This window comes from Cryptomeria japonica, chromosome 11 (genome assembly GCF_030272615.1).
Source record: "Cryptomeria japonica chromosome 11, Sugi_1.0, whole genome shotgun sequence".
Taxonomy (NCBI): Eukaryota; Viridiplantae; Streptophyta; class Pinopsida; order Cupressales; family Cupressaceae; genus Cryptomeria; species Cryptomeria japonica.
This window is the reverse complement of record NC_081415.1, coordinates 591,835,339-591,907,427: the sequence shown is the minus strand read 5'-3', so window position 1 is coordinate 591,907,427 and position 72,089 is coordinate 591,835,339. Positions and strand designations below refer to the sequence as shown.

The following is a 72,089-nucleotide window of genomic DNA, read 5'->3' as shown; positions in this document are numbered from 1 at the left end:
GGGAGACCACTTCCTATGGGTGGGAGAGAGGTAGGATGGATTGGGAGGGATACTGCAAGGGCAGGGATGAGATCACCGAGAGGGTTACCCTCTATAGGAGGAGGCAGGATGACTGGACTGGGTGGGGGTTGCGGGAGAGGCATTGATTTTGGTCAAATTTAACCAGATCCTAGGGTTATTGCATCTCATGGTGGAGAGGACGAGGATCCAGAGGATCATGTTCCACTTATTAGACGATGGGTTATGAGAGCTACTCAGATGGGGATTCTAGCAGGTGGACAAGGAGGTGGAGATGAGGGGATTGGGGATCATTTCCCTCAACAGGATGTGCCAGAGTAGGAGACTATGGATAGTCTCAGAGCACAGATAGATCAGCTTAGAGAACAGGTACAAACACTCATGACAGAGAGAGATAGGGCTGCTAGGAGACAACAGGATACTCAGGGTCTCCTTGATCACATTCAGCAAGTTGGATCGGGCACTCTCTCAGCTGATACCATTAGAGAACTATTTTGGGTCAGGAAGGAGACATCACATTGGCGACAATTATATGAGGATTTAGTCATAGAGAGCAAGAGAGAAGGTAGCTATCATACCACTATGAGGATGGATAATAGCAGCGATGGAGTCATGGGACCTCCTTAGAGGAGCAGGGATCATGTGAGACAGGCATCTGGAGTATCTTCTCGCCCACAACCATAGAGACGGACAGAGTCAGGTGGTAGTGGTACAAGACAACCTTGACTTGACTTGTATTGATGAGGCACTTGTATTTTTTATCCGATATCATTGTATACTTGAACTTTTTATTGTTTTATGATGATCTATATGCAGACATGGACTATATATGATGATCTATATGCAAACATGGACTATATATGATGATCTTTTATTATGCATGTTACTCTATGTGATGATGATCTATATGCATTGATTATATGGGTGATTTACTTTTGTTTTTTAGTTTTTATGATGATGATCCATATATGATGCAATGATGCAATGATGGTGGAAATGACATGCTTTTGATTTTGAAAATGTAAATGAAAAATGATTATTAACTTAAATGATGTGAATGAACTGAGCTATATGGTAATGCAAATAAATGATCATGTAATATGTTATTCAGATGTTTATGATGTTTTATATGTAATGTTTATGAATCTAAGTGCAAAGATGCAACTAAATGATCTTAATGAAGTTCAATGATCCTAATGCAAATTGTTTTTGTTTGTCCAAGTATACTGAATCTTTATTTATGACCGTTGATTTATGAATGAAATAAACTGCTTATAATGCAATTGATAATGAATGCTTATAATGCAGATGAATAATGAGGTAATCTAAAAAAATGATCTAACTAAAAATGATACTACCATTCTTCGTATGCTTGGCTTGTAACAGTGCTTGATTTCATCACTGAGCTTTAAAATGTTGTAAGAGAATACAAACAACTTGACATAATGATCCAAGTTGACTTGAGTATTTCTTACATTGATTTTGATATAGCAAGTTAATACAAGCAACTTGATATAATGAATCAAGCTAACCTGAGTATTTCTTGCAGAACAGACAAGGATTATCTCCTTTCATGCATGACTCGGAATGTCGTCTTTGATCTTTTGTCGATCATATCCTTAGACAAGTACATACCTTAATAAGAGATAAACCACAAACAATAATCAAATAAAATAATCATGCCCCATCATAGCTTCTCTAGTCATGGACATCCTTGAGTCGCATAGAGTACATGATTAGCAATAAAATCAAGATATAAACAATAAATCTTGTATGTCATTCACATGTTCTCATGGTCATTAACTGATATAATCATCTTAATGAATGATCATTGATAATCTTTTGTTACTTGTTGGTTGATTCTTTGTTTTCTGAGTTTCACAATTCAGTTGTCATAAAAGGCCTTGATCTTCATTGCTTTGTTGCTCGTTATCTATTTCTAAATCCTAGGTGTTTTTGGTTTTTCTAAGTTTTTTGAATGTTTTGGATTTTTCAAAAGATCACCTTTGCAAAAGGAATTAGGATTTTGCCCCTAGCAAAAACAAAACTTTATTATGGATGTACGAATTGATCAAGATCCAAGCCATGGCGAGATATAATGCAGATTGATTGATTATGATAAAATCTAAGACAATGACTACGACAAGTATGTCAAAGATTGATAATTGCTAGTAAGCTGCATATTTTTTGCTAATGGTTCAGAGCAATGGATGTAAAATATGAAATGGATGAGCTAAGATTTATGGCAACGATTGATGTGATAGGATGGAGTGAATAGGTGGGCAAAGAGATCTCATAGATGGAAGAACTCACTTTTTTAGATAGCGCATGTTTACTAGGTTTTCACTATCTAAATTTATTGTATTTTTTCCATATTTTGATTTTTTTCTTCTTTTTTGTTTTCGTTGTTTTATGCTTTTTAGGGATTTTCTGCTTTTCTGATTTTTACTTATTTCTTCAGGGCTTTATATGCTTTTTATTGATTTTTTTTTCAGGAATTTATATCTCAAGTATACAATTCATTGAGATGGATAGAATTGATAGGTTCATCAAACCAATCACCTTCAGTGGTAGATAACGTGTATGCTCCCGAGCCATATGTTGCTACTATGACAAAAGGACCTAACCAATTTGGTTCAAATTTACCCTTCTTTTCTCGATCTTGCTGATTTCTTGGATTCTCCCTTAGAACTATATCTCCAATTTGAAAAATGTGTGGCTTGACTCTGTGATTATAACTTTGTTCCATTCTCTATTGATATACCTTCAAATGTTCTGTTGCATTTTGGCGACATTCTTGGATCAGCTCAAGTTCTTGAAGTCTAGGGACTCATTGTTCTTCTTCTAGTATAAGACCTTTCAAGGAAACTCGTAGAGAAGGTATCTCTACTTCTATTGGTAATATGGCTTTTGATCCATAGACTAAGCAATATGGAGTTGCCCCCATTGGTATGCAGATGCTAGTTCAGTATGCCCAAAGAGAAGGATTTAGCTGAATATGCCAGTCTTTTCCAGCTTCATTGACTTTTTTCTTTAAGATTTTCAAGATAGTCTTATTTGATGCCTCGACTTGACAATTTCCTTGTGGATAATATGGAGTAGAAAACCTATTTTGGATATGGAATTGGTCACATAGTTCCTTCACATCTTGATTCTTAAATGGTTGTCCATTATCAGTGATAATGGTCATAGAAACTCCATAGCGACAGATTATATAATTCAAGATGAATGATGATATTTGTTTTCTTGTCACTTTTGTCAAAGGTACTGCTTCAATCCATTTAGTGAAATATTCAGTAGCAGTCAAAATGAACTTATGTCCATTAGAGGATGAAGGATTTATCTTACCTACCAAATCAAGGCCCCATTGAGAAAATGGCCATGATCCTGTCATAAGATACAATTCTTGTGCTGGTGCGTGGATGAGATTCCCATGGATCTGGAATTGTTTGTATTTCTTGGCATATGTGAATGAATCTCTCTCCATAGTAGGCCAATAGTAACCCATACGAAGAAGTTTCTTAGCCAGTGTTAATCCAGTTGAGTGTGTGCCACAAATACCTGCGTGAACTTCATTAAGAACTTTCTCGGTGTCTTCTTGTTCGAGACATCTCAATAAAGTGCTATCTAGACCTCGCCTATATAAGGTATCAACAATAATAGTATAGCGGGATGACTGACAGATAAAATTTATTCTTTGATTGTGGGATAGGTCAGGAGGAAGGATATTCTCTTTTAAGTACTGATAAGTTTGGTCGTATAAGGATTGACTGGTTCTCGATATATGGCAAATCATGTAGGTATGTTGGGATTAAATGGTAGGGGTTAAGATATCTTCCACCAAGAATTCGTAACATTGTTGATTTTCTTGATTTTGCAAGAGAGATGCTATTGTAGCCATTGCATATGTTGCTTTATTCTCATTTCTTGGGATTTGAATGAATGATACTTCTTCAAAGTGTTATTTAAACTCTTCTACCAGCTATTTGCAGGGCATGAGCTTGTCATCCTTAGTTTGATAATCATCATTTATTTGGTTGATGATAAGCTGTGAATCACCATAGACATGTAATTCCTTGATATTCCATTCAATAGCCATTTTGAGCCCAACAGTCAATGCTTCATATTCTACAGTATTGTTTGTGCATGGAAACCGCAGTCTATATGATTTTGGAATTGTGTGTCCCTAAGGTGTGATGAACAAAATTCCTGCACCTGATCCATATTGTGTATAAGAACCATCAAAGTACAATTCCCAAAATTTTGTACCTATTGCCAGAATCCCTACATCAGGAAATTCAATGTGCAACAGTATGTCATCTTGTAAGGGTGCTTCAACTAATTGATCAACAATGACTTGTCCTTTGATAGATTTTTGATCAACATACTCTATATCTGTCATGCCCAAACTTTTGGGCACAAACGGAATAATTTTTTATTTTTTTTAAACTTAACCTAATAAAACTAAATTTGCTAAATAATGCATTATCAAGTCTTGTCTTAACTAAGTTTGGTTTTTCTTTTCAACTAAAAGTAATCTATACATTAGATCAAGTACGCGAGATGATCTAAGTTAAATGCGGAATGTTAATTCTCCAAAGAATTATTATTATCTCATCAAATAATTAGAAATAATAATTTCGTTTAAACAATAACCTCTAAATAAATTTGCAAGAGATATTATTAATCGCAAATAGCCTATTAATTGCCTAGGGACTAAATTAATTAGCCCTAGCTCTTAGTGTTATACACCTATTATTTATTTTAACAATAATTATAATTTGCCTAAAATTTGACTCTAGGGTCGATTAATCCCTTAGTGCAATTGTGCTTTAAATTTTTATTAAAGTTGGCCAATAAAATTTATCTTCTAAGGCTAACTATTTCCAAGGTATTTATTTTTATTCCCCCATAAAAATTCAAGCCCAAAAAAGGCTAATTATTACTCCATGAAGCTATATATATATATATATATATATATATATATATATATATATATATATATATATATATATATATATATATATATATATATATATATATATATATATATATATATATATATATATATATATAAAACTACATAAAAGATCATAAAGGGTTGATAAATAAAATAATAGTCTTGGTCAAAGTCTATGGGGATACCCTATTCAAAATTCGAATAGGGTTTCCCCCCCACTTTTTTTTATTAATAAAATAATAAACCCTAACATTTTTTTTACTTGCTTTTACACATCCCACACAATTTTTTTAAATTTATTTATGTGTGTTTTGCCCTAACCCAAAAATTGGGTTAGGGCTTGTGTGTGTGTGTGTCCTATATTTTTTTTGTGCAGGATTGCGAAGGGAGCAGCGGCCAAGGAATGCCACAGAGGGCGGAGGGCGGAGTTTTAACAAGGCACGGGGTCGGTTATAACAGGGAAGGGGGGGCCTCCTGCAGCGGCACCTAGGCGCCACTGTGGGTCACGGCCAGCAGTGGCGCCGCGGGCGCCTCTGTGGGTCGCAGCCCATAGGGGTCCCGAGCCACCCGGCCTCCCGCCGAGAGTTCGACACAATCTCTTTATATATATATATATATATATATATATATATATATATATATATATATATATATATATATATATATATATATATATATATATATATATATATATATATATATAACTTACTTTAGCATGCTGTAATTTCTCTTGTTCTTTTTTTTTTTTAACTTAATAAACCATGCAGAAACTAATAAAGAAAATAGCAGCATGAATTAGATGTATTATTCATTTTCTATTATGATAATATTTAGGCTTTAATTTCTGTATTTATCATGTTTATACATAAGTCATGAACTAATTTTCTTTCCAGCACTTATAGCCTAGCATAGTGAGAAATATTATATATTTTTTTATTCAAGCATTTTGTACATTTCTTTCCTATTTAAAAAGAACACTAACAACAAGTTTTCTAAACAAATAGATTTAAAATAATGCATTGTATCTTTCTTTTTGACAACTAGTTGCTAACTTTAGAGATAGGGAATAAAATCTAGATTTTTTTCTTTGCAGTAATTAAAATGACAAAATGTAATAAATCAGATATATTTTCTACTAGTAAATGAAATGACAGAATGCAGTAAATTCTAACAGCAACTACTTTAGCCTAGGAAACATTAAAAATCAATTTAGAGGTAGGCATATTAACCCTATTTAACCATTTATTGAACTTGAATCTATCTCAAATAGGCCTAAATACTTGCTTTTCCTATTTCCAAAATTTCAATTTGCATGAAGTAATAAAATGAACTTTTATATTCCAATATAACAAGAATGCATCAAAACATCATTTTAGTAACTATAGGGACTTAATATAAGCATCCTATTTCTATCATCATAATGAAGTCCTGCAAATCCAATAATGACATACATCATCTCAAAGTAATTCTATTCTAGCATCATATAAAGTTTCATATCCATAATGCATAAAAATGAAGCATCTATATACATCAATGTTATCCAAATCATGGAATCATATAAGTTCTAAATCCATAATGCATAAAAATAAAGCATCCATAATAGTCTCATCATGAAAATAACAGAAATGCCAGGGTGAGTCGGGGTAGGGCCTCACAATATCAAGTTCACTCAGTATCATAACCCACTTGGCCAGTCTGCCTATCAAAGTTGACTTGTTCAACAAATACTTTAGTGGATCTATTTTGCTATTAGTTTCACAAAATGAGTTAGCATATAATGTCGCAGCTTCTGAGTTACAAATACAACTGCTAGACATGTCTTCTCCATTGATGTATAATTCAATTCATAGCCGACAAGTGTTCTACCGATGTAATGCATTGCTCTTTATTTTCCTTCTTCATCATGTTGTGCTAGGAGAGAGCCTAATGATACATTTGTCACCGAGATATAGAGTAACAATGGTTTCCCTTTGATTGGTGATACAAGTACTGGAGGATTCATGAGATATTCTTTGATTTGCATAAAAGCCTCTTCACATTTCTGATCCCATTTGAATGGAATGTGCTTATGTAAAAGATGAGTGAATGGATGACATCTATCTGCTAATTGAGAGACAAATCTTCTGATTGATTGCAATCTTCCTTGTAAAGATCACAATTGACTTATGTTCCTAGGTGACTCCATTTCCATGATGGCTTTGACCTTTTCAGGATCTACTTCAATTCCATGAGTTGATATAATGTACCCAAGAATTTTTCTAGAGGTTACTCCAAATGCACATTTCTTTGGGTTTAATCTTAACTAGTATTTTTCAATCCTATCAAAGATCTTGCCCAAGATGTTCAAATGTTCTTGTCTTGTATGATATTTTGCAAGTATATCATCTACATAATCTTCCATAAATGTATGCATCATATCATGGAAAATTGTTGTCATAGCTCTTTGATAAGTTGCTCCTGCATTCTTAAGCCCAAATGGCATAACATTCCAGCAATAAGTACCCCATGCACAAGTGAATGTTGTATTTTCCTCATCTTCAGGGGCGATTCTTATTTGACTGTATCCTGAGAATCCATCCATTAATGAAAACATCTCATGTCCTATTGATAAGTCCACAATTATATCAATGTTGGGTAGTGGGAAATCATCTTTGGGACATGCCTTGTTCAAATCTCTAAAATTGGTGCAGACTCTTATGTTTTTATCTAGCTTTGACACTGGCACAATGCTTGAAACCCATTTTGGATAGGCAACAGGTCTTATGAAACCCACATCTAATAGTTTCTTTAGCTCAACTTTTACAAGAAGCAGAATGTGTGGATGCATCTTCCTTAGCTTTTGTTTAACTGGTTTTGCTTTTAAATCCACATTGAGATGATGCATTATAAGATCTAGATTAAGTCCTAGCATGTCTGCATAGGACCAAGCAAAATTTATTTGTCTTTGTCTGAAAAATTCTATGTATTCTTTCCTCTCTTTATCTGATAATGAGGCAACAGAATGAAGTATCTTGGGATCCTTTGATTTGCCAATGTTTATTACTTCTGTTGGTTCTATTAGAATGGCAGATCTCTCCTGAAAATACGCAGTGAAGATGTCAAATTTTCTATCTTCTGGCACCTCAAAGACGTTTTCATCGTCAGATAATGTCCTTTATTTTTCCTCTTGATTGATCTAGTGTTGCCATGAAATGGTTTTCAACACTAGGTCTCTTTCCTTGTTTTATTTCAATTTTGTGACTGGAAAGTTTGGCATTCTCCTAACTGCAAGAAACGTTACTTGATTCCGCAATGGAATATATCTTAGGTGTTATGGGTTCGATAGCATTAAGATACACAGATAAGTCATTGTCATTGGAAAAGACATCCAATTCAGGGTTTTCTAGGTTATATCCCAATCAATTAGTTTTGGATGAAGAAGGGGTAAGTCATAGTCATCGCCATTGTTAGGTGCTTCAAGGTTCATGACATAATAGTCATAATTTGGCGTAGAGTAGGTAATGTCATAGATAGTCTCTCCCAAGTGTTCTCCAATCAGTTCTAACAAAATTAGTATTAGTATTGTGTATTTCACACTCAAGTGGCTCTTCATCTGACATTTCTCCCTTAAACTAATGGATTATATCAACACACACGTCTTTAATACTGCAAGTTCCTTCTTGATTATTTTCAATAGATTCATTTGTATTTTGAAGTTGACATACCTGTGCACATGATATAGAGGATTCTTTTGCTAGATTTTGTCTTCTTTTAAACTCAACTTCTTCTGGACTAATAGTCAATCCTTCTTGACTATCTCTTAGTTCTTCTATGATTCTGCCATACCTTGGTACATCTCGCTCCTCATTTGATAGAAATCTGATATTTCTTGATACTTGATCCATATCCATTTATGTTTCTTGTGGCATTACTTCTTGGTCTTTTTCATCCCCTTTCTTTTGTTGTCTTGTATATGCCTCTTTTCTTTGGATTTTGAGTTCTTCTTGTCTTCTTTCTAACTCTATCTTTTGTTTTATAAAAGACAAGTCTTCATTTGTGATAGTTGCTTGCTCTTCATTTTTTCTTCACTTGATATACTAGATGAGACATCTGGATCCCATTCATATTCATTCGAATCTGTCTCTGAACCATTGTCTAGGACTACACCACTATACCACACAGGAATGTTGTATGGTGCAAAAAGTTCCTTGATTTTTGCCATCTCTACTTTTACTACTTCTGGAATATCTTGTTCAAATTTTGCATTTTCTCGTATTCTTTGAACGTATTTACAAGATCCTTCTTCTCTTTTGATTACAATCTCTTCTTCTTGTTTCTTATGTTCTTCTTGTTTCTGCTTATTGGCTACTATTTATGTTGCTTGATGTAGCTTTTCTTGTCATTGTTATTCTTTAGAGACCGATTTCTTTCTCCACTTTGGTTGTTGATAATTATGGTTCTTTTGATTTGGTTTTGAATATCCAAGTCCTGATTTATCTTCTTTAGATTGAGAGTGAGGACAAATAGGTTCTGAAATACCTTGATGATGCTTACCAATTGGTCATTTCCCTTCATATCCCATTTTTTGCATGATCTTATAACCATTGCCATATTGTTCTATGGCAATATTGACTTCTGCAGTTGTTGCTATAGTTTCATTTTCATCTTTGTACAACCAATCAAGAATGTCCTTGTCTTCAGTTTCTTCTGCAAGTGTTCCAGCTCTAACAAATGCTCCATTAAGCATGTCTTTTGATTTTTTTGAGGTCCGTGATTGGATATTTGTAGGCTTTCCATATGATTTAGGTGAAAGTGGAAAATTATGCAAAGAATATTTTCCCATTCCTTCATCATTTAATTTGAGCTTTTTCTTGAAGGTTTCCCATAACTTTTCTTGAATTTCTTTGGTAGGATATATTGATTCTCTGTTATGTGGAACTCTTGTATCTTGTGTTGGCTTCAGATTATTGCAATATTGGCTAGAGTCTGCAATTATAGTGACCGCTTGTCCTTCATGAGAAAACTTTACACATTGATGATATGTAGAAGGAACTACTTGCATGTTGTGAATCCATGGCCTTCCCAGAAGAATGTTATAAGAGAGGTTCGAATCTAAAACCTAACATAATGTATTCCTTTCCACATGTCCTATTTTGATTGGTAACACCACAGTTCCTTTAGAAGAACGTTATGCTTCATCATAAGCCTTAATGGTTATTTTCTTCTTTGGATCTACTACATTTTCTGAATATCCCAAAGCCTTTATTAAACTCAATGCACAAATGTTTAAGCCCACTCCACCATCTATGAGTACGCGTTTAACACGAGTTTTATTAATGGTGAATTCAACATGTAAGGGAGCATTGTGAGGATGTTGCAAGGATGGGTCATCGTTTTCAAAAAAGAGGGGCTATAAGGTGTCCCACCATGTTTTGGAACTAATCCACATTGAAGTCTTTTGAAATTGTTGTTTCTACTAAAGCTTTTTCCAAAATTTCCTTATGCATAGGTGAAACTTTGAGAAGTTCCAAAATTAATATTTGAGCGGGTATTCTTTGTAATTTCTCTACTAAATTGTATTGTTGTGAAGTGGATGTTGATTCTTTTGTTATACCCAGAAAGGTGACCTTCGCTTTACTTCTCGTAATGACATTGTTTGGTTCTGAAGGTGTGTTATCTTTAAGGATGATGAAATTTACCACATCATCATATGTATAAGTGTAGTTCACTTTGGGTTTTCCTTTGTCATATTTTAATTGGGATTGTTCACCTTTTTCATAATTCGGAAGCAGAGTTTTAAAGGCTAGCTGTGATTCATTTGTCTTATGGCTATCCATTGTGATAGTTCCATTATCGATTAAATCTTGGATAAGGTGTTTCAATCTCTGATAATCATTAGTTTGGTGTCCTTTATTCCAATGGTAATTACAAAAATGATTGTCATTCCACCAATTAGGCTTGACTTGTGGTTCATAACTTCTTGCTTCTGGTAAAATAACCAGTTTGTTCGCAAGAAGAGTTTTTAAAGATGATTCCAAGGGTTCTCCAATGTTTGTGAATTTCCTGCGAGGATTGGAGAAGAAAGACTTGGATTTATTGCTTTCTTTATTGTTATTGTTTGGGATCTGACTCGATAGATTAAAGATTGGTTGTTGTTTCGTAGCATTATTGTCATCATTTTCTCCATTGATGACATTCCTATTCTTTGACCAGAACTTGAGTTTGTCATTGTTACTGTTGTTGTTGTTGTAAGAATTATTGTAAAGTTTTAGTTCTCCTTTCTTTACCATCGCGTCTTCTATTTTCAGACCATTCTCAATCATCTTGGCGAAAGCGGGAAGACATTGCATTTTTAGTCGATAACTCATTTCACTGATAAGATTATCAATGAATATGTTCATATTTTCTTGATTAGGTACATCTTTTGGATACCTATTAAACATTCATTTCCATTGTTGCAAGAAGATCATAAAAGATTCACCATTCTTTTGTTTAACATTGCATAAATCTAGCATTGTTATCTCATTCCTTACATTGTAGGAGTATTGTGAAATAAATCTTGACGAGTTCTTCAAAAGATTTGATTCCAGATGGTAATCTTGAAAACCATTCCATTGATTGTCCATTTAAACTCCTAGCGAAAAGACGCATCAAGTAAGTCTCATCATGTGTAAATTCCATACTCGTAGTACAAAACTCCCTAATGTGATCCCGAGGATCAGATTTTCCATCATATTTGTCATATTTAGGGATCTCACAATGTTGTGGATTTGGTATCATATTCAGACTTTTATCAAAAGGATACAGAAAGATATCTTCCAATGAATACTTCTTGGAGCTTGTTCCATTCTACATATCTTGTGTCTGTTTTTGTAGAGTTTGCATTTGCTGAGTGAGATTTAACAACGGATTATCCATAAGATTTCTCCTTGTCTCTTCGTAAGTTCTTCTATCACTACGCTCTCTTCTTGTGTCATCACATTCTTTTCTTATCTCTTCATGACTTTCTTTGTTTACATATTTGTTATTTGGATCATCTGTGTTTTGGGTGTTACTTGCCTCCGCATCTTGTTTCAAGCTTTCTATGTTAAAGCCTTGTAGCAATTTAGCTCCTGATTTTGCCAACATCAAAAGATATTTCTCTTTTTGCTTTGCCAATAATTTTTCCATTGGTCTATCAAATTTGAAATCTTGCTCAAGGTCTCTAATGGTGTTATTGACCGCTTCTTCATCAACACCCGTATACCCAAAAGTTTGGAACATCAGATTACCTTCTTCCTCCATTTGTTTTTGTGGTTTTCTAAGTTGTTCGTATTGACCTCTAGTCCAAAATGGCATGTGATTGTTTCAAAATTTTTGAAGTTTTCTAAAGACAACTCAATAGGTGATTATTGGTTTAGGAAGATATGCTTTGTTGATTTTACCACTATTGTTTGTTCGTTGTGATAAAGCGTCTCTTTGTTGTAAAGCACGTCCTTGCAAAATTTCTCCATCAAATTTTGTCTCGCAACCACATAAATAGTGATGAAAACGGTGTAGGAATGTCCTATGTTTTAATAAGATCTTGCGATTGATATATAGTAATCTTATTCTTTTCTGAGTACATTTTGAAAGAGATCTGGGCTAATTTTTCGTGCTCTTCGCAGTGGTGTGGTTATTTTCTAATTTTGGTGCACAGGTTTTTTAGAATTTTTGGATTCTCTCAGCTGTACATGTCCAATCCTCAATTCTGCAACTTCAAAGGCCTCGTTTGAGCTCATACGACCTCCTTTTCAGGTGCTGGTTTTTTTTAAAGTGCATTTTTTTTTTATGACCACTGGAGGGAGATTTGATGAATACTTTGAACATCTCATAATTGGCCCAGGGGAAGTTGATAATTTCAAGATTTTGTTTATTCAAACTTCTCCATGTCATCCTTAATTATTTAACTTCCTTTTTAAAAAAGCCAAAATATGATTTCGCCTTTTCAATTTCCTTAATAGTTTGAATAAACAAAAAGGTATTATCCATGTTTATAATATTATTTATCCTCTAAGACAGCGTGTGATCTAGCTCCTCAATCCACACTCCCTTATATTTTATTTTGTTTGCACTTAAGAAGCCTCCAGGAAAAAATTCAAACTTTTCCTTGGCATATTCCTTTCAGAATAAATTTGCCCTTCTTTCAATGTTTATTCTTTCATCTGCAAACCTGGACAATTTTTTAACTAATTCATAAGTAGATTTAATTGCACCATCAACATCTACTTCTTCCTGAGATAATGTATATATGGACTCTAAGTCCACTTCTCTTGCAATCCACTTGTCCAAGACTGTCTCCAAAGTAGTCTTTTCCTCCCTCAAACAATCCAAGAGATTCATTATTCTTTTTATTGTTCAAAAATACAATTGCTACCTGAACAATATTGGCAAATTTCAAAATATTGTCTTTGACTTTTTCTTCATATTTATTTGACAATATTGACTAAGCCTTCTTTAACTTTTCAAGTTCATCTTGAACACTTTCTGTTGACTGGAAGCCAAAAGTCATGGGGGAAGGAGGAAATTCAATGATAGGACTGGAAGGAGGGGGCCTGGCAGGAGAAGAGGCAATCATCAATTGAGAGGACTCACCATTTTTCTATTGTCCTTCCAATCTACCTTTCAATTCTGCAATTGTGTTGTCCTTAGAAGTGATTTCAAGCTTTGCATCATTGTAAGCCTTGAGAACTACTTCTAATTTTTCCTGAAGATTCGCCTTCTCCTTTGCCTCCTTCTCAGCCACTGCCATTCCAAAATTAGCAGACTTTAAAGTCATGCTAGTAGCTTCTTTTGCACCTGTATCTTTTACCCTCTTCACTATCATCCCCCCTGAGTAATCAGACCTCGAGGATTCACCCCTTCTTCTATTTTCTTCTATTTTTAAGGACCACATTACAAGAGCTGCATTGTCATTACTATAGGTTATCCCCTCCAGGGGCTTAGTTTCTTTTCTTACTGTATCAAAAACCACACCATCTGCTATATCCCCACTCTAGGAGAATTAGCACTCCAGCATTTTCAATTAATTTTCTCCCCTCCTCTGGGGTAATCAACCCAAATTCTTTTAACATTTCTTGTTTAATTTATGCTTCAATAACAGATGGATCTTTATTTGGTTGTTCAACTTGTCTTTTTTCACATCTCTCTTTGAACTGATCCATATGCTTTCTCCAAACAAATTGCAAAAAGGCTCCTGACCTCACAAAATTGTCATCGGCCAAAAACTCATCAAATGCTTGTTTTATAACAGGATCCAATTCCCTTCCAGCAAATTCCTCAATAGTCAAATCCATTTTAGCACCTGTTGGCTCCTCTGGCACTCCCTCCTGCAATTCTCCATAAGTAGAAGAAATTTCTCCCAAGCTTCCTAATTGCATTAGTTGCTTAGCTACGACCTGCTCATCACCTATAGGTAATGGGGATTGGGAAGGTGAATACATAGCTTCACTTGGTTGTGTCTCTTCCTCCAATCTCTGCCTCTTTGGGGAAGTCTAGGACTCAGGAGCATCCTCCATTGGCCTTTTGCCTTTTGATGTAGAAGGCTCATCCCTCCTAGGCATCACCACATTATAGCCTGGTTTCTTATACATTGCATATTCACCAGGAGGAATGATCTTAGCAAAGGTAGGTTTGGTCAAGATGAGTTTGGCTTTTTCATTATCTACCTTTATTACTACATCTTTTTTCTCATTTAAGGTTTGCATAGTGTCCTCAAAAGTTTCTATTAGAAATTTTACCTTTTCCCCAAAAGGATGAAAGCTCTTTAGTGGATCATTGTTTTTATCAAAATGTTGGACAAAGTCAAGAGTTTTCTTAAATACCAACCATTTTTCTTTCTTCACCTCTTGCTCTGCCAAATTAAACTCATTTCTTATCAAATCCTCAGGGAAGTGGAATTGATGAACTTTAGCACCACACTTGACCTTCTTTCTGAACATGCCATTGAAAAAATATTCTGGGTCAGCAAATCTTGCAACTGTTGTTGCCAATCTATAGGGCTTGAAAAAATTGTCAAAATGCAACCAACCCCCTTTAGTAATTACAAATTGGTGTGCAACGGTAATGGTTGGAAAAATTGTTCCTCCCTTTAGCTATTAATTTTGCTTCCTGTAGACCCCCAAGCTGCCTTATGATCTCAGCAATACCTATTTTTAAGGGGACCTGACAAGGGAGAAAAAATGGATTTCCCCTAAAGCCATACACTCTAAAAACAATAGAACCAGGATAAGAAATTATATCACCCCAATTATGCACAATTTTGATATTTTCTACAAATTCCTTGGGTCTGATAAATTCAAGAAGAACTTTTGGGATCCTGGGGTTCTCTTGACACAAGAGAATTCTTAGCCTTGATGCAAAACATCTGTCAAAATTTAAATAGCTGGCATCTTCTCTATCCCAGGATAGATCTGCACTCCATAATTGCACTGGCATGTTTTCACCATCTTTTACTCTCTGTAAGTCCATACCCTTTGCAAAATAATCTACACCCTTGAATAAGAACATGTGCATTAACAAAGAATACCAGCTAAAAGGTCTATCCACCTTGGCAACATTAATCCCAATCAAACCCTCATAGATCACATTTTCTAGGTAAGGTGCAAAGTCATAAGCCACTGCTATGGATGGATTGAGAATTTGTGCCATCATGAGCATATAATGAGTTGGCATAGCATTTTCTGCATCCTCTCCAAAAATCTGACACAGAGACCAATATACTCCTTTAGCCCTCAAAGTGAAAAAATTCATAGGGAAAGGTTCATTTGTACTGGGCCCTACCAATGTTAGCCCTCCTATTTTTGCAAAGAATTCCCTCATTGGTCCACTTCTAAGATGATCCTTTTGAGTATCATAGGCCTTCTTTAACATTTCAAAATTAATTGACTCTAGATAATTTGAAGACTCATTTAGCCGGAAAACCCTTCTAATCTCATCAGTTGTAACTTCAATCAAAGGGATTCCACTTACATTCCTTACAATTCTGGTAACAGTCATAATTCTTTGCAATTTGGGTCAACAAATCAACATCCATAAAAACTCCAGGGACCACCAATCTCCCAACATCTAATTGCCATATGTTGTTTGTAGGAGCAGATGCATTCGCTGACTAAACCCCACCCTGAACAGACCTAAACCAAATATGCCTATCTGGGGATCTCTTAACCAATGACCTTTATCGAACAAACCATCACCAATTTGCAAGTGAGAAGATTTAGGTACAAGTTCTTTTTCCTTGGCAGAACTATTTGTAGACTGAACCAACTGTTCTAGAAAATCATCACAGATGGCCCTCTCCTGATAATCTATTTTCCCTGTGAATTCCCGTTGTGGTGTCAGTTTGATAATTTAGGGATTATCTTATTTTAACCTTTTGATTCAAACAACCCTTCAAATTCTCCAAAACCATACAATGCCAACACACAAGAGCAAAATATTGCAAATATAGCAGTCACATAATAACTTACTCGTCACCAGAAAACTCACAGAAGCTGCAAACTTTGTCTCCGCTAACTCTTCGTGAAAGCTTTTTACAATCAAAATCTCAGAAAACAAGATTTTATGAAGCAACCTCAGCGGAAAATCAACATTAATTCATCAACCAGGCCACATGCTCTGCAATTAATTCGTTTGAAATTTAAATTTTCCGCTCCAACGGACCAAAAGGATTTCTTTAGTGCCCTTTTTCCTTCAGTCACCGATCCGTGAAGAGTAAAGAACTTACAACTCTCCATCACTGTCTAGCGACAACTGTTAGATCGCTCAAATCTAACACTCCCTTTAATCACTTAAGTCTTGCAAAGAGGGCCCACCATATTATATATGTCTGCCTTTAGTCGCTGAGTCGTGATGGGTAAAAGACTCGCTACTTCCCATTGCGGTCTTACGACCACCGTTGGATCATCTTAGAACTGCCAACACTTTAAGGCACCTTAGCATCTCGCACTTGTCGGGTCCACCCTTTAGTCATTGATCCGCGAAGGGTAAAGAACTTGCAACTTCCCATCGCGGTCTTATGACCATTGTTGGATCATCTTAGAACTACTCGACTTTTAAGATACCTTTTAATTCTTGACCGCCACCTCTCCACCATTGGATCTTCGCCTGGCCCTGCCACCGGCGGCTTGTCGCTGAGTCACAAAGACTATTCAACATGCAACTTCCCTTCGTGGTCTTACGACCATCGTTGGATCTCTTAGAACTAACACGCTCTTTAAAGCACTTTAGCAGCTCACACTTGTTGGGCCCACTCTTTAGTCACTGATCTGCGAAGGGTAAAGAACTCGCTACTTTCCATTGTGGTCTTACGACCACCATAGGATCAAATCGATATTGCTCAACTTTTAAGAACCCAATACATGTGCTAAAGATCTTTTTTAGGACTTATGGAAAATTAAAGCGTTCCAAAATTAATAAAAAATGAAATCCGCGTAGGCTTAAGACTCAAATGGCCCCTTTCAACAACATAATGACCCTTTCGGTTAAGTGGTGAAAAAAGTAATGATTAAAAAGACCTTCCCTTAGGACAAGAGACATATAAAGGTTTTCTTTTTCAAATGATTTAAATTTATTAAACCCTAAACCCTTAGAAGCTTAAACCTGCAGAATTAGAACATTGAAAATTTGTAGAAACTTTCAGAGATATCAGGATCATCACAACACCACCCAAATTACTGATAATAGGTTGCAAGTGAAAATGATATAAGAAGAGGAGCTTGATTATTAAAATTCTCAAATTTAAGATATCGGTGTAAGTTACCCCGACTAGACTGACTAGCATAGACCATGAAAGAACCTATTGGCATAACATTCACACATCGGGGGCATGCAAAAAATGTTATGCCAATAATCGATGAGATTTTCGACACATCTTACACCGATGAAGGAGAATGCAAAGTAGAGGTCAACGATGTCATCGAAGAATGTCATCCCACACTACTTCGATACCCGATGGGCTAGACGACAAAGGTGGTATCATCGACATAACTTACTCTGACGAGGCAATACCGAAAGGTAGAAATACTAAGTCATCGGGATAACTCAAATCATCGGTGAGAGGAGTTTTGGGTTATGCCGATACCCGATGAGGAAGACAAAGCCGAGCACAGAAGAGGAAGATAAGGTTATCGGTTTTTTTCCACCATATATATTGAAATCCTCCAATTTCTTACCGAGCCAGAATAGAAACTCAATTGTGCTACAATAATTTAATTTAATTTGTAGTCATATATATTGAAATGCTTGAGTTTGATGTTATAGAACAATTTCATGCACATACAATCAAAAACATATGTTTTTTCACCATATATAATGAAATGATAACAACAATTTCAAAACAAGGAAGATAAGAGTATCAGTTGGTGTCAACAATTTTTATTTTTGTCTGGTAAAGCTATATTTTATATTAATTCTGAAAATGTTTGCATTCTAAAAGAAAAACCTCCACAGCTAGCCGACTAGTCCATCGAAGTCGGTATACATAACGGTCCATACATAACACATTCAAAAACATTTTAAAAAAAATAGTCCTTGCTTCAAAAAAGGTTGTATGTTCCATCTCGCTACTCCACGTGAACAGTGGTTGTGCCCTCTTCTACATCCATCACTTCCATGTTCCTAACTTGGTTCATTTATGTCTCCCTGTTGGAGCCTTCACCTAATTGCAGCACACGACCCTTCTTAGCTGTTCCTCTTCCACAAGGTCGATCCCGTCATTTTGTGCGTGCAGGAATTGTTTGTTGCACAAGTGCTCTATATTCCGACCAAGGTCCCCATTTTTCCATCTCCACACATGCTTGCCAGACATCAACCGTCTCAAGGTATTACACAATACCATACATTCCAGCCTGTGCTACACTTCTTCTCGCCTCTTTATCGAATGTGGCACTCTAGAGAAAGAACGGTCGCAAGGGAGGAGTGAATTCACTCATGTGAATCCACGCTCCGTCCACACTTTCAAAGTCATCCATGTCTCGTGCCAAACCTAATAAAGCTTCCATTCCCCCCTAGCCATTCCTTCTTGACACACCTATTCATGATTTCTCTGACTTTCACAACAGGTCGAAGCTCCAGACACCATGCCATAAACAAAGACACTATGTTTGCATTTGTTTTGTACTTCCATCCACCATCTACATACTCAGGTCCAAGGATCAACTTCACCGCGGAAAGGAATGCGGTGCCTTCATAGATAAACAGGTTCATCAACCTATCATCGCTTATTCGTCCCCAAAATGCGACCTATATTTTGCTTGTTTCTAAAGCAAAGTTGGCCTCCATATTTGAAATCGAGATACCTGTGATTCCAAAATGGACATGCAAATCTGTTAGACTAACAATGATGTCTATAAATTATTTGAATTTTTATCAACCTATGCATTAATTTTTTAATGCTTTCTAATAACTAAATTCATCTACCACATGTTCCATGTTATTCTAGAATCTAAGTACTTGTATTCTGCACCATACTTTGTGGACGTTTTTGTGCACTTACACATATCCATATCATGCTATCCTACGAAGACCTTGGATTCATATGACGCACACAACTAATAGAAAGTTTCATTCCGATATCAACTAACATGGCGCGTTATGTGCTTTCGCGCATGACCGCTCCAGAACAATAGTACGCAATGACTAACACGCCTGTTAGTTGCACGTTTTACATCGTCAATTTTGCAATCAACGGGCAACGATTAACTAACACAACACTAATACGTTGTACAATAGGTGTTCTTGCTCCAAAGCGGACCTTTCGTACAACATGTTAGTGACAGGTTAGTCAATCGCAACCGTTAATTGCAAAATCGACGGTGTAAAATGCTCTACTAACACGCATGTTAGTAAATTCGTACTATCATTTTCGACCTGGAATAGACGCCTCCGATGTGGACTCCGCTCCCACAGGGATCAAAGCCTTTAATATGCAGAGTTAATATTGCATGTTAAAGCTACAAAGAAGTCGATTTTTTAATGTATTTGATTAAGTATATTAAATTTTGTATTTATTTTATTTTTTAATAAATCTATTTATGTAAATATATTTTGATCGAGATAGTGTGTAATAGTTTATAAGTTTTATTTTCTGGCTCCAAAACAGACCTTTTGTACAGTGTGTTAGTGACAGGTTTGTGATTTGTGACAGGTTAGTCAATCACAACTGTTAATTGCAAAATCGACGGTGTAAAACACACAACTAACACATGTGTTAGTCAATTCGTACTGTCGTTTTGGAGCCAGAATAGATGCGTCCACATCTCAGGAAGCATAATGAGAAAAAGGCGCCCTTATGGATGGAAGAAGTTCCTGTTTGATTATTAATCTTTTATATCCTGAAGAGGAAGTAAAAATTACAAATAATGGAAAGTTACACTGTTGAGCTAAGTCACCCCGATAAAAACACAGGCAACAAATACTAGCTTTTGATTGGCGTATCATATACCGATAAGAATGCATGGAAATCCAAGGTCAGACCTATCAACATCAGTCTCGCCAATTGTAGTATGGAGTCAACGACGGTTATATCGAAGAAGTATATATCGATAAGGTTCATCGGTATAGTGAACATAAGCGGCAAAAGCATAAAATTGTCTTGCCGATAATCGATGAGGCTATCGGTAAGACTTATAGTGAAAATGTCCATCGGTGAAGGTAGTACCGAAAAGAAAGTCATCGGGAAAATAATGTTAGTCAATTTCGTCGTTTCGTAGGACAAAAGGAAATGGCAGCCAGGTAGTCCGTGAATCAGCGAAATCGACTAACACGACGTGTTAATCGCTTTCGCTGTTTCGCGGGGCAAAAGGAAATGGTGCCCATGCACTCCGCAAATCAGCAAAATCAACTAACACTTATTTGTGGACTGCGTGGGCGCCATTTCCTTTTGCCCCGCAAAATGGTGAAAGCGACTAACACGCCATTTTAGTCGATTTCGCTGATTCGCGGACTGCCTGGCCGCCATTTCCTTTTGTCTCGCAAAACGACGAAATCGACATAAGTGACAAAAGCACAAAATTGTCTTGCCAATAACCGATGAGGCTATTAGTAAGACTTATACTGAAAAGCGCAATAGTGAAAATGTCCATCGATGAAGGTTGTAGCGAAAAGAAAGTCATCGGGGAAATAATGTTAGTCGCTCATTTTGCATTGTCAGACCTTTCGTACAACGCGATAACAATGTGTTAGTCAATCACAACCATTTATTGCAAAATCGACGGTAAATCCATTATGCCGTTTTGGAGCCATAACAGATGCATCCGTTTTGGAGCCAGAAGCGCATCCGAATAGCTTCGCCCAGACGGGACCGACCAAAAACCTAACACCAATTCTAACCCTAATGCGACTAATCCTGACCCGCCTTCTAACCCTAACCCGCCTTCTAACCCTAATGCCGCTAACCCTAACCCGCATTCTAACCCTAACCCGCATTCTAACCTAATGCCGCTAACCTTGACCCGCCTTCTAAAACTGATGTGGCTTGTAACCCTAACGCGGCTAACCCTAACGCGAATACCTAACGCACATTCTAACCCAATCCCACCCATACAATCCAAAATCCACAGTCACAAAGATAAAAGGCCGACCCACTACTAGACTACCATGGATTGTTAGTCGGGAGTCGCGATGTAAGGCTTTTTGGAGCCAACAAACACCCGTCTCGCACGGTATCTAACCCTAATGCGACGGTTAGACAAGCAAATTTTCTCCCTATTCTGCCTCCAAAACAAGCAAATTTTCGCACTACATATAAAGCAAAACAAGAAACGAAAACAAACAATGCAAACCCATAATATACGCGTCCATCATTTTTAATAAAATCCAAACACAAACAGGAAAAAGACGACTTGTAGAGGCCAATTTCCACATATCTCATGCCCTTAAAAAATGCAGCATGCTTCAACAATTGGACGCCCTTAAAAAATGCAGCCTCCTTCAACAATCGGACACCCTTCAACAACGCAGCTTGCTTCTACAACAAGAGCCCTTCAACAATGAGTCGCAACCTGCTTCTTCAACAATAGCACTTCAACAATGACTCGCAGCCTGCCCTTATGTTTTAATTGCGCATTAGTCTTCTTTTTCCACGTTAGGCACAAAATGGCGCCACGTTTTCTGAAACGAAGGTACATATTTTGGAAGCAGCGCCCTCTTTTTCCCGCCAGTATGCCATCTGAACGCGGTTTCTTAAATCACCGACGATTTTTTTAATTTTATGGCTTTTTTTTGAAGCCCGCGCCCTCTTTTTCCCGCCGGTCTGCCGTCCGAACGCGGTTTCTACACTTGCCGCCGGTTGTTTCTTTTTCTTGGCTTTTAATGTGCGTGTTATCCACAACACACTGCCGCTAACCAATAAGCGAGCCGCGGCCGTCCTCTGACATGTCCACGTAGTTTTGCGTGGGCCCTGACGATTGAAACAGACGAGTCCACGTCACATATTGTGGGTCCGGCCGTTGCACCAAATTAGCATGGTATGCATGCCATTGGTACGAGAGGTCACTTTTAGAACCAGAATAGACACGTCCGAATAGCTATATGCTAACAAAATTTTAGTCCAATTAAAAACTATAAGCATAGGTAGTCGAAACATAGTAGATCCCTAAAAATCAATCTCTACGCAACCCTTTTAAAAAAGGGTAAAAATTGCACGTATCCATTTCAAATTAGACTCGCTGTTCGTGGCTAAATTTGGTCACAATCTTGACAATGTTCCTTCCGCTCAAATGATCATTGTTACTTAGAAATAGAAAAAAAGGTGACGACTGTCATTCAGCGGCTCAGAAAAATCAGGGAAGAATGAATTGCAGATAGTTTAAACAAAATTTATTTTCTCTGTGCTATTTGGGGATCAATAATGGCAGAATCTCTGATATCCCTCACGAATTCCTTAGAACGAGCAACCCAATTGACAAAATATCTGCCCTCTGCAGCAAACCAACAGGAAATCTCTGCAATCTACGCCTCTCTCAGAGATACGCAGCAAAGCATTCAGAATTTTCTGCAACAACAAGAGCGGCAGCTGGCGCTTAGCGAAAACAGTAATATTAGTGCGTATTCAAGAGGTGGTGAAGAGCAGGCAATGGTGGAAGATGAAGAAGGCGATCAGCAGATGCCTGCAACGGTGGAGGACGAGGAAGTGGAGAGGCTGCAGGAGACGATGAAGGAGGTTTGCGCCCTACAAAACAAGCGGAGAAAACGGGCGCGCTCCCCAGACGCCCCAGTTGCTCTTTATTGTTTTGATAGGTCTTGGGCTCGAGAACAGGGGTTCAAACCCCAGGACCGGCAACGCAAGTTCGATCTCATTTTCCAGTTTCACGCTTGAGGAGGCTTTCTTTTTCAGGTACACCATTTATTCAGGGATTGATAGTTGTAGAAAAGTGGGGATTTCCATGCTCACAAGAGGTGGATTCTTGTAAACCACACTACTTGTGGAATTGGTTCAAAATTGTAAATTGAATCTAAGTAAAACATTATATAATGGGTATTTTATTCCTGAAAAGGGGGTTGTTTCAGGTTTAGGTAAGTTCATTTTTGTGAATTACATAAAAAAGTCGGTTCATAATATGGCTATTGAGCTTGGCCTGGCATTTGCAAAAGGAAGCAGGTCTTGGCAGGTGGGGCCACTTACTTACAGCCAACCTTGGGGTTGTAGGGTTAAAAACTAAGTTATTTGCCCCTTTTCAATTTCAACTTTAGGCTGTTTTGTTATATTATTTTGGGATCAACTGCCTAATTTGATTAGATTCCAACAGTGTGGATCTCTCTCTGCTAGACCCATCTTCAGGGAGAAGGATGTTTGTTTTAATGCAAATACAGAATCATAGAATATATGGAATTAATTGACAGATTTTATTTTGGCAATGGTTTCAAATTGTGTTCAAAGTTGATTTTGTACCAAATTGTTGTTAAGGGCAATGTCTCTTCACTTTAAAATGTAGTCCATTCCCATTTCTTTGTGATCATTGTGGTTTTTTATAAGATTTTATTCATGGAATGAGTTGATAAATCGTAATCACATTGGGCTAGTCGCCCAAGTATCCATATCGTGCTCAGTTTTTGCATTGTCTGGTATACCTATGTTTTAACTTTTTAGAGTCTTTCAGATTGTGCCGAAATTGACAATTTGGTCTTGGCAAAAAATGAGGATTTTATAGTTAATAAATTTTGTTCCTGTTATGCGCTTTCAATTGTAGGATGCATAGTTGAACTACTCGTGACTCGGCTCGACTCGCCAAGCCCTTGGGAAAAAAACTCAGGGAAAACTCGGGGAAAACTCGGAAAAACTCTACGAAAAACTCGGCAACTTAAAAAGACGCTTAAACTTAGTAAAAAATGCATCTTTTTTGCAAAATTTAATGAGAAGATGCATCCAATGAGTCAATAAATGATAACACAAAAGAAACAAGCTGATTCTAGATATATTTAAATGCAAAGTGTCTACAAAATCGCATCCTCATGAGGAATGCTGATGGCTGGAAGCTTGGAAGCAAAATAGTAAATTACTAAATAGTTTTTTGTAAAATCAAAACTAAATACATCATTACAAATTACAATTACAACTTCCTCTTCCCAGCTCTAACAAAAATTTGGGGAGAGGTAGAACTAGAGGGTCTAGACTGTCTAGTCGTATAAGTTTGTTGTGGGTGTGATTGTGCCTCCTCGCTCGGTATGGCTGATTGAGACTCATCCTCCATCCTGGATGAAGCTATGTCTCCACCTGCTTCTGGCACTGGCAATGAATCCTCATCCTCATCCTCATCCTCCTCAATGTCATCCAGCCTGAAACCAAATCCACCCCCCTCCTCCATAGCCTGCCTCTCCAAATCAGTGATGTCAGTGTCAGAAAACAATGGAGGCTGCTCTTGTGATGTCCAATCACTGTAAGGATCTATATCATCCAAGTCAATTGGACCACCTTCTAGTTCCTCTACCTTCCTTACACACAATCGAAGATTATATTGCATGTAGACAAGGTCATTGAGCCGTTTCTGCGCTAACTTGCTCCTCTTCTTCGTGTGGATTGCTTCAAACAAGCTCCAATTGCGCTCACAATTGGATGAACTGCAAGGCTGACATAAGACTCTGAGGGCAATTTTTTTGAGATGTGGGGTGTTTCCACCCCAATTTTGCTACCAAGCATTTGCAAAATAAATAAAATGGAAAAGTTAGAAAGCAAAGAGAAAAGAGAAAACATAATTTATCAATCATTTTAGTCTTTAGATCCCAAAATCCAAATGGCAAATGTTATACCTGGGGTTTGAGTGGTTCTTCCTCTCCTAGCCAGCTTTGAAGAGAATAGCTTACCCCTTCCTCCCTCATAATTTTGGAGCTCACTCACAATGAGGTCTCTCTCCTCAACATCAGGTACCATACTCTCAATGCATGTACTGAGGCCCTCCATGACTTCTCCATTCGAATCTGAGTAAGAACCCCCGAACTTAAAACAAGGGTTGAGGAAGTACCCTGCTGCATGAATGGGTTGGTGGAGTTGATTGTTCCACCTCCTATCAACAATTTCCCAAATGGGATCAAATTTGAGCCTATCCCCCTTGTAGTAATTTTTGATAGACTCCTTGGCCCTATTCATGGTCTCATAAAGATATCCCATTGGGGTTTTATCCCCATCCACCAAGCGAAGAATTCAAACCAAGGGCTCTGACACCTACAATTGAAAAATACAAATTACAAAAAGATTAAAATTTAAATAATGAAGTTACAAATTAGTAATGAGGGACTTCAATCAAGAATAACTAAAATTTAAAAATTAAAGTTTTGAAGTAACAACCTTCACAATCTCTGCAGCCCTTTGTGCAAATTGGCTGTCGAAGACTATGCATGCGACAACCTCTCCTTCAGGCTTCTTTGAATAAGGTGAGTTAAGCCATTCTCCACTCACAAACATTTGTTTCAAAGAAGTCAATGTAGCAAGAAGGCTTTGCAACATCAAGAAAATCGTTGCAAACCTTGTGACACCGACTCTCACCAAATCTTTCCCTTGGGTGTGCTGCTCATCAAATTTAGGACCCAAGGGTGATTGTAAATATATTTGGTGATCCTCCTTGCATCTTCCACAACTGGAGTCACCCACTCAAGTTTTCCTATGTCCTCCAAAAGAAGGTCAAGGACATGTGCTGCACAAGGTGTCCAAAAAAGAGTGGGGTGCCTCTCTTGGAGGATTCTTCTTGCAAAAGAAGAATTTATTCTTGAGAAATATGCAACCAAGTAAAACAAAGTCACAACAAATGAAAATATTGCTAATGCCCAAAGGTGATAATTTAAAAGGATTCTACCTGCTGACACATATGCTGCTGCATTATCTGTGATGATTTGCACCACATTCTCTACCCCCACCTCCATGACGACATGCTCCAACATTCCAGCCAATGTTTTTGCATTTTTCACCTTGCTGGAGGCATCAACAGATTTCAAGAACACTACATTCTCTTTGCAAGTAACCAAAAAATTGATGATGGTGCGGTTCTTGCCATCTGTTCACCCATCAGAAAGAATGGTGCAGCCATAATTTGCCAATTCAATTTTTTGATCCTCCATCACTTCTCTTGCCCTAGCAACTGCATTTGTGAGCAACCTGTAAGTGCAAAGTGAAATTAGGTCTTAGTACACAATTTTGATTTAATAAACAAGAAATCTAAAAAATAATTAAAAACGAAATCAAGTGGACTATGTAGTAATTTACTAACCTCCCACTCAAATCCCCACGAGAAGGGGCCTTGTACCCCTTTCCTGAAACTGTCATAGCAGTCACCAAATTCAGCCAATAAGCATTCTCCGTCACATTGAATGCAATGTTGTTGAAGTACCAAAAATCAGCTACTGCAATGTCAGTTTTCTCATGTACCTCCTTATTCCATCCAATGGCCTCTAATGATGGTTGTGCTCCAGGTGTGTTCCTGGGCACAAAATAATCACCTATGGACCCTGATCGTGGTGATGGAAGTGGAACAGTGCTAGGTTCTCTACTAGAGGAAGCAGAAGCAATGGGCGAGCTGATGGTGGGTTTGCGGATACGTGGGCCATGCCGAGAGCCCACTATGCCCTCAAGTGCTTCTTGTTCCTCTTCAAGGTCAACATAAACACCTTGAGATTCAGCTATGGCTGATCTCATGGCTAGCTTTGCCCTCTCCTTTTGCAATTTCTTCTCTTCCCCAGCTGCAAGTAGGGCATTCATTTGTCCTTTTATTTCTTCATTGGTCCCAGGGCATGCTCTAGCATCATGCCTATCTATTCCTACAAGGTGGTATTTGAGGCGGTTGATGCCTCCATGAAGTATTTTCTCACACTTTATGCATATAACTGACCCAGGATCGGGTCCGTTATAGACATACCTCCATGCCCCATCTCTAGCACCTCTAGGACGGGTCCCTATATATCAAGATGGGCATGGATCTAGTGGCCATGGCTCCCTTGCCATGATTAATGCTTACTTAACCTACACATACAAAGTGAAAAAAAAAGTTAACATTTTAGTTAAACAATTTAGCAAACTATCTACATTAGTTTAAATAAATTTAGACATCATTCGAAGTTTTTTTTAAAAAAAAAGTAGGGTTTGAATTTTTTTTTGAAAACTAGATTTTTCAAAAAAATTGTGAAAATTCAACATAACTTGTCAAATCTAGTGTTAAATCTTGTGCGAATAACTTAGAAATGATTTAGACTACCTAGGAATCATTTCTAATCAATTTAAATGCAACAAAAAGTAAACAAATTGTTTTAAAAAAACATAGAAAAAAAATTAAAAAACTTATCTGGGAATCTGATTTTCCCTTCAAATCCCCTTCAAATCCACTTGGAATCACTCAAAAATCCCTCCAAATCACCTTCCAAGTCACTCCAAGTCAACTTCCCCTTACTCAGCCCAAAACCCAATCAGAAAACAAAAAATGAATTGGTTTTTTGCCGTTTTCGGTTAAGGCAAACAGGCGGGCAAGTTTTTTTAACGGACTTGCCGAGTTTTCGTGGCGAGTAGAAGTCACAACTACTCGCCAGGCTCAAAAACTCGGCGAGTGTGTCATCTATGGTAGGATGTTTAATGCAATTTAAAAAAAAATGTTAGAAGAATTTGTCTAGACTAATGGTTCAGGCCAATCACATAGGTGAAGTTACAGTGGAGAAATTATTTTAGCGATGCTTCCAAATGGAAATTTGTCTGTAATTAATTGAGGTTTAGTGGTGGATTTCATCTCTGCAGTTTTTTTGGATTGTAGTCAGTGCTTATTTTATATCAAACTGCCTGGTAAACTTGAAAATATATGATTTTATGGGCTGTTTTTCTAGTTTTACTTCGTTGGATATTTGGTATCTTTTTACTTAATCGAGTTTATATTGGCAACTATTTTGAATTTATTTTACGTGAAGCAAAGGTTTTTTTAAGTGTAGGGTTAATATAAGAATGCCATATACACAATAATGGCCCCAACATGCAAATTGAGCTTGGCTTAGCATTTTTCTGTTCTTTTCTATTTTAAACTTTAATTCCTGGTTGACTGAGTAGCATCACTAAGTTTTTAAATTAGAATTGGCGTCGTTATGAAATAAGCTTCTTTTCCATTTGCGTCCATTTGATTTTAACAATTGGTTTTAGTGAAGAAGCAAAAAGCCAAAACATATAATGTTTAGGATTTGGCAGCAGGTCTCACTTTGCTGCCACCTTTGAACTCTATTGAAATTGGTTTGGTGTGGATTTAAGTATCAGGGTTACCTTTTAGGATCAGTTCTTTTCCTTTTTTTTTTTTCAATTACATGTTTACAAGATATAAGGTAAAAGCCAAAAGAATAAAATAATTCTACTCGAGAAATTTCTGCTAGGAGCTTCTTCAAACTGTAAACAACTAGGCAATGCTTAAATTTTGGTGCTCTGAGCTTCTATTGGGATGCATTTCCAGTCTATAGAGTATGAAGCAAAGGCTTGTTTGTGCATGCGTTATTAGTACATTCAACAGTGGGCTGTGCACACATAATTTTAATATTGAAAGGTTTAAAGGAGGGAACCAACATGTTACTTGGAATAGTTATAGAAAAATCAGAACATTCTAAAATATTATTTATATTATAATATCAAACTTTTGACTGAGTTTCTTACTCTGAAAAAGATAAATGTGAATTTCAGTGTTGATCTAACTATGCTTTTAGCAAATTATGCTTTTTGAATGAACTTGGTTCATGGTTCATTGAAATTTGTATTACATACAAATCACTACCTAGATATGAATGCTAAGGGAGGAGCTTCTATAATTGTAGGAAGCATTGTGACTTTTTGGCTTCATTCAGATCCATGGACAATTTGTAAAGATTTTCACTAGTTGCAAGATTGTTATTTTGGAGCTTTGGACATGTTCACTTTGTCCGTTTTTTGAATGATCATCCTCTAGAATTTGATCTAAGCTAGGCCACGCCTCTGCATGTCTGCAATTGTGATTTTCTCATTCTGTACCATCCCCTGATTAGCTAGGACGTTAGTAGCTTTATTGAATTCCCTAAACACGTGACAAAGAGTGAAGTTCTCAAAAGTGTTTAGCAACTCCCAGATTATGCCTACCCATAGTTGCAATTTCTAGCTCAAGATTTTCTTATTCTTTATGACTTAAATGCAGATCTGAGAGTTGCCCTCGATATCCATGATTTGGGTGTTCTTGCACAATCGGAGGCCATATGCAAGAGCTTCGAATTCTACCTCGTTATTGGATTTGTGTTGTAGTTTCTTGGACGATGCCCATTTTATGTTCTTGTTCTCATCTCTTACGACGCATCCTGCATCTGAGGCCACAAGGTTTTCCCTTATAGGCCCTGTGAAAGTTCATTTTTAATCTTACACTGGGAGGGAAGTGCCATCTTGCCACCTTCCTCTTTTCTTTTGGTTTTGCCAGAAATATGTAATGTAATGGGAATTTGAGACCATTTCAGTCCTCCATTAATCTATCATCCCAACAAGTGAAAGACAGTTTATTCTAAGTTTTAGCATGAGAGTTCATCCATTCGCATCTTCTGTCAATGATAATCTGATGTGCATTTGGTATTGCTGAAGATTCTTTGATTTTTCTTTTTCCATATGCACTTGTAGACACATAAATTTTTTCATCAAATTTATCCTCATTTAACTTCAAATTTGCTCCAAGCATCGGGTAGATCCTTAATCCGTTTCACCGTTTCACCATTTCATTATTATCCATTATTCATATTATTCCATATATCATAATATATGCATTATTCCATTCTTCATTATATTATTATCATTCATATTATTCATCCACCAAATTTATTAAATAAACATTACATTGTATTCATTTATCCACCTTCATTCATTCACCTTATATACATTTTCTCCATTTATTTAATAAAAAACCCTTTAATATTCCCTCCAACCGCTTACCACTTGCTGTTACCACCTATCCTCTCTCCTTACCACTCATCCCTCCTATACAACTAATATCTCATTATCCCATATTCACCCCGATGCCTAATTTCTCCCTGAGAACATCTATTTATACATTGCTCCTCCTCATTTTTAAGCCTAGCAAAATTTCTCTATCATTTGCATACTTGAAGTTTTCGCTTGCATTCAAGTTTTCATATTTGCTCACTGTGTTCATCATCTCATTGATTTCTCATATCTATTTCATTTCATTGAATTTTGATAAACTTCATATTCATCCATCATAGCTTCTTGTGGATGTGCTTTTGAGAGCACCCATATTCCGAACACAAGATCTTGATTGGTGGGAGAACAATGGAGTGAATTTCTGTTGTGTGTATGTGCATTTTAGGTTAGATATTTGCATTTGCATGTGTGTGTTTTGCAGGTACTCCATTGATAAGATGTTGAATCATCTGGATCTTGTGCCATAAGATCTCAGATTTGATTTTCTCCATTTACAACACCAAATTAACAGTGATGGGCTGACACTCCATATGCCAGCCCAAAAGGCCTTTTGGTTGAGAGTTGGCCAATTGCAGAAAACTTTAAGGGTATTTTTTTGTCGAGGGCTTTGCCATTCAAGCATTGCTTGCAACCAATTCCAACATGAGGTAGCGAAGGGGCAGTTTACTAGCAAATGGTTAGTTGTTTCTTCATTCTCCTTAGATAATACACACCAACTTGGCCCCTCAATTTCAATGTATCGCAACCAATCTCCCATTAGCATTCTTTTATGAAGGGCAGTCCAAGCAAATGCTTTGGCTTCAGGCAAGACCCACTGATTCCAACACAAGTGTTTGGGCTGGGGACCACTGTCAACGCCTACGGATTGGATGTGATATCCCAATTTGACCATATTATTTCCTTTTTTGGAGCCACATCAAATGATTTTGTCTTCTTCCCCGTTTAGTACAATTTGTTTCAATCCCATAGTTTCTTGAAGAGTCTTTTTTGCTTTGATAATGATTGGTAATTCTTAAAAGTTGATCCTGCAGTAATTATTGTTCAAATCGGATTTTGAACATTTCACATAATTTATCATTTTTTCCCACTATGTTCACCAAGGTATTCAAGCATTCTCTTAGAGCCTCGATATCTGCTAAGTGGTGATGTCTGTTTTAGGATTCTTGCCATAAGTCTACTTTATGATTGTCATTAACATGCCATGTCAAATGATTTGTGATAATTGCTCGACTTCCCCAAATGATCTCCAAATGTGGGATCCATTGTGTGAATTTGCAATGGTCAAGATCCTACTTGAATCACTATAGTCAATGCATTTATTAATTATGAAAAATCTTACACCATAGCTTTTCAAGGATTTGTACTGTTGGGGTTCAGGTAGACTAGAACAATAAACAATATAATATAGAATAAAATAGGCAAAATTAACAATTCAAAATAATACATAGATTTAACGTGGTTCACTCAATGTAGGCTACGTCCATAGAGAAACAATTGTCCACTTTCTTTTTATTATCCAAAAAAGAACAAATTACAATATGATGATGTTTCACATTTTACAACCACTTATTTATCAAATCCTTTTGGTGGTTTACATACCAAAACAATAGCTGACTCCTTTATTAAATAATGGGCAATTTTTTCTTGAGGCATGCTGCCCTTGATCCCTCGGTTGGGGGCTTTGCCTCCTTGCATTCCCCATTAATTGATTTGGGGGGAAAATGTGACTAACTAACTAATCAAAATTTAAGCCCAACAACATGATCAGTCACCACATACCAACAATCTCCCACTTGGAGACTGATCAAGCTCCACACCAAATATGTACATCTTGCATATATTTTGGATTGTTATTTCAACATATTTTTATGATCTTTCTTTGATGGCTTTTACCTCATTCATAAATGATTCCCCAAAGAGGACCATGTCATTAGCAAACTACTCATGAGTTATTGGATCTACATTTTGAGCCACCGAAATTCCTTTCTAGTGACCACTAATTCTTTTCCTTTCCATTGTTCTTCCAAGAGCTTCCACCATTATTACAAATAGTAATGGAAAGAGGGTGTAACCTTTACAGAGTCCGTTTGTGCTTTTGAAGTATCTACATGGAGTTCCCTTGACAAGGATAGAGAACTGAGTGAAATAAAAAATCCATTCAATCCATAGATCATTGAACCCAAATCGTTTCATTACACAAATCAGAAATTGCTACTTAACTTGATCATATGCTTTGCTAATGTCCTATTTTATCATCATACTTTTTTGCTAAGTTCTATTTATTGAGTGAACTATTTCATTGGCTGCTATTATGCTGTCCAAGATATCTCTGCGTGGAGTGAACCCACTTTGATTGATTGATATTATGTGCCCTGAGATCAATTTTAAACTATTGCCAGTGCCTTTGCAATAATTTTGTATAACATGTTGCATAATGCGACCAGTTTGAAGTCTGTTAAGGAGCTCTTTACTTTTTTGGAATGAGAGCAAATAGAGTGTTATTTGGGTCTTACAAATCTTTTCTTTTTTTTTGAAATTTTCAACAATTTATCAAACCTCCCTGCCATTGAATTTGTCAACATTTTTGATAAAAGAGTGCAGGGAAACTGTTTGGTCCTTGTAATTTATTTGGGTGTAATTGAGAGGTCGCAAGTTTAATTTCTTCTTCTATGAACAACGCCATGAACATATTGTTGTCTGCACTTGATATTAGCGAATGTTACAAAGAAGTTCCTACAATCTGCTGCCCCATCTGGAGCCAAAAGGTTTTGGAAGAACTTACTGTCTTCGTTTGAATCTTTGTTATTGAATTTGTGGACTAGCCGTTTGAACAATTGATTAATTCAACCTTATTTTGAAACCTTTTAATTTTTGCTGAATTGTGGAAGAATTTGGTGTTTAAATTGCCATCAACAACGAAGTCTTCTGCAATTTTGATTTCCAAAACTCTTCTTCTCTTGCTAATATCTCTGAGTGCTCAGTTAGCAATTCTTTTTTTTTTTTTTTTTTTTTTTCATAATCAACATTATACATTCATGTTGCTATGACCTCTCAGTCAGATCCATTAGTTTTTGCTCAATCCTATTTTTCTCTTCAAATATGTTTTTGAAAGAGATTTTGTTCCATTCTTTCAATTTAATCTTAATATGTCGAAGCTTATTAAAAAACTTGAAGCTTTTGGTTCCAATTCTTCTAGGAGCTGATTGCCACCATTATTTTATCAGGTCAACCAAATCCTTGTGGCAAAACCACATCCTTTCTAATTTGAAGCAGCAGCTCCATGATGGTGGGTTGTCTTCTTTGATTGATAATTCCATTGGAAAGTGGTTTGAACTAGAGAGAGGGAGTTGATTCTAGAAGGATAGATGGGTTGAGCCATTGAGCAGAATATAAGAAGCAGTCCGACTTGTCCTATATGTTAGTAAATCCTTTACAATGGTTTGTCTAGGTGAAGGATCCATTTTTGGGATCACATCCCCCAAACACATGCTCTCCACAAACTATCCAAAGTTCCTCATCGAGGGAGGTTCTGATAAAAGGCCCCCACTTTTTCTTCTGGTCACAGAATTGCATTAAGTATCTGCCCAAGATTAACTTTTCTCCTTTGTGTTTTGATATGTTAGTGCTTTGGGAATCCCATAATTGATTTCTTATTGGTCCATGTATATTGAATAAAAGAAATTCTAAATTAGAATAATACTCCATGCTTGGCACACAGTCCAATTTATTTCTATGATGATAATGTGAATCACTACTTTGTTTGGTCTCCAGAGTATTCCCAAACATGCAGCTGCACTGTTGGCATCGGTGAAGTGGTCATCACATTCAAAGTTTTGGGAATTGGGAGGATGAGAATCACTAGATTTTAGTTTTGTTTCTTGCAACAGTATGATATCATCCAACATGTTGTTGATTTGGCGCTTGATCAAGTGCCGTTTGTTAGGGGCATTTAAGCCGCTAATATTCCATGTCGCAATCTTCATTGCTTTATTTCCTTCTTTAGATCTCAACAGAAATTCTTTGATGATTGATAAGCCTTTTTCCTAAGCGAATTCATCTCTTTAATGTTTGTTTATTTTTCTATCTTTCTTCTTTGCCTTTCCAAGGTTGCCGTTCAACACTTTGGAAGCTGATGGTGAGATGCATCTTGGATCAACAATTCCCATTTCTTCACAATTTGATTCGTCCTCCTTTGATTATTGCTCCTCATCTGATTTCAATTCCATTTTAAGGGTTTTGTTGATATTTTTCGCATTTTTTCCCAATATCTAATATTGTTTTATGAGCTTCTAGACTGGCCCGATTTTTCGGAATTGATATGTTTACCATTGGGACCTCAGTTGCTGGCAAGTTGAGGGTTTCAGAAGGTGCACTGCAAGGTTTCATTGCAACCTTAGAACAATAACTTTCTTTCGATTCATGTGTGCTGCAATTCCTCTCTTGCCTTGTTGTTTTATGATGCTTTTTGTTTTAGGATTTAGTGGATTATACATCATGTTTTCTGCTGTAGTTACAATATAAACTACTGAGATCAATGTAGACAATTGCAGCTGTTCAATGATTGCTGCCTTAAAAAACTAGCCAAACAAACAGATATTTTCTATGTATCTTTGAAACCATTTTAATGATTATTTCTTTACATAATTCAAAAACCTTATCAAATCCTAAATCTCTTGCAAATAAACAAAATCTTTATCTAGACACATCAATATTCATAATTTTTACTATTGAAATGTGGAAGTGACAGTTGGGTGCAATTGCTGCACATAATAGCCATTGTGAACTAGCTCTATAGAAATCCTAAGTTGTTAGTCCTGGTTTGTGCTCAAGCTCAAGCTTGGGTTCGAGGTTTGGGTTTGCGGGTTCGGTCAAATTTTTTTTTTGGGTTTGGGTTCATTTTGGATTCGTTAGTACAAAAATATATAAAAATAAAAAATATATACATATATGCAACAGTAGTTAAGTTCAAAATACACCACTATGTTAATATTCAAAAAACATAGCAATATACACCACCATATTAATAGTCAAAAACTGATTGTCATGATGTATATTAAAATTTTAGTTCAAATAACATAGAAAATTAGTAAATATACCACCATATTAATGTTTTAGTTCAAAAATAATAATGTCAAGTGTCAACAATCAGCCATTACTGATCAAATATCATATGGGTCATTAGAAATATCATTATCATCCTCCATATGCTGTGGTAAATTAGAAGAACCATAAATAGTGCCACTGGCAGCAGTACTAGCATATTCAGTCTCATGATCACTAGGTAGCTCATAGTCATCATCAACTCCAAGTGCAGCAAGCTGGGAAACTGAATCATAAAACTCGGCATGCTTTGGATCAATATCCCATTGATTTGTCTCCCCTTGTTTGTAGGCATTTTTTGTGTGTGAGGAGCCGCAATGTGATAACCCCCATGTATCACATGATGCAAATTATTAAATAATGTTAATATTCTAAAGAGGAAATAAATCATTAAATATTGTTAATTAAATAAGGTTAATATAAAATGATTAAAATGTTAATAATATATAAAATAATAAAGAAAAACATTATTGAATATATTATTAAAATGTCAATGTATTTAATATATAAAATAATAAAGAAAAATATTATTAAATATATTATTAAGATATCAATGTATTTAATATATAAAAATAAGGAAAGTTTTATTAAATTAAAATAGTGATATAACGTAAACTACATAATACACGGAGCCATCGCGACTACCTTCCCCCCCCGCAGAGCAAGGGTAAGGGAAGCACGGGGGAGGAAATAGGGAAGCCTACAAACGGCCACTGCGGAAGCAAGGAAGGCTCAAGGTAAACAAGGACTCCTGTCTGCAAACGACAACTGCAGATTGTGAATGCCAACATCAACTGCGATCTGTGGATAGGTAAGAAGGGTAAGGGTCATAAGATATATATGTGTGTGGACGTGTGTACCACATACACACATATATACTAGTGCATATTTATGATTACATGTATCACTAATGTTTATTTATATGAATATATTAATAAAGGTAGGTACCCAGATAGAATACGTATGTATATCTAGGATCATTACAAAGGTTAATAAATATAATGAATGAATATTTTATTATATATGCTAACGAATATAAATGATGAACATTTATTACATATGTTAAATGAATATTTTAATACATGTGTTAATGAACATAAGTAAGGAACAGTTTAATACATATGTTAATGAATGGTTTTTAGATGTTAATAATATGTATAAACATATGTTAGTAAATACATATCAATGAATAGTTAGGAATATACGTTAATAAATAAATGTGAATATTTGATAATGGACATTGTTTGAATAGATGCTATGGAATACATGTTAAGTTAGGAATATGTAAATGTGGATTATGGAATGGAAAGTAGTAATAAATTGTAAAATGTGATATAAATGTGATTATATGATGGAGGCTATAGGGAGGAAACTCCCTTAGCCTAATGGAGGGATTATGATAATCCCTGGTAGGCAGTATATACTGAATATCTATATGCATATATATGGCTTGGTTGACTAAGTTCAACCAAGAAGAGACGGATCTGGCCGGTCCCCTTTGATGGACTTGGATGATGAGATGCATCATCCAAGGCAAGGAATTGACATATGGTCTTCCTTGGATGGCTTGGGTGTAAGAAATTACACCCAAGACAGGAATCGAATTAACCTTCGATTTCCTGGATGGCTTGGGTGTAAGGAGTTACATCCAAGACAGGAATCAAATTAACCTTCGATTTCCTGGATGGCTTGGGTGTAAGAAGTTACATCCAAGACAGTAATCAAATTAACTTTTGATTTCCTAGATGGATTGGGTGTAAGAAATTACATCCAAGACAGGAATCGAATTCACCTTCGATTTCCTGGATGGCTTGGAACCGAGATGGGTTCCAAGAAGGCGAGCTTCACGGCCGCCTAAGGACATACATCCGTATGGCATTCGTATCCTTTTTTATTAAATAAGAATTGTGATTGTGTTAAGTAAGTATTTTAAAGTTAAATTGCAAGTTAGATTAGTTATATATATATATATATATATATATATATATTTGTTGTATTCTAACAATCTGTTTTGCAGGACAGTGATCTCTAACTAGTAGGGACATTACACACAAGTTGAATGTACAAAGACCAAGTCCTCCACCTTTTTGGAGTGTAGTCTATTGTGCTTTATTGAGTGGATGAAGGAGTATGTGCTCCAATTCTACTCGGATGAAGATGAACTAGCAACCTATTAAGATTTTGAAATTAGAGAGTCAACTTAGAGTTATAAATAAAATTAAAATATAAGCAAGATAGAATTTTTTTTTATAATAACTAAGAACTTGCGATAAAATTTTGATGGCAATAGGTTGTAGGTGCTGGTATGCTTCTCTATGGAAGTACCACCAACTATGAGCAAGAACCTTGTGCTTGTCCCAAAGAGCTTCAAGACCACAATCATTTGGGCTTGCTAAACTCATGAATTTAACCTCACTGTAGCACATGTCCCGGTGAAAGAGTCTACGAAGGGCTGCCTTGTACCCTTGAGCAACTTTGGGATTTCTATATGGGGCAACTCTTGTGCTAGTAAGGAGTTGTTGACCATGATACTTCAGACTCAATGCAAAGGCAAGGAGGTGCAATGGAGTGGTCACTCGACAATGATATGTTGTAGTTCTTTGAAGAATGTTTCTTTGAGATCTTGCTCTTTTTCATTTATGATGACTTTTATCTTCTCAATCATTGAGTCGATGCCATCATATATCTCACCCAAACAAGGCCTATCCATGTCAGTGTAATGGATCATGCTCAATATAGGCTCAGTGAAATTTAGGAGATACTTAGCACGATACCACTAGGTGTCCTAGTATCATTCTTTTATGTTTGTTGCCCTTGTAGTGCTAGATTGCCTGTATATGCTCCAATTATGGCTGATTACCATGCTAGCTAGTGCCTCACAAACCTTCACAAGTCGTTTCAACACAAGTGTGTTGGAGGCAAAATGGGTCTCAACAACCTATTTCAAAATCAAAATAAGAAAAAATTAAATTCAAAATTAAATTAAAAAGGTTACCAAACATTTATTATTTAACTAAATTTAAAATTAATTTACCTTCAATAGCTCCAATCTCGAGAATTGTCTAAATATGCCTTGTGACATATGGTGGTTGGTGATAAACATTTGGATCTCCTTGGCATCATCATACGCCTGTTTGATCCATTCAACTTTGTTGCCAAATTTTTGCAGGATTAGTTTGAGTGAGTGGACAACACAAGGTGTCCAAAAAATGTGCTGATAGCGCTAGTCAACCAATAACCCAACAGCCCTATAGTTTTGGCATTGTCTATTACCACTTGAACAACATTTTGAGGGCCAACTTGCTCAATGGTTGGGCAAAGAATATTAGCAATAAATGGACCATCCTTCACCTGCCCTTCACTATCCATTGCTCTCAAAAACATTGTTCCTTTAGGGGACACTATAATAACGTTGATGAATGGGCGATTTTTTGGATCTTTCCATCCATCAAATATGATGGACACCCTTGTTTCGATCCATGAATTCTTGATGGGCTTCAAGGAGTCCTCTACATAGTTCACCTCTTATTCCAATAAGGAAGTATGCACCTTCTCATAACCTGGGGCCTTGAACCGCTTTGGAGCCTCATTAATTGATCTCACCATTTTTTGCCAATAAGGTGAGCAAACAACATTAAATGCCAATCCATTAGTATAGATGCATCTAGCTATGTCTTGCTGGGCAATCTGTCTACCCTCATTGTGAAATGATGTTTCCAATAGTTCCTTTGCTCTCTTATGTGACACAGGTTGTTCTTGAGGTATAGACAAGAATGGATGGCCTTCTATAGGTTCAAGATTGGAAGGTGATTGAAAGGCCTTCGATCCTTTCTTAGTTTTTGCCAAAGGATGAGCACTTGTAGATTGTTTCCTAGTTGTTTTGTCTGCTTTTTCTTGCTCTTCAATATATGCCAATACTTGTGCCTCTGCAAGAAGGCTTTTACCTTTTGGCTTTCCTAGGCAAAATTTGATGCCTTTTGGTGGGATAAAGCACAAATGTGCTTTCACTCTATTGTATGAGCTCTTATATGGTTCTTTGCAATGAGAACAAATCCAAAGAAAACCTCCTTCACTTGGAAGTTGTTCTACCATTTCCACATATTTCCAAGGGGAGAGTTTGGGTCTTTTTTAAAGCGGGGTTCATTCCCAACACTAGAAGTACTTGCCATTCTATAAACAAAATTATCAGAAGCAGCTCCAAAATCCAATTAGATTATCAAATTTTCAGAAGAATTTGGATGAAAAATAAAGCAAAATCAAGGGTTTGAAGGAAATAAGTTCAATATTTTCCTCAAATTTGCTATTGATAACAGTTTGAAGGTGAAAATTCTACCTTGAACATCTCCAGAAGAAGGAATAAAGCAGGTCCAAGGGTTTGAAAGGGACATTCAAAAGGTTCAAGTTCGCCATCACCAAAGGTTTGCTGATAAAACCTGAGTTCACCATTAATCATCCTTGAATCTACCTTGGGAGAAAGAATCCAAATCTGCACATAAACTCCTCAGAAATCTTTCAAATCTGCAAGATGATACATGTCAAGACATCATCCAAGTTCGCCAAAGTTGGAGCATAAGCCTATGCCCAGAATTCGCCAAGGATGAGCTAAAGTAAGCAGCTTCCAAACATGAAGAACATGGAGAAGCAATCAGAACATGATCAGAGACAGTAAAATTTGCCATGAAGATAAGAAACCAAGCATATCAAACTCAGAAGTTCGCCATGTTCACAATAAATTCGCTTAAGGCATGAGAAAGATGTTTGTGTGAAAGCCAAGGAATTTCTGTGCAAATTCTGTCATGAACAGCAATCGGGACAAGTAAATTGAATTCTCCAAGTTCAGAAATCAGATTGGCATAAAGCAAATTCACTTGTGGCATAGCAAGATTGTTCGAATTCTGTCCAAACCAGTCAAGAACAGCAGTTAAAGATGAACGCAGAACAGTAGATTGGCTTGAGTAATTTCTCTCAAGACTGCCAAAATTTGAAGGGAAACATAATAAGGTTCGCATGATAATAAGGAGAGAAGGCTTGGAGAATGATCTTCTAAGCGCTTGACATGGAAAGAATGAGTAAAGCTTGGTGATCAGACCTCCAAATTTGATAAGCACAGAGACAAGACAATATGTCTTAGCATATTCTAAGCCTTCCGAGTTTGTCTTGATCAAGGAGAAAACTGTCCAAGGTCTTGTCCAATTAAATCAAGAGCAAATTAAAAATTGTCCAAGGATATGTGAACTATGCCTTGCCAAGAGGAAAGTCTTCTAGCATGCCAAACAATCCAAAGCATGAAATTTGTCCTTCCAAGAACAAGACGGCCTGACAAATTGGAAGACAATTTGTCTGATCATACTTCCGAAGCTTGCCAAGATGACATGACAAAGAGCAAGACAAATTGTTTGATTATATTTCCGAAATGTGCCAAAGACGAGAGGACATGTGACTGTCTGAACTTTTCCGATCCATCAAACATGAAGGATGATTGTCCAAGAATATTCCAAGTCCGAGGACAAGCCAATTGACATGAAGCATGCCAAGACATAAAGATTGACACAAATTTTTTCCAAGGCACAAACCCTAATGTGTCAGACACATTCAAGTTCCTGGTTTAAGACAGCCTAAGAGGGAGAAAACATAAATTGGTACATTCATAGTCAAGACATAAGACGAGACTGAAAATTGTCCAAGCCTTTTTCCAAGCAAGTTGATCAAACTCAGACACGAATTTGCCCAAGGCATAAATGGAATATGTGAAGATGCCGGATCAATGACCTCAAATTTGATCCATTAGACAAGAAGACAGTCAAGCTGGCACGCCATGAGGAAATACAAATTTTGACAAATTCACATGAAATCAGACCAACAATCAAGCAGGAAAATAAATTTGACAAGCACGTGACATCAAGGGTCAATCAAACGAACGGGTTGATAAAAGTTTGATACATGAAAAATGGCTAAGTGTGTAATTTTCCACAACCAAAAGAATCAAATTTTGACTAAATGAGAGGAAACAGGAAGAAAGAAGAAGAACAAAGAGGAAAATAAAGAGGAGATGAATCAAATTCTTCTCCAAATTCAAGGCATCAAGAAAGAAAAGTCTTCAGACTTGGCGAAAGTATGGAAAGAAATTCCAAATTTCTTGAAGGATTTCATTTCTGAAGAGTCAAAGACAAGCTCCCACGTGCAATATAAATTGGCAGCAAGAAGAGTATTCTAGACAAATTTCCATACTTAGGCAAATTTTTCGGCACAAATTGGGGAATTCAAGTCAACATGTTCAGGTTCATTGAACACACTACCTCTCAGTAGAAGAAGGGGGTGCAATCCTAAAAGATAGCATCTTGTGCCACTTGTCTCTCATACGACGAATATTTGATCTATATTGGAAAACTTTGATTAGGGTTAGGTTGTTTTAATCTCGACTGTTGATTGAAAATCAATCTTGGCCATTGAATTGTAATTGAGGAGCCTATAAATTGAGCTCACTCCTCATTTGTAAATTATGGGAGTATGTTGCAAAACATGTTGAGATAAGCAATTGTTGCTTAGGATTGCCAAAATAATAAGTAATACATTGTTTGAATTGGTGGTGATTATTTCCCTTATTTTGGAGTCTGCATGGTTCTTATCCCTCATCATAGTTTAGATTTTATTTCATGTATGTTAGATGAATGAAGGATTTGATAGTTTAGATAGGTGAAACTTTTTGCTCATACTTTTGTTGGATGGATTATTTTCATTCAATGTGTAAAGTTAGCATGAGCTTTTGATATGGATGCTTAACTTCTACTTTGAGTAATACTGTTCAATTGTTGGTATTATTCACAAGTGTGAAAATCTTGAGCACAACCTTAGAAGATTGCACATGCTTTGCGTAGTTGTCCTAAGTGTGGCGAAACAAAGTGTTGTTATTAGTTTCACCTAGTCTTTACCATCTCCTGAATTCTTAGGAATAGATTAGAATTTCTAAACCTTCTCTTTTTTAGTTTTCTTGAAGTCCATGATCCAAAACCCAAAACGATAAATCTCCATTGTGAATTAAGCAAACCAAGTGTAAGTCCCCCTTGTATTTCAGCATACATAACCAAGGAAGCTATCCCACACAAAGTCGCCCGTTCGCACATATAGACCTTGGAGTCGCCTTGGGGTCTTTCTCGCAATCTTGGCACAAGTAGTGATTTTGTTTAGGAGAGGATAGAGTATCTTTGGATATTTTATTCTAATGTTCGGTATATGATAAAACGTACACCAACAGGGGGGCCGGATTTGCCTTTTTGTCAAAAGAGCAATTAAAAAAAGTCAAACATGAGTCATGTGGCACAAAATTCTCCTCGAGTTTGCTTAAATTCTTCAAAATTCGGTTGGGGTTCGGTCGAGTTTGGCAATGCACCCACAGTCTATGGGTCGGACCCTATCCAAACCCATAGGGAATTGGACCCAAACTCAGACCCAAACCCGGGACAAACCGGACCGGGACTTAGGGGGCCTCTTTGCAGAACCTGGTAACCTATTAGAAATCCAATCTTTTACCATATCATTTTTGTTTTGATACAAATTTGAATTTGTTTTTATGTGCTATATTTAATCAAATGTTTTATTTTAAAGTATTAATGGACAAACTTTTGTATTAAATATAAATGCATTCACAAATATTTTGACTGTTGTTAATGCTTATTGCCATATAAATAATAAATTATTGCTCTTGTTGGATATACCTATCTACTATATAAATGCATTTAATGGTTTACAATTGTTTTAAATGTTTTGAGAAAGAAGTCATTATATGAAAATATACCTTTTTTCTAACAATAAAATTGCATATTTCCAGCTTATTTAATGACTTCTTTCTCAAAACATTTAAAACAATTGTAAACCATTAAATGCATTTATATAGTAGATAGCTATATCGAATAAATATTAATAGAAATCAAGTATATGCATTCATTATACTGCATGATGAAAATAAATTTGACTTGGTGCAGCTATGGCTCAAGTTATATTTGAGAAATGGACATTTCTAGCAGTATAGATAAAGACACAATTTTATATAGCTGTTCTACCCATTCGACCAAACATATATAACTAGTGCCAAAGCATGTGAGCTAGTTCCCATTGGAATAGATTAGACAATCATTTCTTCAAACAGACAATTACTATATATAAATCTTTATCCATGTTTGCATATGAATTTTTGAAATTTCCCTATATATTTAAAATTTCCCTATATTTTATATAGCTGTCCGCTTTGCCATGCCCTAGCCATCCCCAAAAATGGCTTGAAAAATAGGGGACTCGGAAACCCATCCCCCTGCCCAGAAAGTCGTCCCCGTCCTGGAAACTCAGGGTAACATAGATAATTAAAAAAATAAATTAAAAAAAATAAAAATAAAAAAATAAAATGAACTTAAATTTGAGCGCCAAATTGGCCAATGGGCCCTATTTTGTGAAGTGGTATATCCATTAACCTTTTTGTCATTAGCAGGCTTCAATCTATCGTTTTCATTTGCTCCTTGAGTACTTGCAAATTTGTGCATTCGAGGACAAAACCCCTTTGTTTGCAACATTAGATGGTAGGGCACAAACTGTATCCTCTGGTTGAATTCTGTTCCTTGCTGGGTTGCAATGATTAAAGTTTAAACTGAATTGGATTGGTGTTTCCTAGGTTGGCGTGGAGTATTGTCAATGTTCTTCTGTCACCAGTTTGTTGATTAATTGCTGCATTGCCTAGGAGGTCCACGATTAGTGCCATTCCTTGTGCATCTATTTGGCAGCTGGAGTACTGGTGTGCAATTCACAGTAGGTCGTAGTGACCAGGATGGTCCAAAGAAGATTCCAGATCAGTTGTGCCTCTGAGTTACCCTCCCAAGAGCTCTACCTAGTACTACCACATCTTGCATCACTTACCTACTAGGGCGAGTTTGGTAATAGCAGGCCTCCAAACCCTCTGTGACATTCCAACTTGAAGTTAAGTCATGAGTCACCATTGGGGATTGGACTACCAGTCTCTAGTAGAAGCAAGGATGACTGAACTGCAATTGAATGGTCAATTGTTATTGAATACATTGATTGATGGTAAATCATTATGTGTAGTACAATTTTCCAACTAGATCGGTGACAACAGGGCATAGAAATAGTTGCTACATTTGAGATATGTTTGTAACTCATTGGTAAAAAAATTACATTTTAATTATGCAAGTGGATAGATCAGTAAACTTGTTGTAGCTTTATGTGCATGTTATTTCCTTTTAATTTTCAGCTGAGGACTAAAAAAAATAAAGGATATTCAGTGATCTACATATCCTGGGACATCACATTGGTATCAGAGCCATGGGCCTACCAGCTTGTGGATACATGTTTTGTTTGCATGCAGTTGAGCCAACGGGATCTGAGGGCTCTAGAAAGTGAGGAAAAAAGATTGGAGGCTGCTCAAACAACGATCGGTGTTGAAATAAGGGGGCAAAGCTAAGAAAAAGATGGCAGATCAGGTAGACAAACTGGATGCTTTCATCGAGAAATATGAGCAGATGAACCAACTACTCATCCAAATGATGCAACAAACGAATGCCAATCTAAACACCACCAAACCCACACAAAATCTCATGGTGAAAGAAGTAACTTAGATGGTCCCAAACAATCATAACAGGGTTTCAATTGAATCAACAGTTAAGACCCTTCCAACCTACCTTTTTATCAAGGGAAGATGCTCCTCTTAAACTAGAAGAGTAGAATCCAACAACATATGACATCAATGCTTGCATGGTTGAGTACATGGTCCTTGTTTTTGACACCAGAAATCAATTTCATTTGCAAATTATTGCAATTTCAGATCTAGGACTGGACAAAGAGTGGATAGAAGATCTACACAGCAACCTCATAGAGATTCGTAGCAGAAGTTGAGTAGGTTAACAATTCTCTCTCTGGGGTCAAGAAAAAGTTTTCCACAGGTTCGGGTCTAATGTTGGATACCTATATTTCACTCCGCTATGATGGAAGAGGAAGCCATCAAATTTGCAATTCCTCATTTGGAGGGTATAACCCATGAGTGGTGGCTCTAAGGATAATCACTGGAGGATATAGTCACATTGTCTGTAATGTCCCCTTTTGGATGTACATGAATTTCACCCAAAAATAACAAATACCAATAATACAATTTATTTACAAGAGTACTCTTTCACTAAATTACACTATAGCAATTGAATTTAGGAAAGTAATCAATTACCATGAAGCAAAATAATAATGAAACTCTAATTGTAAATATGCACATTATAACTTATTCCTAAGGATCAATCATATCAGAAACTTGAGGGGAAAGCATGATAGGGCGCTTAGACAACTACCCTCCTCAACTAAGCCCAAGGGTGCTGAACATCCAACCAAGACAATTCAACCCCTTGGCCCACAAGTATGAACTCAATGTGTGGACTACTTAATTAAGGGGGCCCGTACTCCATCTCTTTATTATTTTCTCTTGCAGTTTCTTAATATGATTGCCTTACAAAAATCAAATGCATAATATTTTAACTAAATAAATCTGTCATTAAATTCACAAACTAACAAACATAGGATTCAACATATAGCATATCAATTGCTTCAGGAATATAATATTTTTCTGCTATATCTTACTGTTATATAGTCTCAGATTATTACTGCTTAATAATTCAATTACTTGCTGTCTTTCAAATTCAGATCAGATCTCACTTGCTTGATTGATTGATGGCCCTTTTAAATGAGGTTTCTTCTCTTTTATAACCCTCAAAGTGGGAGGGTCACATCCCTTAATAATGTAGAGATGCTCCTCTTCTTATGCACCCGCTCGCTACCTGGTGCCTTTTCATTAACACCCACTCCCCTTAATAAACTATAATTAAGAAAGTGTCGACCAAGGTAAGGATAAGTCCTAGTCGGCTCCCTTTGAGAGATCACTCTACCCTTAATCTAGTTGGCCTTCCTTGGTGTTGACGTGTATTTTGTACACAACCAAACACAGAATAAAATACCCAAATGGTACCTTATCCTCTCTTGATTAAAGCCTCTGAATGCTGAAGATATCGCGAAAAGGATCAATCAGGGTGACTTCAAGGTTCTTCGTTGTAGGATCTCTACGTGTGGACAAGCACCAGTGGTCGTTGTAAATGCTGTTTCTTCAAGGGGTCTTACGCACTTTCTGAGAAAGCTGGTCCGTGTTACTCTCGTTTGACTGCAGGAATAGGATTTTCCTAATACTTACAGATTCTCAAAAATAGCAAAAGATAAGGGTTTCAAGAGATGAATGCTAATCTAATCCTAAGAATGACTCAATGTAAGCTGGACTTGGTAAGATTCTACCAATTTCAGTATTGCCAAGGGATTACAACTCTACTGGAATTGATGCGATCTTCTAAGGTGATTTAGTGATTTTCAAATCATCAAGGATATAGATACTATCATAAAGATACATATCAATATTTCAACAATGATTGAATGTTTAAGCAATCTCAATATCTCCAGTTGACCACACAAGGCGTCCTTACAATCAGTAAGGAGCTAGTGGTTTGGAACATGAATCTCACCAAAGATCAAGCACAACACTTAGTCCTTCAAACTTAAACTTAAATACTACTTCGACTGAGAATGATTCAAGAAGATAAACAATCATGAAGATAGCCACAAGTATTGCAATAAAACACCATAACTTCAATATTTTATTGATCTCAAAGCCAAATAGACAACAATTGTTCAAAATTCTTTCTTCACTACTCAATCTTGCTACACAATAACTTTCTTCTCTAAGCTCTCTCTCTTCTCTAACTTCTAACTATTATCAAAATGAAAATGAGTGAGGGTATATATAGCATCCTCAAATACAATGAATGGCCCAGATCGAAAGAAGATCAACGGCTGAGATTTTGACACCTAAACCTTAATTAGGGTTTGTTACAAAAAGGTCCCCATTTAAATGAACATTATTAAATGCATAGCCAAATATTTAATTGGCACAAATATCGAGGAAACATAGACCAATAGGAAATAAGCTGCCACATCATTCTATAACAACTTTTCATCTAGAATTTTGTTCCCTTTCCTATGCTCCTTTTTAGCATATCCAACGAATCTGAACACAATTCCCTCAATCTCAGCAATGGGAATCTCAGGAAGATTCTTCATTCGTTCTTCCAAGTGAATGACCTGATCAAAAGTAGTGAGAGGAGCTATCTCCCATCCAAGTTCAAGTTCTTTGATCTTCTCAATCAGGAACATGTAGTGAACATCAGGTCTCGTTGCTCATTTGTGATGACGTTCTCCTCTTTGCAAAAGATGACCTTGACTCTCTCCTCCAACTCTTGGATGTCCACATCTGTCTCAATCTCAATCCGCCTGCCAAGAATGGTACACAACACCTCGAACACCTTATCTTGAATTGGATGGATGATACCTTCAACTTGACTGCATTTGGTGCTGATGTCTTCAAAAAGGACCTCTTTCATTTGGAGCAGAGCTGACCACTATAGGAGGTTATGAGTTCCTCCATCCATTATCTTTTCTTGTGCCAGGATCTGTCTTGGTGTTTGTCTTATTATTTGCAGGACAGGAATGATAACATCTCTAGTGTGAGTGAAAGCGGCTACAGTTATCATTAGATTATGGATAATCTCAAGGACCTGGATAGCTCGGTGAATTGTCTTCATCATTCTTGTTGCAAATTCAACGGCTACCGTGTGGGATTTATCAATCCAAGAGCTCATAAGTTGAACTAGGCTCTTGACCCTTTCTGCTTCGCCAACTGATTCAAGAGGAAGTGCTTGTAACGGAGATACTGCTGGATCCTGACGTCTCAAGGGCTGATTGAGATGACTAAAATAGCCTCTCCAAGCACTAACCTCTCTCTCAAGCTTCCTATTCTTTTCCATTTCTTCTTTAAGTTTGTCTTTAAGTGCTTCAAATGAATTGGTTGCCTCTTCCATTGCTTGTTCGATGGTAAGTGGACCAAGCTCGAATGTCTCTAAGTCATACTCATCTGCAAGAATCTCATCCTCATACTTGTCCACCACTGGTGTAGCAATTTGCAATTTCCTGGATCTTGTTTCATCCCTTATTACCTTGGATATCTTTGTGGCCTTCTTCTTTTTTGTTACCTCTTGAGAATTTCCTATAAGGCTTTCTAAATCAAATACATCTTCTTCTTCTTCAACCACAATCACCCTTGTCAGTCTCTCTTTTAACCAATCCGGGATGGCGGATCTTGTTTCTCTTACTTGTATCTCTTTAGGCAGTGGTTCATCCTCTCGGAGAGGAGATGTCACTTCATCATCATTCTTCTCTTCATGTAGCTCATTAGCATCAACTTGGGGAGATTGACCTGATGAATGTTGAGGCGTCTGTCCCTTCTTTGGCTTGTCATTTTGCACTATTGATTCCATAGATTCATCAACTTCAGGTGCCATCTTCCCTTGATCTTCTCCTTGGCTTGCCTTCCTTTCATGTCGAGAAGATGTGCTTGATGGGCGACCAAGATTGGCTTCTTGTTTCTTCTTGGAAGGTTCCCTTTTCTCAGGTCTTTCTTTCCTCTTTGCACCTCTAGGATGAGAAGTGTTCTCACTTACGCTTGCTTCTCCTCCTTCTGGTCTTGCCTCCAAAGTAAAAGTCATTGATACATTCTGCTCTCTCAACTTCTGATGCTGTACATCCACCCATCTGTGAGTACATGATAAAACAGGAGCCATCAAAGCTCTCAAATCTAAAACCTCAGGCTCATTCCAATCTATCTTCACTCTTTTATCTTCTTTGTCATAGGACGACTGGAGGTATCTGCCATTATCTTGGGCTTGATCAGCTACTCTATAAACTTTGCATTTCTTGATGAAATCTAAAGGTAGCCTGGAATGCATCTTTCTTCTAACCTCTAAATCACTTGGGAGATTCATCCAAAAGTCCACCTGAAACTCATGTTTGTACTTCTTACCAATTGTCTCCTCCATATAACCGCGAGGATCAAAATTCTCCCGTGAGGCAAAGGATGTGAATGAATATAAAGATAATTCCTTCTCTGCATCTTCCGAGGCTTGAGTGTTAGGACATACTTCAAGTGAATTCCCTAGTATGATGGGCACGGGAATTCCATTTCCATGCTTGTGTTTGGATACCTTTGCATAAGCTGCCAACTGTCTAGTTACCTCAAGTAGCACTATCCTGTCTGTCGGATATCTTGGCAACATGTAGGGAGGTGAAGGGCACCCTTGAATTCTAATGTATGTAAACTTTTGAAACTGGATGAACCATGCGCCATACTTCTTCACAAGCTCTTGTGCATCCAGAGATAGTCGATTATGAATCCCACCTTGCAATATCCTAGTAATGTTCATCGTGAAGGTATCATTGACTAACTTGTAGTCACTTCTAGACGGATGATGCAGATGAACATAGGAATCACAAACTCTCATTTCTTCGGGTCCTCTTCCGATCACTCCTCTGTGAGGTAGCCCTGCATACTCAAAACTCCTGATTAAGGCATATATAACATATGAGCTCATGTGGAACGATTTGGTGGGTCTTAGTCTTCTCAACTGCACGTCCAGACTATTGCTAATAATTCTGGCCCAATGAAGCATTCCCTTTCCTTGGACTATCACTTGAATGAAGAAGAACATCCACTTTTCGAAGTAGAAAGCTTGAGGAGATCCTGTAACTCGATTGAGCAAAGTTATCAAATCTCCGTATTTTTCCTGGAAGTCGATCCTATGCGGTGTATTGGGAATCTTGTTTAGGCGAGGCCAACTTTTGAGCAACCAATTCTTATTGATGAGATTCAGACAAGTGTCGGGATCATCTTCATAGATCGACCTGGCTCCTTCTAAGCTTTTATAAATCATATCTTTATGCTCTGGAAGATGAAGAGCTTCACTTATAGCTTCCTCTGAAAGATAAGCTAAGGTGTTCCCTTCCTTGGATACGATCGATCTTGATTGTGAGTCATAGTGGCGGGCACACTCAATCATCAGCTCATGACACTTGACTGCTAGAGGGAAACCTGCCGCCTTGATGATGCCACTTTCAATTATCTTCTTCGCAACGGGTGATGGCTTGCCAATGTAGGGGACTTCTCGAAACTTCTTCACATTGAAGTTTCCTAAGTTGGTGTCTCCGATATTACTCCATTTGGACACGATCTTGGTCTCCAATTCGTCATTCTTCTGATCTTCTTTGATGAGAGCCGGGCGACTAGTAGATACTCCAGACTTTGGAGTCGCCATCTTGATACCTACAGAACATTTCAAAATTAGTCCTTGAGCATTAAGGGGTAGAAAATAAGAATCAAGAGGAAGATTTAAGATATTAATTAGGAAACTTCATGATAAATCTAGAGTTATCATTTCCTAATTAATTAATCAACACTAGACTTTTCTAAAAAAAAAGTGTCCAAAAATCAAGTCTTGAACAAGGATGTTAAGATAATTTCACCATACCTCCTCTTGAATATTCAAAGAATGATGAAAGAAAACTAGACTTTGGGGGACAAGGCCTAGATTATAGTCCTCTCTTGGATGAATTGTGCCTCCTCTAGCTTCAAAAAGAATAAATTCCACCCTCCTTAGCCTTAAACACTTAGTAGAAATTCGCTCCAAACAAGCTATATTTTGCTCCTCCAATTTGCTCTTCAATTTCGCACTTAGAAGGAATGATTGAATGATTTGAAATGCAAAGCAACACTCCTCCATTATATAGAGCGCTCACCCTACTCCCTTCAAGGCCGACTTACAAAAAAGGGGTAAAAAAATAAATAAAATCTCCAAAAAAGGGTGGCCGACTTGCAAAATAAAGGCACAATAATGCCTTGAGTGCTCATTAATAAATTTTAATTTAAAAAAAATTAATTTTAGATGCCTCCAAAGTAAAATTTCGATTTTTTCAAGGCTTAAAATTAATTTATTAAATGCAAAATGCTTTTAAATTAATGCGAATTTAAATTTAATTTTCCAAATGTCTTGAACTTAGCAAATCTGGTGATTTAGTGCAAATTGGGGAATATCCATGTTTAAACAAGGCTTAATGAAGCTTCATGATGATTTCGCCCTGGACCCTCTCCAAGGGTCAGGAGCGATTTTCCAATTTTAGCCTTGAATATTTCATACCTTGACTCTAAAATCTCCTGGAGGGTGAATTCATATCCAGTTAAGGTCTTGCATTTCAAATTTTGGCATTCTGCATGAGGAATTTAGGTGGAAATGTGGATTTCGCCCTGGACCCTCTCCAAGGGTCCGAAGCGATTTTTTCATTTTAGGTTGTAATCCACCTTAGCTTTGATTGTTGAACTCTCAATGCAATTTCCAAGATCTATTTCCTTGCATCACCAAGTTACTTCATCAAAAATCTTGAAGGAAATAATGCCTTTAGAGGAATTTCGCCCTGGACCCTCAGCAAGGGTCAGGAGCGATTTTCCTAATTTGGCTCAAAATTGACATTTTCCAAAGCTCAAAATTTCTTCAAGACATCTCAAATAGGTCTTCTCACTGAATCCCAGACTTAGCTTTATCCAACTTAGGAGAAAAAGTGTGATTTTGGTGTTTTCCGCCCTGGACCCTCTCCAAGGGTCAGGAGCGATTTTTGCAACTTTGACTAGAAATCCTCATTTTCTTATCTAAAAACTTATTCACCAAGCAAGATCATGTTTATGCCTCCAAACTAAGCAAGAAAATCCTCTTTCCAAGTTTTTCGCCCTGGACCCTCAGCAAGGGTCAGGAGTGATTTTTGCAAATTAGGCTCAATCCATCATCATTTTTCGTTGAAACTTTTACTCATCGCTGGGCAATGTCCTTCCTTATCCATCTCATCCAAATTTGCTTTGTTGTTGCAAGGTAAAATGAGAGTTTTTAAAATTTTCGCCCTGGACCCTCAGCAAGGGTCAGGAGCGATTTTTGTTCCCTGGCTTAGAATCATCAAGTTTTAGAGGCAAATCATTATTCATCACGTCTTTGGAGGCCTTTTTTACCTTAGCATAACCTTGCCTTAGCACAACCTTGAAGGGAACATGTTGGTTTTATGATTTTCGCCCTGGACCCTCTCCAAGGGTCAGGAGCGACTTTTTGGTTTTAGGCATATTCCTTCATTCTTTAAACTTCAAATCACCTCCAAGGCATAACACATCACGCCCTTCTCCTATCCAAGCAAGATTTTGTCTTAATTCTACAAAAAAAGGAGAGAACCTTGGAAATTTGCTCTGGACCCTCAGCAAGGGTTAGGAGCGATTTTGATAATTGCCTTCAAAACCTTTACTCTCAACAATCCTTTTTTACTTCAAGGCAATATAAACATCATTTCAAACTCATGCCTAGGCTTAGCTTCGTTCAAACTTGGAGGAAAAGGTCCAATGTTAGGATTTTCGCCCTGGACCCTCAGCAAGGGTCACGAGCGATTTTCCCTATTTAGCTTGATTGCCTCTTTGTTGATCATCCAAATTATCTTCAATGGGTAAAACATGCCTTTTCACATCCATTCCAACCATAAAAATCATTTTGACTTTGCAAGAAAAATGTGTTTTTGAGAATTTCGCTCTGGGCCTTCAGAGAGGGTCAGGAGCGAATTTTGCATTTGTGACCAAATGCATCACTTTTCATCTTAAAACCTCTTTGCTAAGGAAGATTTCATCTTGTATTGTGCTATGAATAGGATTTCATGCCCCAGAAAGGTCAAAAAATGTGCTTATAAAGAATTTCGCTTTGGACCCTCAGCAAGGGTCAGGAGCGAAATTGCCTTTCCTGGGCAAAACTCCTTCATCTTTGATCTTCAAACATGTTTGGAGGCTTCATCATGCTCATTTCACCTTTCATCATGCCTTTGACATCTTAATTTGACCAAACAAGGCCAGAAATGACTCCAATAAGAATTTTCGCCTTGGACCCTCAGCAAGGGTCAGGAGCGAAATTTAGGTTTTCAAAAAAGTCATTCATCTTTTCAAGTTAAAACTTTCTCAGGCGGGTAGAGGGAGTTGTTCATTTTCCATTCATGTTCAAAGCTTGATCCTTTTTCACTGCAAAATGAAGAAGATCAAAATTTCGCCCTGGGCCCTCAGCAAGGGTCAGGAGCGATTTTGCCTTTGTTGCCCAAAAATCATCAATTTGCACGCTTTCAAACCTTCAATTGCATCAAGTGACGTCCAATCTTCCTTTCGGGAGACCCTGCACAAAACAAGTTAGCCAAAGTCAGTGCCAAATAAGCTTAAACAACATTTTCGCCCTGGACCCTCTCCAAGGGTCAGGAGCGAAATCCTCATTTTAGGCTAAACTGCTCAAAATTTAAGTCTCAAACCACTTCACAAGGCAAAGTCAGGTCATTTTCAAGGCCAGGAACCAATTAGCAAGTCTTCTCAAAACAAGAAATTGTGCTTAGGATGAAGTTTGCCCTGGGCCTTCAGAGAGGGTCAGGAGCGAATTTTCCACTTCAGGCATCATCTTGCTCTCAAAAAATCGATCAAAACCTCTCTAGGCAAGAACACACAATTTCACCCTCAAAGATGTCAACACTTAGTCAAAATTGTGAAGGAAATCCAGTCTACAAAGAATTTCGCCCTGGACCCTCAGCAAGGGTCAGGAACGAATTTGACATTATCAGGCTCTTGATTCATTTCATTCCCTATTTAACCTAGCCCATTGGACTCCCTTTCTTCACTGACCATGCTTAACTGACTCAGACTCAGAAACAAACAGGATTGTGCCCTAAAAACCTTCATTCAATCCAGACCTAACCTGAGACCTATTTTACTCCCCTGAAAGGTATACCTCATTCTGACAATCTCAATTCTCCAGGGAGACATTTAACAATTTTCCAAAATTTGACTGGACTTAGCTTGAATGATACCAAAAAAGAACCCCTTAAGGTTTGGCCCTAGCCCAGACAAACCACTCACTCAAAATTCCAAAAAAGCAGAGAGAAGAACAGATAGAGAGAAAGCAAAACAAAAGCAAAAAGAGGGGGTCCCCATCCTAATGGGGCGATGTGTGAAATGGTCACAACACTTGGTAACATTTATTACTTCATTTTGGGTCGGCCCTGTGTATAAATTGCTGTTTATCCTTTCTTACCCTAGTCAGCCCTTGTTTTGAATGGCTAGGGTATTTGACTTGGTTGGCCCTAGCTATTTTCCGAGCTTACATACTGCGATTTATATATTTATGAAGGCAGCAATAATTTATAAGGCTGCAATTTCTGTTAGATTGGTGGGGGCATGACATTGTCACTAATACTGATTTTACATAGAGACTTACAGATAGATTTGATAGGAAGGACCCCGAGATACATTTCAGAGAGTTGGTCCGGGTGAGATATAATGGCACAATGGATGAGTATGTAGCAAACTTCCAATGTGTGTCAGTTATGGTTCCAGATGCAAAGAAAGGATACACATTGTCTTATTTGTAGAGGGACTAGCCAAGCCACTAGGGGCTTGGTCAAGGCCTTTGACCTTGTATCCTTACAAAATGCCATCAAGAGAGCACTAAATTTGGAGGATCTAGTGACTAAGAACAAGTTCTACACTAAGGGTGCACCATTAGGACAACATAAGAAATCTAACATCCCTTTCCAAAATTTTCTTGGAAATAACGAAATTGCAGTATAAAATATAAACAACTATATCCACTCAATAACATTAACACAATTTTCACTCAATAATATCAACAACAGTAATTCAACACCAGCAATACACATAAACTTGTGCAATTCATTTACAACACTAATATTGATATCACCACAACAAATGGGACTATTTATAGTTATTACAACAACACACCACAATAGCAACAATTTTCCTAATAACCTACTCAACTTTCCTACAATGCCTTGAAACTCCAATGCACTCCCTGAGTGAGAATGCCCTCAAAGAACCAAAGGGTTTTTGTCCTCTAATTCCAACAATCAATGGGTTTTTATCCATTGATCACAATCTCCTATGGGTTTTCATCCACAGAGGATCGCTTAACACAATTGCCTAGCAAATACATAACATGCAATGTCATTACAATTGCAAGGTTTCCTAGTTTTATATGCAATTTGTTTGAGGATTGAATTAGTCATCCAAGACCCAATATGGTGCCAAGGCCAAAATTTGTCTGTCAGACACTACCTTTGGTTCACGTCATGGTCTTGCAATCATCTCACCACTCCACACACTGCAGTTTTGCCTGCCAATCAGCACGCTATAGTATTTTGGTCTTTACTCTTTCTTGGGTACACATCGCCCCCTTTCCTGCCATTCCTTTGTCTTGGGATGTGTCAGCTTGCATCCCGTATTCTTTTCTGCAGTTTCTAGAACTTCTGATCACTATCTTGTAGTTTTTGGGTACGTGTTGGGCAAGGGGACATGACAAGAAATCCTCGATGCCCAATTGGCAAAGGGGACATGACAAGAAATCCTTTCATAAGTTTTACCCTCAACCAAAGACGCTACCTCTTGAACCAAGCAAGATGGAAGAGTCTAAAAATGAGCTTCAAAGGAAAGAATTATGCTTTACTTGTAAAGAGCCATGGGAGTTAGGTCATAGATGTTTGGGAAAGGGATAGGTGCACTACGTAGAGGTGATGTTTGATGAGGATTTAGAGGTAGAGGACCTCGGGCTTGAGGATGTAGTTGATGAGGTGATACGTGAGAGCAAGGGAGACAAAGAATCATTAGGAGACACACTTGTTATGCTTTTAGGAGCACCAAGGTATCATCCTTTTCGAGTTAGAGGAGTCTTACAAGGATGCAGAGTGGTAGTCTTGATCGATAGTGGGGCTACCCATAACTTCATCAATGAGTGTTTGGTGACTAGGATGGAAAGAGATAAAGTGGTTGGGAAGCCAACGGGATAGGTGGGCCTCTACTATTATAAGGGGTAGTTCATGACAAATATAACTTCCCACAATAACAAATAATCTACCTCAACTAGAATTTCCCTTCCACCCAATAGATAAAGTAGGTGGGGTGGGAGGGTGGTGGGGGTAAATTATAATAGTGGGTGGGACGCTATAGAAAAATGGGTTCGGTGGAAAGCAATAAGAAAGGGTGGGTGGAAGATAAAGGCGACAATTTGGGGTTTTGAGTGGTGGTGGGTGGGGCGGGGGGGATTAAAGGTGAAGTGCTCAAATAATTTGCTTTTATTAAAGACAACTAGGCAAGAGTGTAAACTGTCAATTGAGGATAGATGATTATGAGGGCTTCAACATTATAGTGGGTGATGGGTTTATTATTTGGTGCAACAAAAGGATCCAACATCTTGAAGTGACCTTAGGCAGGCATAAAGTTGGAGATGATTTTTATGTGGTTGGCATTGGTGAAACATGTTATGGTTTAAAGCAAAATAGAGCAATAAATAATATTAAGTATAATGTAGAATAAGAGGCAAAAATAACAAATCACAATAACACAAAGATTTAACGTGGTTCATCCAATGTGGGCTACATTCACCAGAGAAACAACCGTCCACTTCTTTTCTATCATCCAGTGAAGAGTAAATTACAATATGATGATATTTCACATTACACAGCCACTTATTTATCAAGCCTTTTACAAAGGTCGTTTTTCATGCCAAAATAATAGTTGACACCTTTATTAAATAATGGGCAATTTTTGCTTCGGGGGCGCTGCCTCCAAAACCCTCGGCTAGGGGCTCTGCCCCCAGCAGCCCCTAGACCCCTACCGTGGGCTCTGTGCTCAGGCTCCCCAAGAGGGGCTTTGCCCCCCTTGCACTCCCCCATTAGTTGATTTGGGGTGTAGTGCCCCTCCATGCCTTGCATCTGAGACTTGCTACTTTGACTTGATAGACTATGTTTTGACTCCTTATGTGTGGTTTATTTCATTGTTTTGTGTTTTTGGATACATTCATGTGATTCATGTAATTGGACATTTTTTGATGTTTATGTTTCCGAATATGATTACTGTTATATTTCATTTGAGATAAACATATTGATGTTTATGGATTTTATGTGTAGAATAGATCTTTGTTGTATTGTTTGCTTGGGGTAGGGTGAAAGGAATGATTTTGTATTACTCATTCATGAGCTCCATACGACGTCACGATTTCCTTTCACTAGATAGGGATTAGATATATATATGCACATGTTCGTATACAACACATGTTTTGTTCAGGATTGCAGGTACTAGACATTGACTCCACCTGGTTCCACAGCTCTGAGCGTGTCTTTATAATTCCCAATGGTGGTAAAGGAGATAGTGCAAGGCCCAAATTATACCTAGCCCTAGCCATTGTTCTAACTTAGGGACATTTATGTAGTTTTCATGTTAGCCCGTCAAATTTGTCATATTTGATTACCCAATTGTTAGTAGCGAGTCTTGTTTAGATGTTGGCACTATTTTATAATTTGTTTGATTGCAATGCATTTTATGTAATATTAATTGTAGCTTATGTGTTGTAAATCAAATCAATGATTAATTAAGGGTTATTGTGACTTTAAATGTAATTTTGATTTATTTAATAAATGATTTATGATTTATTATTTATTATTTATTATTGTTTATTATTATGGTTAATTTATTATTTATTGCTTAACTATTTATTATTATTTATTGTTTATTTTATTGCTTAATTGTTTATTGTTTAATTTATTTGTCATTTATTGTTTATTATTTATTGTTGTGATTTATTATTTATTATTTAATGTTTATTATTTATTGCTTATTATTTATTGTTTATTGTTTGTTGTTTATTGTTTATTATTTATTGTACAAGTGGTTATTTTATTATTTATCTATTTTTCTTTGAGGTGGAACTAATTGTTCGATCTAAGGGGAAACTAATTGTTTACTTATTTATTTTTTGATTTTTGAGGAGTTAACTTTTTATAGAAGAATTGTAATTGGTGATTTATTATTTGTTAATATTATTTAATTGTTTATTTATTATTTAATATTTTTAGGATTAGGGTTTTTTGCTTTTTAATGCACTTTATTTAGAAAATTGTGTTTTATTTATTAGGATTGATTGAGAGGTGATTATTATTATTTTCTTTCAAAGTTTTGGGAGAATATTTGAGGACAGGAATTTGCAGTTACAAATTTTCTTTGAAGCGTGATTGGAATTTCTCGGGCTTGATTGTTTTGGAGACTTGGTTGTTGATTTGAGAAGATTTTGTGTTTTTAGAATTCGTCATTGACATTCTCTTCTCTCTCTTTTTCTTTCACAGGTTTTCAAGTAGGTATTCATTTTACTCTTGATTTATGTAATTTGATTTTAAATGATTATTAGGGGGAATTAGGGTTTGTTTGAATTAGATTTGTCATATGTGATTGAGTTCTAATTGTTGTTTGCAAGATTTGGATTTGCATGAAGTTATAATTCAATTTTGTAAACTATGTTTGATTTTGTGTCTATGTTGGTTCTTTTATTTGTGGATTGAATTTTTGCCTGAACCTTAGGTGATAGGTTAGCTAGGTACACAGGGGGAGTGACTCACTATGGGGGTCGGGGCTCGGAAGTGGCTGCCAGGATAACCCATAGGTGAGTTTAATAATAAGTGATAATATAAATAAACTTTGGGTTGGGTTACACACTAACAAGATAATTGTGTGCCCCACTCATGCCTCATGTGCTTGTATAGGTAGAGGGTGAGATTGGGAAGGCCTGTCCATCTGTGGAGATGTTGAGTTGGCAAGATCATGCATTGCCTTGTCCTCACGAAAGGAATGTACGGTTCCGTAGGAGTTGTCGAATGGGGGCCGGGGTCTAGAGAGACTACTAGGATAACCCATGTCGAGGCTATGTGATGACACTCTTCCCTTTTGTGTGCCCTAGTTGCCTATTGTGTTAGTCTTACGTGAAAACCCTCTAGGAGTTTCTTTTGATGCCTTTGATGGTCTTGTATTAGGGTATTTTTTGTCTTTTGGAAGTATGCATGTTCTATTTATCTTCCCTAGCCTGTTTGTTTGTGTTTGGGGCCTTGTGACTATCTCCTAGCACGGGGGTGGGCCTATGGGTTCCACAGGGTTGGGTGGTGATGCTTTTTCCACCCATTGGGAATACTTCAGAGGACTTGCATGTGAGTGGCTAAGTGGACCTATACCTTATGTTTCAGAGTCTCCACATGTTGGTTATGAGATGGTCTACCTTGATGATGTAATTTGTAATGTATCTTTCAGAATATTGTAAGAGACATGTAATTTGCATAATTGTAATTGTATTTCAAAAGGGAAAGAATGTAAAAAAATGTGTATCAATGGATGTTTTGCATGTTTATGAGATTATGTGTTCTACATGAGTTTTTACTATGAATATATGCTTATCATAGGAATCTTTCTTTTGGTGTTTTAAAATGAACATAGAATAGATAATTATTTGTTAAGTTAGAAATTTAATTTAAAAGAAATAAAAAAATAATTGTTTTTGCTATGTAAATTGCGCTATTAGTTTATTTTCTGAGCTCCTGGGCGGGGTGTTACATGGGGGGAAAATGCGGTTGACAATGTCACCGAAATTTAAGCCTAGTAGCATGATCAGTGGCCACATACCAACAAAACAGATTTGGTTTTGGGTGTGCAATGGTTGCATTCACTTGGTGAGTTTACACAAAACTATTAGATTATGGAGTTGAGAGTCAAATTTGAAAGAAAGGAGGTGGTTCTTGGGGCCTACCCAGTGGGGTTCCTATGATTGTTTGGGCAAAAAGGATGGAGAGGGCTTTTCATAGAGACCAAGTGGCTTGGGTAGCAAAGTGTTTGATTATATCCTTCGTCATTACTACACCTTATTGTCATCCTAGGAGGCATAAGGAGGAGATTGAGAAGGCGATTAAGGAGTTGTTTGGATATGGGACACAACGACCTAGCTCTAGTCTGTTTGCTTCTTTCATTGTGATGGTAAAAAAAAAAGGATGGTGCTATGAGGATGTGCATTGATTATAGAGCCCCCAATAAAAGGACAATTGAGAATCACTACTCCATTCCTAGGATCGATGAGTTGATGGATGAGCTTCAATGTGGTGTACTTCTCCAAGATTGATCTATGGTCAGGGTATTATCAAATAAGGGTCTGAGAAGAGGATCTGCATAAAATAGCTTTCAGGTTTCATTATGGGTATTATGAGTTTTGTCATGCCACGTGGGTTGACTAATGCACTTGCCATATTTTAGTCATCAACACACATACACATATAGAACCAGAAAGATATGAGAAGCATGAGCGGCTAACACAGATGCATCTGACTTTTTTATTCATACAGAGTTATATCTTTTTTTATTCATACAGATGCAAAAGCATATGGATTTCAAAGAATCGATGTTGTTCAATTATTCAAGGAGACAAAGCTCCTTTAAATAGAGTTACAAAGACGATGTTTCTAAAAGAAACAATTGTTAACTAGAGGCGAAATTAGAAACAACTTAAATGACCATTAATAACACAAAGAGAAAGATATTATTGTAATACCCTCCCTTAATGGTCATCGCTCTAACTACCAAGAGAAATAACAGAGAAGGTTGCCCCCTTCTTCTCAGAACACATTGCAACAGAAGACAAGACCCTGCCACTGACTCTGCCATTTGAGATGAGTCTGCCACCGACCCTCCCAGAAACTGCAGAACTTCTGGAGATACCCATAACAACACCAACCGTCCAACCTGATGTTGGAGAACTATCCCTCCCTGTAACCAGAGACACACCAAGAACAATTGTCACGATTTTGAGGAAAAAATCGGCAAACCCTCCAAACTATTGCGGATGAGCAAAATGCCCGAAAATAGACTGCAAATAAGAGACTAGTGCAGATGTTAGCACAACATCTCCAGGTGCGACTAAAAACAAACTACAACAAAGTACAATTTTTGAGGGAAAAATCATAAACCCTCATGATTTTTTTTTCAGGGACAAAAAATATTTAAAAACCCACATATAATTTTTTAGGACAAAATTATTAAAACCCACATAATTTTTTTAGGTAAAAAAATATTAAAAACCGAAACAAACATCGATGCCTATAAGCCATCTTCATGCTTTTCAAGGCCCAAAAACCGAGGTACTGAGAAGATGCTAAGTGCACAAAACCTGACTGCCTTGCAACATCAAGTTGGTCAATGATGCCATCTTGCACGTTTCCCAATGCACGGAAAATGAAAAAATTGAGAAGAGGCGTTGGCACGGAATTCAAAAAATTCGAATCCCAATGCAGAAACAAAGGCAGATTTAGGTACAGACTTCAAAAAATGAAGTGCAGCGGGCACGAATTTCAAGAAAAAATTTCAGCTAACCTAGAAAAATCCAAAGACAACCCAAAAATCCTTGCAAAAAACTCAGAACGAATCTGCTATTGGAATTTGGATCCGTTGGCTCAAAAATCGAGGCACCCAGAAAATTCTGACGATGACCCAGTTGAGATCTCAAAAAACCCACCAAGAATCTGCAATCGGAAAAAAATTTGACATGATCTGAAGGGTAAAAACCCTAATCGAAAATGCAGATTTCCGTCCAAAAATGGCAGAAAAAAATTGCAGGCGGGAGAAAAAACGCGTCACGTGGTTGCGCGAAATGCAAGAGAGACGGGTCGCGGGAGAGGGCAGAAAATAGTGAGAAATTTTAGTAGTTGCAGCCAAAACGAACTGCCAAAGTAGCAATTTCGAATAAACAAATAAATTTTTCAAAAAAGAAAATAACTTGGCTCTGATACCATAATACAGATGCAAAAGCATATGGATTTCAAAGAATCGATGTTGTTCAATTAATCAAGGAGACAAAGCTCCTTTAAATAGAGTTACAAAGACGATGTTTCTAAAAGAAACAATCGTTAACTAGAGGCGAAATTAGAAACAACTTAAATGACCATTAATAACACAAAGAGAAAGATATTATTCTAACAGATGCATCTGACTTTTTTATTCATACAGAGTTATATCTTTTTTTCTTATCCACATATGCACCACAGTTTTTTTTTTTTGCACAACGCACCCATAACCACAGGCCATTTCAACTATTTTATTCATCTATGTAAACATACCTTGTATTTCACACAGCCACAAAGATGATTCTAGTCGATATTTATAGGGAGTGACTGCACACATCCATTGTACATTGTTGACCCTTTTAACAAAACTTTTATGGCATGTAAGACATTTTACCTCACTAAGATGTTTTACCTCACGCAAGAGCATTGAAAAAGTTATAACTAAGAAACAAAACATAGGCCAGGTGAAATAGATGTTATAAACTTACATGTGGTATAAATTATAAAATATATAACAATTTCACTTATGCCTGAACTCTAAGCTGATTTCACCCCTTCATTCCACAGGATTACAACTAGTGTGGAATTGCTTCAAACAGTGGATGCTATTGTCATGGGATCGCTAGTCAGAATGATACAGGTGCTTTAATGTAGTCCCCATGCACTTGCGCTGGCACAACTGATACTGAAAACTAGTCATATTTTCCTATCAAAGAACTCTCTTTTTGTTACAAATGTGATGCCTTAAAGGTCATTTTCAGATAGCTATTCCATCAAGGGAAGAGCTGGTTTTTACATTGTAGGAAATATAGAATATCTTATTCAGAGCAGTGAAGGGAATTTTCTCTGTACATCTACTCCTAAACAATGATATCAGAAGTGTTATATTGAATAAGTACCTCCACATTGCAGATATCAGTCATGCTGCTTAGCATAGAGTTTATTGTTCCAACAAAGGTAATGATATTATATTATTGTTTCAGAATTCTTTACATGCAATCATACAAATTAGGAAACACAATTTTAGGCACTGTTATGGCCTCTATAATATGAAGAAAATTTTAGTGATAAATACTTACCATTTTAATTTAATTTTCTGCAGGAAATTGAAATAATACCAAGATGGAACAAATTGCTTTAGGGAGATTGAAGCACCTGCAATCTCCTAGGCCAGTTGTTCAATAATCAATTTGCTGTATGGTCTACTGACAATCATGGCTCTAACCATAAATGGTTGGGGTTATCTGTATTCGGAATGCTTACTCCAAATTGGTCTTGTTTAGATGGGCAGTACGTTATAACATGTATCTGCCATAGTTCTCTGGAGCCTCTGGCTGGCGTGAAGCCAACCAACACTGCCTGCCTAACTATTCACTAATAAGGCACAATATAACGATTTGTTCTCATTTTGGAGCTTTGGTTAATTTAAGCTAAATGTTTCTAGCCTGCAATTCTACCTTTGGGGCATATTTTATAGTGTCAGGTCCCTGACAGTGGATTCTGGGGTGGTTTGCCCATGTCAATCATATGCAAAGGAGTTACCATCATTAGTATGACTCTTTGAGTATTTTATTCATCAGATATCTGGTTCAGGTCCACATTAGTCATCTTTTGCATGTGTATGATCAATTAACACAAATTTTAGGTAAGTTTAAATCAAATTTGCCCCACTCAGGAATTTGAAATATCATAAAACACAGAAAATTTCTAAAATATGTTTCAGTGTGCCCACCACTGAAAATCTACAAAGAAACGTCCACAGGAGTTATGCAGCTGAAAACCCTTGTGAACTAGTAAGATTTATTTACAAATTTGAAATTTGTCATTCGTGGTGGCAAATTAGTCCTGTTTGGTCAAACTCTTTACCTGCTCTGCTTTGACCAGTTGGAAGAGAAACGAGGAGAAATATCCACAATTTGGGTGTCTTTTTGTCCTTTTGTAATTTTTCATCCTTTTAATAATGATCGAGTCTAAGACAAGTTTCAGCAGTATTGTTAGTCTCACTATGTGCCAAGGTTGGTGGAGTTGGTGTGTTTGTGCTTGTTTTGGGTTTTTCAGTACCCATAACATGCAATTTAAGCCAACTCTGCTAAATTTTTAAAAAAATGAATAAATCATATTAGCCTCAGTCAGGAATTTGAAAAATCACAAAACATGGAAACTTTTAAAAAATGTGTCAGCTTGCCTACTCCTGAAAATCCAAAATGAAGTGTCAAAAGGACATGAGCAACTGAAAATCATTGTGCACTAGTAAGATTTATTTATGAATTTCAAAATTTGTCTGCTTTGCTTTGACCGGTTGGAAGAGAAAAGGAAAAAAGTTGCACATTCTGGGTGTATTATTGCCCTACTGTGCTTTTTCTTCCTTTCAGCACTCGATGAGTCTAAGCCATGTTTCAGCAATATTGTTGAGTCTCACCGTGTGTACCCTGCCTGGTGGAGTTGTGTGTTTGTGCTCTTTTTGGGTTATTCAGCACCCATACCATGTAGAGTTTGGTTAGAGTCTGATAACAGTGATTATGTTGTTTTATCAGGATTCAGCAGCTAGTTTTTGAGTGAAACTCATTGACTCATATTTAATGAGTCACTCATGAGCATGATTAGTTCAAGTAGAACTCATTGCATATAGGTAATGTTCATAGGGGTGAAGTAATGGGACTTTTGGGAGGTCATCCCAGTGTCACTCTGACTTTACTAACAGTGTTTAAACTCTGTTGCTATTTCTGCGGAATTTTGCTAAGTAGTTTTTCTTGAGATCAAATTCAAGGACTTACCGAAAAAGAGCTTGGTAATTTTTAAAGTAGCTCAACTCTAAAGGGTAATTTAAAGATATTTGATTTTAATGTAGCTCATTTATCAAGCAGCGTAAGGTTGGCCTTGGCCTTTTAGTGATACTTTAATGCAGTTGTTTCTAATTTCTAATTCTTTATGCGATTTTATCAACAAAATGTGATTATCATTCTGTCTTATAGTTTAGAGCTTAAGCTAGTTAATAATTGTGAGTTCAGGTTGTGGATGATACAACCTCATATATGACCGAATTCATTCATTAAAATCTCAAGCCAATTAACTTTTCCGATGTGCAAGGTTCTCATGGATGTATTACATATATATTTGGCCCATCTCTTGAATTTACCATTTCTAACTGTTAATGTTTATATCAGATTTGAATATAGGATCTTTTAAATCTTATTAATCCAATTTCCACTTATATCAATATAAGGATTCCTTTGTATATCAATTAATTTAACATGAACTGCTGTACAATGATCAATTAAAACTGATATTAATCTTATTGCAATTTTACATGAAAATATAATCAATTAATATATTAAACTTCCAACAGCAAATGGCCTGCAATATTCTGGGAGGCAGTCGATATTGTTTCTGCACTGTAATTATTCTGTACGTCCACAGTACGATTGTCTCCCTTCTTATATAAGGAGAGAGACATGCCTCTACGTGGATCATGTCCACGTAGAGACATGTCTCCATAGCTCTTGGCCATGTAAGAACATGCCGATACGTAATGTAATGCAGTTGATAATTATTGGTAACCAATATGCACTTGTTACATTGTTAATATGATTTGCTAAACGCACATAATCTGATCGATAGTAAATATTGATAAGCATATGATTAAATGTTATTTGATATAATCAAATTAATTATTTGTGTATATTTAATAATGTATAGTTAATATTTCAAGATTAATTCATAATCATATTTCAAGATTAATATTTAAGCAAGAATCTTATTAAATACATAATGCAAATAATGGATTAATACTTGTAGAGGATAGATATCAAATCCTTAAGGCCGATAGGCCAATTAAGCATTTGATTTCATAGATTAAAATTATTTGACCGAAGCTACAAAACATTAACACTAACAAGTTAAGCACCCTATGATGTGCCAGCCATTACTATTGTTAAATACAAAGAGGAAGAAACCAAATGGATTTTTATGTATTGAATCGCTGAGTCAGCAATAGAAGGCAAGGCCCATCGATTGGGATTGTCAGTTTTCACCCGCTACCATATTAGTAACAACTGAAGAAATCTAATCTGTTTGCTAAAAGAGCTCCCCATTGAATCTGTTAGGTTTCGGCAGTGTTGAAACATTTTGTTACAGGTACCCATGTTCCTTATCATTTCAGCATCAGCAAATGTTATTGTTGCTTGGCGGTTTACTATTATTTTAAAAATAAACTTCGACATTGCTTTCCCTATACATGAATCTCTACTCTAATCGTTGAAAATAGTTCCTACCTCTAATTGCACGATATACATGGTAATATTTTATACAACTTTTTAAAAAATGTGTGAGATATGCTTTCTTCCTAAGTCTTAATTTTGTTGGCTAATTATATGGTTCTAATATTTTCTTTTATCATTCCTTTGCCCATGAACGATCAATAGATCAAGGGATGACTAACGAAACAATATAGTTGCAGTTCGCATTGTATTCTTGTAAATTCATGATGGCACTAGTAAATAGAATTTTGACAGAAGAAATGAAGAGCACATGGTGATGATACGGGATACCAACAAAAGAAAGAGGAACTCAAGTACACCTCATGGTGTGGCTACCACAAATGAGAAGTAATTTCAGAGATTCTCAGGAGCAAATAATGTCATCATGCATAGAACCAGAAATGAAAATTAATTTCAGAGATTCTTAGGAGCACATAATATCATCATGCATAGAACCATGGTTGAAAAACTCCGACTCTCTGGGAAAAAACTCAGTAAAATTTCTGAACACTAAAAAAACATGTATTTTAAAATAATCTAAGAAAACATGCATAAAACTGAATTTACAAAGGGCATAGGTAGATTTTCCTTCATTTATTCATAAAAATCAGTTAATTCATATAATAGTGTCATATGAGTATGAGTTACATACCTGTATTTCTATGTTATAGATTTAATTAATGGAAAACATGGGCTCAAAACATTTTTGTTTTATTTTGTAAAACTGAAATGGAGGTTTGGTGAGGTTGAGGGGGCAATCCTTTTTGTGTGGGGTATGGGGCTTCAAGACGGAAATGGCTATACAACCCTTAGGATGCATCGAATATCCATTGCAATGTATTTATAAGGTACAAAGGGTATTGATATCTTGGTGCATCATAAGGACTGGATAGTTGTTTCCCTTCGATGTTGGTGTTGGAAATAAGCCACACTCGGACCGACGATGGACTGGTCCAAGAGGGGCCAGTAGCTCAGTGGTAGAGCACTCCAGTAGCGATGGAAGGTCCTGGGTTCGAGTCTTAGCTGGTCCATGTCTCAACATGATATTAGAGTCAGGTCCAGGCTAGGAGCCCCAAGCACATGAGAGGTGTGGCTTAAGGGGGGGTGTTGGTGTTGGAAATAAGTCACACCCGGACCGACAGTGGACTGGTTCAAGAGGGTCCAGTAGCTCAGTGGTAGAGCACTCCAGTAGCGATTGAAGGTCCTAGGTTCGAGTCCTAGCTAGTCCATGTCTCAACATTCGAGACTAGATGGACCTTCATGGTGTATGCTCAAATGCTCGTTCAAAAACTCTCTTGTGAATTTTTAAAGCAATTAACTCGTGGGCCTCATTGATCAGTCAGTACTTGTGAGTCTAGCAAGTTTTTAACTATGCCTGAAACAAATGGAGGTATAAGCTTGTTTCATTGAACAAACCTGAAAGTATCAAACCATTCATGGAGAAAATAATTGAGTTCAGCCATTAAGTTGCAAGAGTTTTGTATACGTAACAAATAGAAAGTATAATATGCTATAATTGAAGCATTGGGATAAATAAGTAGAGAGGCAATTAAATGCAAGATTTAGACACATGTTCAATATGAATTTTATAGACTTAAGAATTGGTTTCATGGAGTGATAGAATATAAAACAATCAACATCATTTATTTCTTTCCTATAACTTACAAGATAAGGCAATGATATCACTTCTGGAGAAGAACATTTAGTTGGTGATCACATTTTCATTTATTCATTGACTTTCATGGGAAATATGCATTTGAAAATGCATTGGCTTTGTGGGTAAATTGCTCATTGCTTCTTGTGAATTTTGTTGCATACATTTGTAGAGGAAAAAAGCACATGCTTTACCTTACTTTTCATTAGTTTTACACTCACTTTGATTTTATTTTGATACTCAATTCAACATGTTTTTCAAATAAATTGGCAAAAGGTAGCAAATTCCTCAATTTCTTGGCCTTTTAGTCTCAATGATCTAGACAAACTCTAATCCATATCAATTTTTTCATCTTGGATTGAATTATAAGTGCAATTCTATTCTGTGGACATATATAAACTCGTAATTGTGTCCCTTTTTCTAAACTCACCTTCTACTCAATTTCAATTTACTCCTTCCCCAAATCAGAATGTTTTTGAATGTCTTGCATTCCACAATAGTTGAATCTAGCTCTTGCAATTTCATATCCAAAGACAAGGCTAGGACACTATAACATCAATCTTATAATCTATATTAGAGTAATCAAGATTGTATTGACACCCTAACAACAATTTTGTAGTACCCCTACCCTAATCAAACTTTTTAAACCTAGTTTGACCTTGGTTGACCTTTTAGTGGCTTACCTGGATGGTTGATATACCATGTTGTGATGTTATATTCAAATATTATGCTTAATGTGTGTATCATTGAATGTTGATTACACATTAATTCATATGTATGATTAGTTGTTAATTTGATTCGGTTATTGACCTCGGGCTAACACTTTTATTGAATGTATATATGTAGAACCCTTCTTGGATCAGTCTTTGTAGATTCATGCTTTGACTTTAGTTGACTTTTTCAGTATATGTTGTTTATGCATTATTTCCTTAATGATGGTTAAATGTTATTTTATTGGATTACTGACAAGGACTGACACATATTTTATGCATGCGATGTGTTATATGCATGTTTCATGTTTGTGAGTGTATAGGGTACGAGGAGATGATTTTCCTTCACTCATTTCGGTGAGACAGGGAACGCCATGATTCTCCTTCACCTGTGTGTCTACTGTGTTTGTATATATATGCATGTGTGGTTCGTTGATGCAGGAAATTGCAGGTACAAGTACCGTGTGATTGGTTGTGGCTCTCGACCCATGGTTGGGGAGCCATGGCTTCCCCAAGCCATGGGGAGAGGCCATGGCATGGAGGGCATGGCGTGGTCTCCACACAGTTGTGGCTGTGGGAAGACCACGACATGGTCCCCACAGCAACCATCCCTTTGGAAGGGAAGCCCACGTGGGAGACCATGTGGGTGGCTTTGTTTTCAAACAAAAAATAATAATAAATAAAGCTTAAATTTTATTTTGTTTAAATTTTTTTTTTCCATTATATATATATATATATATAGTTTTATCTTTAGTTTTGTATTTTTTTTTTATATGCATGGATAATATATATCTGATTTGGAAAATAGAAATTTGATTAGATATTTTATTTTCAAAGAAAACATGAAAGATTGATTACTTTATTTTGAAAAGTAAATATCAATTTTAGGTTAATTAATATATAAAGTAAATTATATTTTTATATGTATAGCATATAAATATAATTGCATAAATGAGATTTTGGTTTGAAATTTATTGTGAAGTATTGATATTTATTTTATAATGCAATTGAAATGTAGTTGAATTAGAGAACCTTGGTTGACAGATATTAAATGAAAGGAAAAAATGATTGTCATTATAGATTAATGAAAATGTGTGTTTAATTACTGTAATTGCATTTGATTTCAAAAAATGGCAAGTCCTTAATTGCGAACATTGGCTATTTTCATGTGGTTGATTTGAAACTGGTCATGTCCTTGATTTAGAGTATTGGATGTTGTCATGTGGTTGATTGTAACTGGTCATGTCTCTAGTCAGAGGATCGTCAGTTGGTTATCTGTGTGCAAGGGCTTGTTTCGCCAAGTGGTTTTCTATTGCTTTGAACTTTGTATACTATTTTTTGTGTATACGTTGGTTTTTGGAGTTTGTCTGATTTGTGGTTAAGTGTCATATGGGAGAGTGGCTTTCGAGTGGGTGCCGCGCCCAAAGTGGTAGCAGGGTAACCCATCGAAAGTGTGTCTAAATCAATGATAACTTAATAAATTATTAGGGGGTTTGGTAGATGAAAACACTAAGTAAGATAATTGTGTCTCACGCACGGGTTGAGTGCTAGTACAGACTCAGGATGCAATGGGAAGACCTGGAATGATTAACCAACGACCTTGTCTTCACGAAAGGATGTGTTGGGTCCACATGAGACTTGGATGGGGCCGGAGGTTTGGGAGAGGTTGCCAGGGTAACCTAGTGGATGGGGGCTGAGACCTATGGAGGCCTGCCAGGGTAACCATACCAAGCTATGTGATGACACTCTTCCCTTATGTTCACTAGTGTGCAGTTTGTGTTGATTTTGCTTGAGCACTATTGTGGGAGTCTTATTTGATTGTTTATGCTTTTGAGAGTATCTGATATTCATGTTAGACCATGGGATGCTTATGATGGATTGCGAGGATTTAGTTTCGCTGGTGCTCCAGTTGTTCTCTTGTATTTACTCCATACTATGTTTCAGATGGATCCTCTTTCTTCTTCTTGGATCATTCATATATCTCTTGGACCCCATGTGGTCATATGTATTATTTGTTTTCATATGCCTTGATGGCATGATGTAATTGATGTGAACCTTATGTATTTTTCACTTATTATTTATTAGAAGGGTTTTGCAGTTGAAGCAAACTCGGAGATGTAGCCCATTAGGGGTGAACTCTATATCAATTTGGTGTTGTATGGTGCATGTGTTCATATGTTTCTTTTTATTTTGGATGTATGAATGACCTTATGGTTAAGATGTATAATGTAGATTAGATGATATTAAACTTAAATGCATGTATGAAGTTATCAATTAGATGCAGTAATATGGATTATGATGAATGTAGCTAATGACAGTTGTATATATTCCATCATGCTAGGTTAATCTCTTATGGAATTTAATTCCTATGTTCTTGTGGTAATCATTCTATCATGTGTAGGTTTAAATGACCTCTTTGTTAATTGGATTAACAAACCTTAATGTTCATTGTATTATCGAGTAATCTTCGTTGGAAACCCTTTAGGAGCTTAAGTTAAGTCTTCCGCCTGTGCAATCGTTATTGCAATGTTTAACTTAATGCATCTTTAAGTTCATTAATGTTTTAAAAAATAATTATTTGCTCTCTTTTCGTTAGTATTTAGTTGATTCTTTTAGGGTTTCTTGGCGAGGCATTACATTTGGTATCAGAGCCAAAGGTTGTAAACACTGGGATCTCTGGTTTATCTTGTGCCTTTAGTTGGTGTGAGGTGTGTGGTCTTTACGTTGTATGCTTGTCCTCCTGTTGTATGTGTGTGATTGAGGAATAGGATCTTGAAGATCTTGAGGACTCATGCTCGGTTGTTTTTGCCTACTCTTTTTGAAAACCCTAATTGTGTGTAACATTTGTGTTCACACCTTGCTTTCACCTTCTTGATGTTGGTGCTTTTTGAGTGATTATATGTGCTCTGATTGCTTATTAGATATCTTGGTTTATGATTATTCTTATAAAGAGAGATTCCTATGTACCCCCCTAATTGATTGTTGTATTCCCTAGCCTAACCCATTGGGTTGGACAGTGCTTGTCTTGAACCTGGTAGTATGAAATGTGATTGTATTATGATTATGATATGGCTTAGTGTCGTGATCTTGAAGAACTTGTATGGTGGACATTGAATGCATATGATGTAGTAAATTGAATGTTTATAATCCTTCCTCCTCTTTCTCTATAGAAATTAAAATATTTGTTATAGGTGTGGTTATCACTTGTGTATGTTTTCTAATTGTGAGTGAATGTTTGTGACTTCATGAACCCTTGTGTGAGCCTAATGATTCTACTGTGCATTTAGATAATAAGAGGGCTATGGGTTATAAAGATCATGATGGATAT

At 36.8% G+C, this 72,089-nt stretch overlaps 1 protein-coding gene across 2 annotated transcripts; it reads left to right on the top strand.

The window, feature by feature from the left end:
* Nucleotides 1–22,627: 22,627 nt before the first annotated feature.
* Nucleotides 22,628–63,649, top strand: LOC131076325 (uncharacterized). Of its 2 annotated transcripts, none has more exons than XM_058013458.2 (2): nucleotides 22,628–23,309; nucleotides 63,244–63,649. In XM_058013458.2, exon 1 carries the CDS (start codon nucleotides 22,824–22,826, stop codon nucleotides 23,289–23,291), a length of 468 nt encoding a protein of 155 aa, XP_057869441.1. In that variant the 5' UTR covers nucleotides 22,628–22,823; the 3' UTR covers nucleotides 23,292–23,309; nucleotides 63,244–63,649. The 2 variants fall into 2 exon arrangements, with proteins under 2 accessions (XP_057869441.1, XP_057869440.1); XM_058013457.2 differs by lacking the exon at nucleotides 63,244–63,649 and adding an exon at nucleotides 62,709–63,133 and having other exon boundaries at nucleotides 22,629–23,309.
* Nucleotides 63,650–72,089: the final 8,440 nt, after the last annotated feature.

Excerpts from the sequence above, each read along its gene's own strand:
- LOC131076325 (XM_058013458.2), top strand. The coding sequence starts at position 22,824 with ATGGCAGAATCTCTGATATCCCTCACGAATTCCTTAGAACGAGCAACC.